The sequence below is a fragment of the Orcinus orca genome, chromosome X (genome assembly GCF_937001465.1).
Source record: "Orcinus orca chromosome X, mOrcOrc1.1, whole genome shotgun sequence".
NCBI lineage: Eukaryota > Metazoa > Chordata > Mammalia > Artiodactyla > Delphinidae > Orcinus > Orcinus orca.
This window is the reverse complement of record NC_064580.1, coordinates 39,747,338-39,819,426: the sequence shown is the minus strand read 5'-3', so window position 1 is coordinate 39,819,426 and position 72,089 is coordinate 39,747,338. Positions and strand designations below refer to the sequence as shown.

The 72,089-nt window shown below is 41.4% G+C and overlaps 1 protein-coding gene across 1 annotated transcript; it reads left to right on the top strand.

Annotated features, from left to right (window-relative positions):
• The first annotated feature begins 40,748 nt into the window (after window positions 1-40,748).
• Window positions 40,749-68,401, top strand: NDP (norrin cystine knot growth factor NDP). Its single transcript, XM_004283407.3, has 3 exons — window positions 40,749-41,345; window positions 55,334-55,714; window positions 67,128-68,401. Exons 2-3 carry the CDS (start codon window positions 55,541-55,543, stop codon window positions 67,353-67,355), a joined length of 402 nt encoding a protein of 133 aa, XP_004283455.1. The 5' UTR covers window positions 40,749-41,345; window positions 55,334-55,540; the 3' UTR covers window positions 67,356-68,401.
• The last annotated feature ends 3,688 nt before the right edge of the window (window positions 68,402-72,089 follow it).

The following is a 72,089-nucleotide window of genomic DNA, read 5'->3' as shown; positions in this document are numbered from 1 at the left end:
GATGATTATTCCCAAGATGTTATTTTTAAGACTGTTGTTAACTTTGGTCTGTCTTTGGTTTCTCAGTTAAGGGAAAAGCAACTTGACTCAAAGCATCTTTGATTCAAGCTGGGCAACATCAGCAGAGTAAATCTCCTGAAAAAACATGAATGAGGACACATCCCCTGCACCCATTTTGTAGACAGTGAGGTATAAAATAAGTTAGTGACTCCTGGGAGAGATCAGATCTTACAATGCCATGTACAACACTGGGAATGCAACTAACACATGAGGCTCTCTGTTTCTATAACAGTCGTAAATAAATATATAGTTATTTGAATATACCATTTCGAGGATAGGCAGGCACCTGCAGCCTTAGTTTTTCTTGCTTTTTATTTTTTTTCTTGGTTTCTACTTTTAGTATTAAAAAAAATAACTTGAAAATCAATCACGTTGAAAGGTAATAGCTCATTTTTTCTCTCAATATGAAGGAAGGAAAGACAACATAGATTGAAGCCATTAATTAAAAGAATAAGACAATGTTTACATTTAAATTGGGAAGGGGTTTGTAATAGAAAAGAAGTCTACGGTCACGGAGTCGGAACATAGTTGAGTCTGATTCATGCTTAGGTCTTCTGTCTTGTGCCCAATGCTTGTCTTAAGAGATGGGTGCCAAAATAAACAACGAGAAGGGTTCAAGTAGAGGCTAACACTCCCTGGGGAATGCTAAGAAATGCCCTGCAGTCTCATTCCCATTAGTAGTGAGGTGGTGCCTAGAGGGTGAAAAAAGACCTGGGCTCACTGCAATTTCCAGGAAGGCTTTGAATCTATGAAAATAATTGCAATCCATTTACTCAGCCCTGGAGTGGACATTCCCAGATAAGTGTGTTTGAGATTAGGTGCAGTTTATTTAAGAAGGTATCTGGCCAAGGTTAAGAGTGAGGCAGGGCCTCTTTAAATCTGTATTGTATCTATAAAATCCAGCCAATGTTCATAATTAGTGTTAGGTTAAACCATATGAAAATGCTGATGGAGATCTCATATGGTTCGACTTAATACTTAAACATTTCTCCTTGCTATTTTCTACTTGCTATTTTCGCAAAAGGATACCTTTATGCTGAAAAGGGAAACGTATTTGGATTGTACTCTATTTCTGCTCCCCCTGTGTTAATTGTGCTGGTGGTAAGGTGAGTAGTTTTTCTCATACAGTCTTATCCTAAGTCTCATATGGTTCTGTGTCACCCTTTCAGGCCATTCCGGTATGTAATGATCAGTTGTAGGATATATTGCGAATAATTGATTGTTAATAATAGCTAAAGTGCTGACATCTGTGGATTTTTAACTTTTTATTTTGAATAAAATAAACCAGAATTAATGTTATGCCTATAATGATGATACTCTCAACCAATTGCACAATAGGCTTTCTTGAGTGAAGGAGAAAAGGCTACCTGCGGAGTGGTGCCCATGGTAGAGAGTCACACGTGTGACCCTCATGTGATAAGAGTTATGGCAGAATAATCTTGGAAACAGTATGATGCTTGCCCCAGTGGTACAGTGTCAGAGATATAAGTATGATGGTGGTTTGCATTAAGAAGAGAGAGATGGGAATGGAGCAAAGAGGCTTGGATTGAAGTCTCCAGAAGCAGACTCTGCCAGGAGGATTTGTGCGCAAGTGGATTTTTCAGGAAACTCCCAGAAGAAGTCAGTAAGAAAGTGGAGGAAATAGAACAGTGGAGAAGCCAAGCGAGGTGGGTTTGTGGGCAAAGTCCCATGGAGAACAGCCGCCCTTGATCCTGTGGGGAGGTCTGACGAGTAGGTTATACCTCAAAGTCAGCTCAACTCAGGGCAGAGAGGCTGTACTTTCATACTCTCATACCTGTTAGTCTTTAGCTAAGGTCTGGTTGGGCAGGGTGTGGGTTGAAGCTGGGAGGGATGGAAACTCCTAGACACTTCCAGCTGTCATATTTGGGCAAAGCCCTTCAGTAGCTGGAGGATCGTCCTTTGAAGAAGAGTCACAAGGCCATTATTGGCAAAAGCACAGCACAGCCAGTAGCTAGGCACATGGGCATAAGAAAAAGGGCTTGAGGGGATCTCTGATTACCCACAGTGTCTGCTACACATCTGAATTCAGAAATACACCATAAAGAAAAAGGAAAAGGGCACAGCTCTAAGGAGTGTTCTACAATGCCCAGGGTGCTACAGAACTTGTGCTGTGTCAATCACATCCTCACAGAAAAAAAATATTTTCAGTCAATCCACTTTGCTCCACTGCCATCACTACCACCTTAATGCAAGCCACTGTCATCTTTCACCCTACCTAGCTGCCAGGCATCTACTCTTGCTCCCCTATGTTCATTCTCTACACAATAGACACGCTGATTTTAAAAAATACAGTGGTGATGCCTGGGGATGAGAGTGAGTTGAGTTTGAGACATTTCAATCAGCCCGTAATCATCACTAAACCTGCCCCCTCTCCACATCCTTTGGTAGACACAGTGGACGTTTTCTCAACTTTATGCAGTGGTATGCAGCTTCATGGTACCTCTCATCTCCCCACGCCCACCAACCCTCCTCACCTCCCTCCAAATAACTCCCCTCGTAAGCATCTTACCACTTTCAAATTCTTTCCATGTAGAAATTCTGGAATCACCAAAGTTAAAATGTAAACCTGGTCGTGTGGCTCCTGTCCAAGTGGTGTTTTTTCCCTTCCACTAATGTGCCAAACTCTCTCTCACCCAACTGTCTCTGCCTTTGCTATTTCCTCTGTCCCGAACTCTCATCCTCTTTCTCCAATTTGGTTTCACCTCAAATGTCCCCTCCTCAGAGAGGTAGTTCTCCATAATCCTTTGACCACTACCTCTGTCCAGCCCCCTTCGAACATGTTACACTGTTTGATTTCCTTCACAGAACTTACTGCTAGCTTGCCCATGGATTCGTTTGTTTATTGTCTGTCCCCCTGGCCAGAGTGTAAGCTCCAGGGGGCCTTGTCTGCACAAGGTCTGTAGACCTCTATAGTCGTGCCTGGCACAGCTGTAATAGGTGCTCATGAAATACTTGCTAAATCTGAAGTCAGGCTACCAAAGAAGCATTTATTTCCAGGCCTGGACAAAGATTTCACAAGCTTTATCATCAAATCTGTGAGAAATCATTTTTACCGCAGCATTTCAGATGCAGGTAGATAAAGAAGGATGAGTCCTTCTTAGAAGTCTTTTGACAAAGGTAACTGGACATAATTGGATTCACCAACTTCCACACACCCTGCTGGTCTGAGCCTACCTAGAGAATGGTGTTTATTTCCAATGGTCACGCTTTGTAATAGGAAAGGTGTCCACAGTCATGTAGCTGAGTAGAGTCAGCCAACAGGCTGCGGCTGCCACATCTTTAGAATCCACTGCCACATTCACACTTTGGCATGACTGAGCGCAGCAGGGGTACTACCGTTGGGCCGTTTCAGCCTAACATGGGGCACCTCTTACAGGAAAACTTTATTCTAACTCTCTCCATCTGCTGAGACTTTCTCAGAGCTGCGCTGCAGTCTGTGGCTCCTTCTACCCAATATTCCTTCCTTCCCGCTCTCCCTTCATAGGTATAAAACCCGCCTCTTGGTCTAAGCCTCTCCCCACCTACACCTGTCCCCTTTCTCTTTTTGCTTTCACACAAATTTCCCTCAATAAATCTCTTGCACATCGAATCTTACCTGAGCAGCTGATTCCTGAAGGACTCAAACTGTCATAGAAAGCCTAAATCTTATGGAAAGAACGTATCGATCCTGTGTATGGAATCATCTGTAGAGCTGAAAATATCCATTCACTTTCTTTTTCTGCATCAATGAAAGTACACTAATATTAAGATCCTTGAAAATCAGGGGTCCTGAAACACATTTTTTCTCCTATCTGGGATCCCAGTATGGTAGAATTGCTCTAAATTAATTCAGTGAGAATCAATGGTTGTTTGGCTAATAGAAAAAATTGGTTCAATCTGGGAATCCTAAAAATGATTTGTACATTTCTGAAGCTTTTTATTTTAACTCAAAACATATAAATTTGCATTAATCCCCCAATCCTTTGATGAAGGACCAAGGCTTTTTCTTGAGTGTCTCTCTCCTTGCACAAACCACATTCTTCTTTAATCTCCACTTGTTTCTTTAAAGTGAAGCAGGAACTAAAAGATACCTGTCATGCAATCAGAGTGCAAAACTTTTTCATATTTTCCTTAAATTTCTAAAGTTATATAAAAAAATCACGTTGCCTTAATTAAGAATCTGAAGAGACTCCAACTTTGCAACTTTCTTTTTATGCTCATATTTAATCAAATGTTCATGTTTTTGACCAAATCACAGAAATATAATATCCTGACATGAATAGGATGGGCAAGAACCATCACTGAATCTTGGTATGAATCAACACCATGGGTGGGACCAAAAGTGTGGGATAGTGCTGGGCTCAAGGCTGAGGCAGCAATGAGCATTGGTTAATTTGGAAAGTTCACTAAGGAGTGGTCGATCAAGAGGACTTTTACTACATGATGCTTGATATAAAATGCTTTAAATTTTTAATGGGGAATTCCCTGGCGGTCCAGTGGTTAGGACTCTGTGCTTTCATTGCCAAGGGTGTGGATTCAATCCCTGGTTGGGGAACTAAGATCCTGCAAGCCACGTGGCGTGACCAAAAAAAAATTATTAATGATATTACTTCTGTAGTTCCTTTGGCTCCCTGAGCTGCCTACATTAGAGGCGGACAGTGATTGATGCTGACTCTATGGTACTAGAACATTCTTTTACACTAGTTAGTCTTGTTCTTTTTTGGCTCATGAATTCTGTTGGAAATCTGATGAGTTATAGATCGTCTTCTAAGAAAGATGTACATTCACACACACACATACAAAATTGTAGATGGGGTTCTGTCCCTGAATCTCATTTGAAAACTCCTTACTCATAAATTCCATATGCTAGAGACTGAATGTTTTTGTACCACCATCACCCCCAATTCATATGTTGAAAACCTAATCCCGCATATGATAGTACTTTGAGATGGGGCCTTTGGGAAGTGATTAGGTCATGAGGGTGGATCCCTCATGAATGAGATTAGTGCTCTTATAAAAGAGACTCCAGACAGCTCCCTTGCCCCTTTCGCCATGTGAGGGCACAGTGAGATGGTGCTATCTGTGAGGAAGCAGGCCCTCAACAGGTACCAAATCTTCTGGTGCCTTGATCTTGGACTCTTCAGCTTCCAGAACTGTGAGAAATAAATGTTTGCTGCTTATAAGCCATCCGGTTTACGGTATTTTCATTATAGTAGCCCAAACAGATTAAGACACCATATTGCATTATTAAAACATACAGAATAGAATAGGCAGTACACTAGCTTGTCACTTTCTAACCGAGGAAATAAAGCATGGACTGTATTTGCCTGATAAGATTGATTCATCATAAATGTCACTGTCTAACTCTTGGAAAAAGACACACCCACATGCACACTCACATTTGCTTAGTTCCCACAGAGAGTGGCAAGAGTCATGCCAATCTGATTCATCTTTCAGGAAGGAAGAGGGAAGTGCAGTGTAAAGCCACAAGCAAGGCCGCAGAGAAGACTTGGTCCTGGAGAGCAGCAGAGGTTGGGGCCATCCAAGGGCAGAGCAGTGGTTGTCAGTTGAGTAAGATTGTGTCACTGAACCCCAGATGGACACAGCCTAACAGGGCCTTGGAGATCATCCAGGCCAACTCATTCCATAACTCAGTCCCATCAGATGCAGACTATTACAGAGTTACAAGCAAGAGACCATTCTCTCAAACCTACTATTAACTCTAGGAGGAGCAAGAATTGCTTTCCTGGCTTTGATTAGCATGCAGGTAGTTGGCGCCAAGTGTCTTCCTCCTTGTCCTGAAGATAAAACTTGAAGGCATCATGGTTAGTGCCTACAAGATAGTGATAAAAGCTGCGTGGGAACTCAGCCCTTCTCCTTCTCTTTCCATGTTCTTGCTACCAAATCCCACTGCTCCAGGCCTTGAAGATGCTTTTGCAGTTTAGCTAATCTTATTAAAATGATTTGAATGTAAAAACATTTCAAGGACATTCTCATTCCATCCACACTCTCCTCACTTGTTCCTCTGTTCAGGAACAGCTTTGAGGCCTCAGGCATGACTTTCCAAATCACAAATGACATTACTGCTTCTATTTCACAGGCCTGACAGATCCATCTGAACGATGTTGAGTTCCATTTCATAAGAGCCGCTACTAACTTTGTACAGGGTGCCAAAACCCCAAAGTCAAGTGGTTAACACTTGCAGTCAAGTACAAGGCAGCTTAAAAGTGGTTAGGATTGCCTCCTCCTTTTGCTATCTTTTTCTAGGGCATTGAAGTGTGACTCATTCATTTATAGACTAACTTAAAATGAACAAGCGATTATGTACAAAGTGAGGTGATAATTGGTAGAAAGCTTCTTTCTCAAGTACCAATCCTTGAGCTGAATAAAGACCTGATTTAGGAGTAGGCATAGAGGAAGCCCAGTGGTAGAAGGAAAGGAGACTTTTATTTGTGCTTTTGGCCACAATGGAAGGAGGCTAAAAATGGGGGTTGTGGTAGGTGGAATAATGCCTCTCCCAAAGATGTCCATGTCCTAATTCCTAGAACCTGTAAATATGTTATGTTAGACGACAAAGGGGAATTAAGGTTGCAAATAGAATAAAGGTTGCTAATCGGCTGATCTTAAAGTGGAAAGATTATCCTGGTTGGCCCAATGTAATCACAAGGGTCCTTAAAAGTGGAAGAAGTGGGAGGGAGACGCAAGAGGGGGGATATGGCGATATACGTATACGTATAGCTGATTCACTTTGTTATACAGCAGAAACTAACACACCACTGTAAAGCAATTATACTCCAATAAAGATGTTAAAAAAAAAAAGTGGAAGAGGGAGGCAGAAGGGGAGAGTCAGGGAGATGTGACCATGGAAGAGGTCTGAGTGATGTGATGTGAGAAGGACCTGACCTGTAGCTGCCGGAGGAAGGGGCCATAAACCTAGGAATGCGGGTGGCCTCTAGAAGTGAGAAAAGACAAGGGAATATATTTTTTCCCTAGAACCTCTAGAATGAATGCAGGGCTGGTCACATCTTGCTTTTAGCCGTGAGACCCATGTCAGACTTCTAGCCTGTAGAACTGTAAGAAGAAATTTGTGTCGTTTTAAGTCACTAAGTTTGTGGTAATTTGTTACAGCCACAGATAGAAAAGTAACATGGAAGTGATGAAAGTAAGGGTGAAGGAGATGTTCCTGTTTTAGGTATGTTTCAGGCAGGCTGCTGCCCCCAAGAGAACTGATAAAGATATACCAAGAGTTGAGGGCCCACAGGCAAAGGTGGCTATGAGGCTAGAAAAATTGGAGGAGAGATGCAGAAGGAGCTTCGGATAGGGGGCAACCTTTGGAGATTCAAGGACCCTAATCAGGAGTGACCTCCAATGACCAGGGGACAGCTAAATAGATATGGAAACCAGCAGATATAATGATTCTTATGTGCTACTAATTCACTTCTTTCTCTCACTTTGGTTAAGAATCAACATGCAAAGTAGAAACAGCCCTGACCTTAATATTCTCTTGCCAAAGAGTTACACAAGAAACAATATACTTTTACAAGCATAAAAACACGAACTGAGGAGTACCAGTTACACAGTGTGGAAGAGATGGTTAGCTGTCCCCCATATTTGTTTTTCTCTTCTTCCATCCTAATACAGTTTTTAAGCTGGCACAGGGTGACCCAGGCTTACTTGCTTAGGGGTACAACCGTGTGACTCAGTTGTAGCCAATGGCATGTGAAATGATGTGACAAGTGGACACTTGTAAAAAGAAGAGTTGTACCTGTCACTTTTCCTCCTGTCCACTGGCTGAAACGAGGATGTGGTGGCGAGTTGTCTTGGACCCTTCAATGAGGGCAACACCTGGAAATGGTGAGGCAACAAGACAGAAGAAACCTGGACTCTGACAGCTTCTCAAAGAGAGCCCCCTATGTACTTAGGTTTTATATGAGAGAGAAATAAAATTGTCTCTTGTTGGATCCACTATTATTGTGGGTCTCAGTTTCCATGCCCTAAACAATACTGAATATTTCCCCAGATAAGTTGGGTTGAGGTTCTTTCAAGTCAAAATCACTGTGATTCTCTCTGGTTTGCCCAGAGGTAACTTAGACTTTCATAGGCTCTGACTTGACAAAAGAGTTTTGCCACTGTTAGTTTTCTATGGCTGTTGTAACAAATTACCACAAGTAGTGGCTTAAAGCAACACACATAAATTACCTTACAGTTATGTAGGTTAGACATCCGACTTGGGTCTTACTGGGTTAAGTCAAGATGTTGGCAGAGATGTATTCCTCTCTGGCGGCTATAGAGGAGACTCTGTGTCCTTGCCTTTCCAGCTTAGAGGCCATCCACTTTCTTTGGCTTGTGGAACCCTTCCTCTACTTTCAAAGCCAGCAATGTCAGGCTAAATCCCTCCAATGCTTCCATCTCTCTTCCGCCTCCCTCTTTGCTTTGAAGGATTCTTGAGATTACATTAAGCCAACTTATCAATCCAGGATCATCTCTCCACCTCAAGGTCAGCTGATTAGCAGCCTTAATTCCATTTGTAGCTTTAATTCCCCTTTGCCATGTGATCCACGATATTTAGTTTCTGATGATTAAGTCATGGACATCTTTGGCAGACCATTATTCTGCCCATCTCGGTCTTTTTTCTTTTTTCTTCTGTGCATTCTCCAACCTCCAAAAGTTCTGTTTTATGTATATATATGTATGTTCATATGTATATACATACATCTATTTGCTTCCTCTGTCCAATGAGAGGGTCTAGAAGCAATGACACTGTAGTAGCAATTGGGTATACCTTGCATGAGAGCTTTGGTTTCTATCTCCAAAAAAGAAATCTGGACTCCTTGAAGAAATAGGTGATTCCAGGGTGGAGCAGAGAAAGTACAAGATGAGTCTGGGTCATCTTATTATGCCAGAAAGTAACAAAGTGCTCAAAGAGCTGTGGAGACAGGTCAAGAGGACATAAGAACTACCTTGAAAGGCCTACCATTAGCTAATCTGAGACAATTTGAGCTTAAAATAAACAATGATAATAAAGGATTATAAACTATTAAATAAAATAAGGATCCATGTGTCCATGTGTCTAGGAAAAACTCTCTGTTTTCCTTCATTCTCACACTGAATATTTCTGACACCAGATGTGTGAGGGTTTTCCCACATTGACCAATTCTCTGACATCAGTTGGGTGCCCTAAAATTCAATTCAGTTCTGACCCTAATCAGAGTTAGTACAGACCCCGCAGGTTAAGGGCTCAGTTCCACAAGACTGCCCCCCACTTCAGATGCCAATTGATAGTCCCAGCTCGTCACCTGTACTGCTGACTAACCAGCTACAAATCAGAGGTTCCCATGACCCCTTCTCGGGTTTGACAACTTGCTAGATTGGCTCAGAGAAATCAGGAAAACTGTTTACTTACTACTGCCAATTTGTTACAAAGGATATTTTAAAGGATGAAAAGAGCAGCCGGATGAAAAGATACATAGAGTGAGGTCCAGAAGGGTCCCAAGCACAGGAGCTTCTGTGCCTGTCGAGTTGAGGTATGCCACTTTCCTAGCACATGAACGTGTTCACCAACCCGGAAGCTCTCCTGACTCCATACTTTTGGAGTTTTTATGGAGGCTTCATCTCATAGGCATGATAGATCATTAACTCAATCATCTCCAGCCCCTCTCACCTTCCCAGAAGATGGAGGGTGGGGTTGGAAGTCCCAAGCTTCTAATCATGGCTTGGTTTTTCTGGTAACCTGGCCCTATCCTGAACCCAAAGCAATCTACAGATTTAATGCAATCCCTATCAAAATGCCCATGACATTTTTCACAAAACTAGAGCAAATAATCCTAAAATTCACATGGAATGACAAAATGCCCCCAAATGCCAAAGCAATCTTGAGAAAAAAGAACAATGTTGGAGGTATAACCCTCCCAGACTTCAGACTATACTACAAAGCTGCAGTAATCAAAACAGCATGGTGCTGGCACAACAACAGACACAGATCAATGGAACAGAATAGAGAGTCCAGATATAAACCCACACACCTATGGTCCATTAATCTATGACAAAGGAGGCAAGAATATACAGTGGAGAAAAGACATTCTCTTTGACAAGTCGTACTGGGAAAACTGGACAGCCACATGTAAAACAATGAGATTAGAATATTTCCTCACACTATATAAAAAAATTAACTCAAAATGGTTTAAAGACCTAAAAGCAAGAATGGAAACCATAAAACTCCTAGAATAGAACATAGGCAGAACATTCTTTGACATAAATCATAGCAATATTTTTTTGTATCAGCCTCCTAAGGCAAAAGAAATAAAAGCAAAAATAAACAAATGGGACCTAATTAAACTTACAAGCTTTTGCATAGCAAAGGAAATCATCAACAAAAGGAAAAGATAACCTATGGAATGGGACAAAATATTTGCAAATGTTGCCACTGACAAATGATCCAAAATATTCAAACAGCTCATATACAACTCAATATTAAAAAACCAAACAACCCAATCAGAAAATGAGCAGAAGACCTGAGTAGATATCTTTCCCAAAGAAGACATACAGATGTTTAACTGGCACATGAAAAAATGCTCAACATTGCTAATTATTAAAGAAACACAAATCAAAACAACAGTGAGCTATTATCTCACACCTGTCAGAATGGCTGTCACTAAAAAGTCTACAAGTAAGAAGTGTTGGTGAGAATGTGGAGAAAAGGGAACCCTTATACCTGTTGGTGGGAGTGTAAATTGGTGCAGCCATGATGGAAAATGACATGGAGGTTCCTCAAAAAACTAAAAATAGAACTACCATATGATCCAGCAATACCACTCCTGGGTATCTATCCAGAAAAACTGAAAACACTAATTCAAAAAGTACATGCAGGCTTCCCTGGTGGCACAGTGGTTGAGAGTCCGCCTGCCGATGCAGGGGACACGGGTTCGTGCCCCGGTCCGGGAAGGTCCCACATGCCGCGGAGCGGCTGGGCCCGTGAGCCATGGCCGCTGAGCCTGTGCGTCTGGAGCCTGTGCTCCGCAACGGGAGAGGCCACAACAGTGAGAGGCCCACGTACCGAAAAAAAAAAAAAAAAAAAATACAATGGAATGGTACTCAGCCATAAAAAGAAGAGTAAAATAATGCCATTTGCAGCAACATGGATGGAACTAGAGAATATTATGCTTAGTAACATAAGACAGATAAAGACAAATAGTGTATGATGTCACTTATATGTGGAATCTAAAAAATAATACAAATAAATGTATATGCAAAACAGAAACAGACTCACGGATAAAGAAAACAAACTTGTGGTTACCAAAGTGGAGAGGGAAAGCAGGGAGAGACAAATTAGGGGTATGGGATTAAGAGATACAAACTACTGTGTATAAAATAGATAAGCAACAGGAATATACTGTATAGCACAGGGAATTACAGCCATTATCTTGTAGTAACTTATAATGCAATATAATCTGCAAAAATACTGAATCACTATGCTGTACACGTGCAACTAATATTGTAAATCAACTATACTTCAATTTTTTAAAAAAGAATGCAGCAGAATAATATTCATAGCAGCATTATTCACAATAGCCAAAGGGAGGAAAGAGATGTCCATCAATGAATGAATAGATAAACAAAATGTGGTATATACATGCAATGGAATATTATTCAGCCTTTCAAAGGAATGAAATTCTGACACATGCCGCCACATAGATGAACCCTGAAGACGTTATGCTGAGTGAAATAAGCCAACTACAAAGGACAAATACTGTATGATTCCACTTATGAGGTACCTAGAATAGTCAAATTCATAGAAACAGAAAGTAGAATGGTGGTTGCCAGGGGCTATGGGAGGGGATAATAGGGACTTAGTGTTTAATGGGTAGCGTTTCAATTTGGAAAAAGTTCTGGAGATGGATGGTCGTGATGACTGCAGAACACTGAATGTACTTAATGCTAATGCACTTAATGCCATGTACTTAACTATATACTTAAAAATGGTTAACGTGGTAAATTTTATGTTACGCATATTTTATCACAATAATTAAAAAACAAGTAAAAGGAATAAAAGAGCCTTTCCCACTGAAGCCCTCAGTGGCTGGTCAAGAGCTTAGCATCCAACAAGACCGGAGACACAAGAGGTGCTCAGGGAATCTGTGTTAGGTGCACGAGTCAGTGGTGTCACAATATGTCTATTCTCATTTGTATTTCAAAGGAACAATCATTTCCTGAATTAGCAAACATTTTGTACTATTTACAATGCTTCCTCTTTCATAATTTTGGACATTTGAGGATGATGTGCAAAGCTTATCGGACAGAACATTCTGATTGTGATTGTGATTGCAGTAGTGGCATAAACCACGCCTCCCTGTACTCTTGCTTTGTGTAGTCCCTTTCACATTGACCCTGGGCTTCAGCATATGACTTGCTTTGGTCAGTAGGACATTGTCAAGCTCTACACAGGCAGAGGCTCGATAAATGGTTGCACACTGAGGCTTCCCTACTTGGAAAGCTCACTCTAAGAGCCAACTGACCACCATGTAAGAAGTCTGAGATCACTATGCTGTCAGGAAGCTGAAGCGAGCCATGTGGAGCAGCCAAGGTACTCACTGTGTTAAATAAAATAATGGTCCCTGAGGAGGTCCAGGTCCTAATCTTTGGAACCCGGGAATATGTTAAACTACGTGTAATATTCCATGTTATGTTCCATGTTAATGTCATACAGCCTATCCACTGTTCTGGTCAGAACAAAATGTATACATGTGTAACAGGCTGTAAAATATGAATAGAGTAATATTACTGATTTTGAATATGAATTAAGTGCTCTTGTATGTGCATTAAAAACTGGTATTGCACAGTATAAAGATAAATGGTGAAATTCATATCAGTAATTTAAATTTTTTTGGGGGGTGGGTACGCGGGCCTCTCACTGTTGTGGCCTCTCCCGTTGCAGAGCACAGGCTCCGCATGCGCAGGCTCAGCGGCCATGGCTCACGGGCCCAGCCGCTCCGTGGCATGTGAGATCTTCCTGGACCGGGGCACGAACCCATGTACCCTGCATCGGCAGGCAGACTCTCAACCACTGTGCCACCAGGGAAGCCCAGTAATTTAAATTTTAATTTTTTGTGACAGATCTTTTGATGGCAAGTAGCAGAAAATTACAGGAACTATCTTAGGTTTAAAAAAATGCATGAGGAGGATTTATTATAACAATACAGAGGCATCTCAGAAACCAAGAAACAAAGGCAGGGTACAGGAGGCCCTTGAACCAGGACCTGAAAGGCCATCAGAAGCACAGCAGTGCTCCTCCATCTCCCCAGGGCCACATGCTCTCTTAAACCTGCTTCATTTTATCTGCTTTGTCTCTGTCTCTCTTTCTCTATCTCTCTCCCTCTCCAGGATGACTTTCTCTGCTTTTTCAGACATTCTGGGTCAAATAGGATAGTCCTAGCCCAACCTTTTCTTTGTTTGCAGTCTTAGCTCCCAGTACAATGACCAGTACCTCTGAGTCTCAATTCTAAATTCCTTGGAGAGAGAAAGTGGTCCAGGTGGGTCAATTATGCAGCCCTGGTCCAATCAGCAATGGCTAGGAGGGCAGGGTCAGAGAATAAACATGGCCAATAGGGCCAGTGTGTGTATGTGGGGGGGGGCAGGGAGGGGGCACCTACATGTGTGGCTGTGTGCACATGCATGAGCATGATGGCATTTTGAGGCAGGCAGATACGCTAGAGATGTTCCTATAACCCAGCTCGTCTAGGCAATAGGAATCTATTTGTTCCTGGTGCTGTAACTTTGAAGAAAGTCAGAAGAGCAGGGCAGGTGGTCCCAGATGCCAAAGCCAGGAATTCTGGGAGTATAGAGACAGATACTTGTCCAGAGAAAGCCTGAGTCAGAGCATGGGCTCCTGGGATGCTGCTTCCTGGAACTCTCATACGCCACCCACTCACTCTCAGCTCGGGGAAGTCCAGACCAGTGGGACATCTGGGGCATGGGCATTCAGGAAGCTGAATGTGCGGTGTGGGTGGTGAAGAAACAGACAGCCTGTCTGTGTTTAATCTGTCTCTAGACAACACGCTCTTCTGTGTTTCTCCACCTTTCCTAATGCGTGTCTCCATTTGAGGAATCAAAACTCCCACGCCTTTTTAATGGTGATTACATCTTCAAAGTGAATTAATTATTGTGATTAAAATCAAATCTGTAATTATTATATGGATCATTCATTTCTAAATAAACATCCCTCCAGGAGATTTTTGAAGCATCTCTTTGGGAGAATGGAACGCTCTGTCCCCTGCCCCACACCAACTGTATCCCACCACTGGTTGAGAATAACTGATTTCAATCATAAAACAGTCAATTCCATTCCACAGACATTCTTATTCGTGGTAATTATTATTAAATCAACACTTTTGGGATCTAAGAAATGGCCTTAGAGTGAAGATTCATGGGGATACATTTACTTGCAATGAAGAGATAGCCTTGAGCCATTTCATTTTATTAAATTGCCCTTGTATTGGACATTTTTATATCTGCTGTTAAAAAGTCAGCTATTTGAGATATGCCCACACACTGTGTCATATTTTCTGATGTATATATAAAATGCAGTTTGTGCAAATGAATAAAATCTCAAATTATATGGCTAGCTGATCTATATGTGGTGGGATAATAAGTATTCCTAGTATGGTACTCCCGCCTACAAACCAAGTGGGTAGTCAAGAGCATCATCGTCTTTATTATTCTAACATCTCATCATTTATTTAGAATTGAGTTTATTAAGGCCACCTATTGTTGCCTTGAGTATTATCAAAAGACTTCAGAAATCATGTTATTTCAGCTTGAAGGCTAAGTGGTCTTCAGCAAATACTGACAAAAAGTTGTCGGGTAAAAATCTCTTTCCTAGAACAATTAAAACAAGAATGCGTTGGGGTGTTCTCTTCTTGCAAAGGTCTAGAGTATTATTTCCCAAAACGGGTTCTGTGTAGTGTTATCAGATATGATGCAGAGAGCAGGGGACGAGGGTCCTTGTGCAAGCAAACACTAAGAGCTTTACCACAGGACAATTCAGAGGGTTTAACACACTAATGAAGAGAAGGATAGCCAAGAAGAGGACACACATGCACTGCTTCAAAACAAATTGGATCACAGAAGTCCTTTTTGAGGACCATGCTGGGAAACTCTAATTCCATGAGATATAAGTTTGAAGGAGCTCATCTATTGTATGGTGGCTTTTTCAATAATTGAGGTGAAATTCACATAACATAAACCATTTTCAACTGAACAATTCAGTGGCATTTAGTACATTCACATTGTTGTGCCACCACCACTTTCATCTAGTTCCAAAACATTTTCAACATTCCCCAAAGAAAACCCTGTACCCATTAAGCAACCTTTCCCTATTCCCGCCTCCCCCAAGCCTCTGGCAAAACCAATCTGTTATTTCTAGAGGTTTAATATGGTGGCTTTATTTTTTAATAGACTTTATTTTTTAAAGAGGTTTTAGGTTCACAGCAAAATTGAGCAGAAGGAACAGAGAGAGTTCCCATACACCCCCTGTCCCCACACACGCACAACTATCAACATCCTCCACCAAGTGGTACCTTTGTCACAATCATATGTCGGCTTTTTAATGGGATTTTTTTAAATTTATTTTTTTGTTTGTTTTTTTAAAAATTTTGTTGAAGTATAGTTGAATTACAATGTGGTGTTAATTTCTGCTGTACAGCAAAGTGACTTAGTTATACATATATTTATTCTTTTTCATATTCTTTTCCCTTATGGTTTATCACAGGATATTGAATATATTTCCCTGTGCTACACAGTAGGACCTTGTTGTTTATCCATCCTATATATAATAGTTTGCATCTGCTAACCCCAAATTCCCAATCCATCCCTCCCCCCTCCCCTCGGCAACCACAAGTCTGTTCTCTATGTCTGTTAGTTTGTTTCTGATTTGTAGGTAGGTTCATATGTGTTGTATTTTAGGTTCCATATCTAAGTGATGTCATATGGTATTTGTCTTTCTCTTCCTGACTTACTTCGCTTAGTATAATAATCTCTAGGTCCATCCATGTTGCTGCAATTAATCAGATATTTTAAGTGGTTCTTTGAAGCCTTGTTTTCACAGCTCAGATATTTTTATCAGCATATATGCATGACAAATTTCTACAGAATTGTTCTATAGTTCCACTTTTAATGCTATTGTCCTCTATTCCCCTAATGATGACTACATGAGTTTTTTTTCCCTACTCATCTGCATCAAAACATTCTAGTTCATGACTGTGAAGATGAACTGAAAAGATATTTCCTTACAGGTGCTCAGATAAACCTTTGTTGTTGGGTCGCTTCATCTCTCCAAGGTTGGCATTATGGCTTCCATAAAAGTAGAAGACTAAGCATATGCTATACCTCCTCACCTCCCTGAAACAAGAAGTCTGCTTTTTGAGTAGAATAATGAATGGGTTGTAAGAAAAGGGAGAACATCTAATTTTAAAATGTAGTCCTCTTTATCTTTGTGTGAAATGCAAAACTTCAGGCTGTTGTTGTTTTCATCTTAAAATAGCCACTAACTGAAAATTTCAGATTATTTAATTGATCATTCAGCCATTCAGAGGTTATTTGGCAGCCATCACCAAGTCTTCTAGATGCTTTCTAGGAAAACAAACAAAATAAAATTTTAAAGAAGATACCTGTCTTAGTTTGAGAGGTGTTGCATAGTAGTTAGTAAAATTCTTTAGGCTTGATTAAGCCCAAGTACCCAAAACATGCAACTTGTATTGATTTACTGTAGTTTTCCAAACCTCTTTTCTAAAACTGCTCTCTCTAGCTTTCACCCTTCTTGGTAAAAAAAAACTGTAGTTAGTTTTGCATAAATTTAGTCAATCGAGGGTTTTCTTGATCATTTCAAAGCTTTCCCTCTCTGTCCTTGTCTTTGGGGTAATAGCTAAGTTCCAACAGGCTCTGTAGGAGGCCAGGTTGGGGGAAAGAACTTCAGCTGAGGAACCAGTGTGGGCCTGCTCTTACTGGTCTCTGCACATCATTGGCATTTGCACTCACTGGCACCTGCCCAGATATTTCCATCTGGCCTCTGGTCAATGATCTCTGCTGGTCACTTGTTTTCATCTTTATCCAAACTGGGAATACTGAAGTTCCACCATTATTCTCTCAGCTACCCCTACCCTTGGGAAGATCTAGCATGGCTTCTTGTGCCATGCTGGAGTGCAGGGGGGCCCCTAAGTCTCCCTTAGGTCCTTCTGCTTGGACCTCTCAACCTTCAAGAGCCACTGTCACTTGTCTATCCTCACTCCACAGAGGAGGGCTTGGGGAGCCTCCTTGCAAGAGTTTACTCCAACTGGAAAGGGAGTGCAGGTTCCCATACTCATCTCTCACTCCCTGCAAAAGCCCCTCCCCTGATCTGAATCTCTTTGCTTTGCCCAGTCCAGGTCATTGTGATCTCTTCTCCAGGCTGGTTCTACCGTCCACTTCTCTTGTTTAGCATAGACTTCGTGCCCTGAGACGCCTTGGCTTTTAAAACAGAAAAAGACCATACTCTTGGAAGTCAAATCATTTGCTCTCAAACTATTGTCTCTGCCACAAGTTTCAAAAGCTGATTTTTAAATTAAAAACCAAAACTGAGTACATTTTGCCCCTTTACTCTGCTCTAACAATTCATTCTTTCCTGAGTTGATGATGCCTGTCACTGGAAGGACAAGGGGAAGGACCCTCAGATCGTATTTCAAATTGCTAACTTGTTTCTCTCTCTGTGTCTCAGTAGAGTGTGTTTCTCTCTCTAAGAAGAGTGTAAAGATTAACTAAAATATAAGGCTACATTACAAAAGATGTCACAGAGCTGTATTTGGTTATTGACCAAAATGGTATAAATACTGTGCAGTCAGTGGCAGGTCAAATCAATATGGGATGGTCTCAGGGGTTTTCAAAGAGGAGAGGAGGATTGATTGGTTTGTGATATGTAAATCAGTGGAAAGGAATATCTAGTGGATTCCATGTTGAACCACAGAAATGGAAATATACAAAGTGTGGTGTTACAGAAGCTGGGGGAGAAGAAGATTTCAGGGAGGAAATGGTCAACTGTATTAAAAGCTATAGGGGAGTAAAAGAAAATACTTATTGAGAAAAAGCAATGGTGTTAGTTGGAAAGTTCCCATGCATTGGTGTTGGAAGGGCATCTGGTAACATTCCCTGATATTTCAAAGTTATTGAATTCTCAACAGAGCTGGATATATGGAGATTGTAGTAATGGACAAAGAAGGGTAAGACATGTTGGAGTCATGTTGGAAAATGGTCCCTGACCCAGAAAACTGCCAGAGCACACTTCCACTGGTCCCTGGGGCTCTGTACACATAATCACATACCCCGGCAGGGAAGGGATCCATTTGACTTTTAATAAGCATGCAAATGAAAAGAAAGGAGTAATAATATTAGTGTCTGAATACAAACTGGCAGGGTAGTATGTGTAAAATCAACCTTACTTTAATCTATGCTTATAACTGGGAGTTCTATCAGCTGTGCTCAATCATTATTTATTTATTAGTATTCTAGATGGGCTCTCAAAGCCATATGTCTACAGCAGAAATGCGCAAAAGGATTAGCAGAGAGTCAAGCTGCAGTATTAAATTTTAAATTGCATTGTATATTCATAATATTCTTGGATCTCCTTTTTTTCTTTTTAAAGAATTCCTTTCTGTTCAACTTACTTGAAAAGAAAAATGACTTTCACTAGATTATTTTAAAATGAGCTTTGGTTTAACTAGAATGAATATCTTGAAGCCATTTTAGTCTTGTCTTTGTACTGTATATAAAGTGAATACAGAAATCTCAAAATCACGAGTTTGAAAAATCTATAGCTTTAAAGGGCCAATCTATTTTAATTTACTTACTGAATGATCAGCTGGATATGTGATGCAACCGTAAATAACATCCATTTTGAAGTAACTACATGGTGGACATTTTCTGCTAGCCAAATAAGCATTTTGGGGACTTAGTGATAAGAATAAAATCTTGCTCTGAGTCAGGACACTATTAGAGCTGAGTTAAGTGCCTGCCTGCCCAAGAGCTGAATAACAGCTCCATGGGGTGATTGGGAGTTAGACTTCATGGCAAAATGAGGCAGTGTGTCCTCAGTGACAGAAAGAGGAGTGTGTAATTGAATGAGTGAACTCGAACGATTGATGGATGACTGTGGAGACATGAAGAGAATGAAATTTATTTAGAGAAGTTCTCAGGTACAAACTTCCATCTACACATGACCATGGGGGTCATAGTCTTTCTGCTTACTTTCCCTGTGCTAAGCACTGACTTGGTGGCTGCACTCCTTCATACATCTCACCAAGGTCAGGCAGTGACCTAGGAGTTTAAGAGGCATCAGGAATTTTCAGGAAGGGGAAAAGAGTTTTAAAAGTACAGAGAATGAGTATCATGAAGCACATCTTTACCAAAATAAACTATGAATTCTGAAAGTTTTTTCTATTCTCATCACCAGGCTTTCTGGATTCATGTATCTGTGATTGAAGAATTTTTTTTATTGAAGTATAGTTGATTCACAATGTTCCAGGTGTACAGCAAAGTAATTCAGATTTTATATATATATATATGTATATATTCTTTTAGATTCTTTTCCACTATAGGTTATTACAAGATATTGAATATAGTTCCCTGTGCTATACAGTAGGTCTTTTTTGGTTATCTATGTTATATATAGTAGTGTGTATCTGTTAATCCCAAATTCCCAATTTATCCCTCCCCCCTTCCCCTTTGGTAACCATAAGTTTGTTTTCTATGTCTGTGAGTCTATTTCTCTTTTGTAACTAAGTTCATTTGTATCATATTTTAGATTCCACATATAAGTGCTATCATATGGCATTTGTCTTTCTCTGTCCGACTTACTTCACTATGATAATCTCTAGCTCCATCCATGTTGCTGCAAATGGCATTATTTCATTCTTTTTTATGGCTGAGTAATATTCCAGTGTGTGTGTGTGTGTACATATATATATATATGTCATATCTTCTTTATCCATTCATCTGTCAATGGACAATGTAGGTTGCTTCCATGTCTTGGCTATTGTAAATAGTGCTGCTATGAATATTGGGGTGCATGTATCTTTTTGAATTAGAGTTTCATCTTTTCTGGATACATGCTCAGGAGTGGGATTTCTGGATCATGTGGTAACTCTACTTTTAGTTTTTTAAGGAACCTTCATACTATTCTCCATAGTGACTGTACCAATTTACATTCCCACCAACAGTATAGGAGGGTTCCCTTGAAAATATTTTTTATAATGGAGGACTCGATTAAGAAATCAGGTCAGTTATAAGTGACAGAGCCCATATTGGGACTGAGGACTCATTACACTTCACCACACCTGTTCGAACACAAGTGACAGAAGAACCTCAGTGGGTTCTGATGTCTGTTGCCAGTGCCTCCTTATAGGACCCATTCACCCTCACTTGATTCTTGAATTCTCAAACCAGCTCAATCCCTCTCTGCCCTGGACCTGCATGTGTGTTGTCCCTCTACCTGGGATGCTTTCCCCTCTTCACAGGCCACTTCCTTCTCATCCTTCAGGTTATAGCTTAAACTGGGCTTCCCCACAGCAGTCTTTCCTGAGGACTCAATCTGGACAGTCCACAATTTGTAACTATTTTTTGTTTGTGCTTATTTGCTCCTTATCGTCTTGATGGCAGGTGGTTTCTTTGCTAGGAGTGCTGCAGCGAAGTACCACAGACTGGATAACATCAGCAACAAAAACTTATTGTCTCACAGTTCTGGAGGCTGGAAGTCCTATATCTAGATATAGGCAAGGCTGGTTTCTTCTCAGGATTATGAGGGAAGGATCTGTTCCAGGACTCTCTCCTTGGCTTGTAGATGACCTTCTTCTCCCTGTGGCTTCACATTGTTTTCCCTCTATGGATGTCTGTGTCCAAATTTCCCCCTTTTCTATGAACACCAGTCATATTGGATCAGGGCCCACACTAATGACCTCATTTTAATTTGATTATTTCTGTAAAGACCCTATCTCCAAATACAGTCACATTCTGAGGTACTGGGGAATTAGGACTCCAACATATGAATTTGGGGGAGGGGATGAGGAAACACAATTCAGCCCATAAGGCAGGAATTGTGTAATTTTCTCATTATTCACTGTATAGCTGCTCAGCACCTAGAACAGTATCTGGCACATAATAGACCTTAGCTAATGTTAGTTGATTGAACGAATGACCTACTCTTCCCAGTTGTTTAAGGGATGAGTTACCTTGCAGGTCTAGCACTGAACTTTCTCTTCTGGGCCCTGTGGTTCTTGTATGCTGGGGAATTATCTTATTGCTTCAGGGTCCTCAGTGGGTATAGTCATTACTTTATACAGACCCTGCATCTTTCCTGGAAACGTCATCTGACTTATTGGAATACACAAACTACAAGATGACAATGTTTTAAGTGGAACAATTGCATGTCACATAGATTCATACCCTTGTTTACAGAGGTGGACATAGGTTGTCTCCAAGCTTCCTAGTTTACATGGTTCATAGGATCCATCAGATAAAAACAGGTCAACTGCTCAGGACAAGAGCAATTATCACTGGTTGTTGGTGTTAAGAATGGACAAGAATTTCTACTGGGTGATACCCTGAAGGTGGCATTGTGTATCATGACAAACTTTAATGTATTTATAATTTCTTTTTTCTTCTGTTTGGGTTTTTTTTTCTTTAATTTTTATTTTATATTGGAGTATGGTTGATTTATAATGTAGTGTTAGTTTCAGGTGTACAGCTAAGTAATTCAGTCATACAAATACATATATCCATTCTTTTTCAGATTCTTTTCCCATATAGATTATTACAGAATACTGAGTAGAGTTTTCTGTGCTATACAATAGGCCCTTGTTGATTAACCATTTTATATATAGTAATGTGTATATGCTAATCTCAAACTCCTAATTTATCCCTCCTCCCCTCCACATTTCCCTTTTGGTAACCTTAAGTTTGATTTCGAAGTCTGTGAGCCTGTTTCTGTTTTGTAAATACGTTCATTTGTATCTTTTTTTTTTAGATTCCACATATAAGTAATATCATATGATATTTGTCTTTCTCTGTCTGACTTACTTCACTTAGTATGATAATCTCTAGGTCCATTTATGTTGCTGCAAATGGTATTTATAATTTCTGATTATATTAGAGTACATTTTCATTGAAGAAAATATGAAACTTGCAGGTAAGCACAAAAAAAGCATTATAAATAACCCAAAGTCCCAGCATCTAGGAAAAAACCATTGTTAACATTCTGGCGTGTGTTTTCCTGTTTTATGTTATGCATGAATAAAATTTTTAACAAACATTTCAAACTGCATATTACTTTTCAATCTGTTTTTAATTAAACTATATTTCATACACATTTTCCCAAGCCATTAAATATTCTTTAAAAATATTTTTAATAGCTTCTTTGTATTTCACTAAATAAAGGCATTTATTTATTGAGCCAATCTTCTATTGTTGGATGATTAATTGGTTTCCAAGATTGGCTACCATAAGAAATGATGCTGTGGACATACTTATAGGTAAGTCATTGCAAAAATTTATAATTATTTCCTTAGGACAAATTCCCAGAAGACCAGTGGTCAACATTTAAAAGTTTTTAAACATAACTGACCACTTTTCTGTATGAACTTCATAAAATTTATACTCTGGCCAGCTGTGTTCAAGGGTACCAGTTGCTTACGCACGTAACAAAACTTTGTGTACTATAATTTTATTTAATTCTTGTCAGCTTGATACACAAAAGGTGATATATACCCCGTTGTTTTAATTTGTACTTTATTATTAAAGAAGCTAAAATTTTCTTAAAAATAAAATGATTGGCTCTGCAATTTTGTGAATTACACTTTCATGGCCTTTGCCAATTTTAATTTTTTTGATTTGTGAAAGCTCTTTATTGTATATATTTATTTTTAAACTTCATGTGTAGTAGTGATGTGTTCCCAGTTTTGTTTATGCTATTCCAATAGAAAAGTACAATATGCTTAAACTTTTAATATGTACTGTTTTTCCTTTATGCATAGGAGTGTAACATTTTTATATAGTCAAATAGACCATTTTTTAAAATGATGTTGCTTTCAGTGTCATGATTAGAAAAGCTTACTGCACTCCAAGGTTAGATAAATGTGTACCTATATTTTCTTCTGGAACGTTCATGTTTTTTTCTTAAAAATTTACATTTTTAGCCCAGCTGAAATCTATTCTGGAATATAATAAAGTTAACTTAATTTTTCCACAAGTATTTAGTCAAATTATATAACAAATATGATTTAAATGACACTACTATCCTATGCTAAATTCTTAAACATTCCTGCATTTGTTCTGGACTTTCTATTTTTCTTACCTTGAATTGTTCATCTAGTCCTGTGCCCGTACCACATTGCTCAAATTGTTGTGGCTTTATAATATATTTCAACATTTGGTTTCAGATTCCTTCTTATTTTTCTTTTAAAAATTTTCTTGGTTATTCTTTCATGTTTATTCTTCTGGATAAACTTTGAAAGCATTTTGTCAAGTTGCAAGAATGTTCAGTTGGTATTGGATTAGATTAGAAATGTATCACATTTATAAAGCAAACTGGGAAGAATTAACACTTTAATAATAATGGATTTTCCTATCCAGAAATACAGTGTCTTTCTCCATTTTAAACTCTTGTTAAAGTATTTTTTGATTTTCTTTACACAGTATAGCACATTTTGAAACTATGGTATATTTTTTGCTTCTTTTGTAGATGAAATATTTATTTTTTAATATGTAAAAGTCATTGATACTTGTATACTTATGTTCTTATCCACCACTTCCTAGTAGTTTTAACATTTTCATGAATGATTTTCTTGAGGTTTCAAGGTAGGTTAAAAAAAATGAAAATAGCATTAGTTTTGTTCCCTTTCTAATATTTATACCTCCTATTCCCCTTCTTGTTTTATTATATTGTTTGGAACTCACAAGAAATAAAAAAGAATAGTGATTATTTTATTTATCTTATTCCTGACCTCAGTTGAACAGCCTGTCAGAATTATATAAAGTGTTGGTTTGCAAAATATGCCATTTATCATTTTAAGAAAGTTTTCTTCTAATCCCAGTTTACTACACATGTTTATATAATTAATGGATATTTAATTTTATTATCTATTAATTAATTGGGGACATCTATTGAAATTCTGGGTTTTCTCTTCTTGATGTGATAAATTATGTTAGTAGATTTTAAAATATTAAATAATCCTTGCATTCCTGGTGTAAACTCTTTTTCATTGTGGTGTACTGTTCTTTTATTTTCATGCTGGATTCAGTTTGCCAATGCTATGTTTAAAGATTTTTGTTTCTACATATTCACTAGATTATTTAATAAGCTTTCTCTGAGTGTTTAATCTTTATCAGGTTTTAATACTGGGTTTTGTTAGCTTCATAAAATGAATTGGAAGCTTTCCATCATTTTCCCTACTTCGGAATTATTTAAATAGCGTTGGAATATTATAAAAATGAAAATAACACGAGAATTCATTTCGACAAGGTTTGTGATTTCTTCCAGTTTCTGGTCTATTCCAATGTCTTACGTCTTGAACCAGTTCACAGGGCTCTTTCTCAGAAAAGTGCTTCTGGAACGTTAATGTGCATACAGATCTCCTAGGGATCTCATTGGTACGTAGATTCTGATTCATTAAAACTGTACCAGGTAGTTCAAGTAGCCCACTCTCTAGAGAGTCACTTTAATTCACAGAAAGATAGAAGAATATCTAAGGAGAAGGATTATGTCTTAGGTCTTGTTCTCTAGCAGCAGACGCTAATTTGAGGACTCATGTACGTGTGATTTATTTTAAAAGTGCTCCCAGGAGAAACTGGCATGGGAGTGAGGGGAACAGGGTAGAGGAGAGGAAGAAGCTGAGCAAGGGTGTGTGTTCAGGAGATGTCCCAGCCTCAGCTTGATCCCGCAGGGAGCTCTGGAGGGGGAATTACAAGTTTGTCTGGACTCCGGGCAAAGGAACTGTGCTTTGTTCTCCTGCACCGGCTAAGGGCTGTGGGGTCCAAGGGTAAGGTGGGAGTGATGTAAACTTCCTGGTAATTCCTACTCTAATGCCTGTGGGCAAAGTGGTTCGGGTGGCCTAAGGTCAGTCCTCACAAAAAGAGTTGCAAAAGTTGTGGGAGGGGTTACACACTGTTAAGAGGTATCCAAGGGGATGTGGGCAGAGCAATGACAGTACTGGCTTGTTACAGGGTGGATTCTGTATCCCTCAAGTAATCCTGCTAGACACTGTTTATTTCAGACAAATATTCAGTTTAAAATAGGGCAACAGAGAGTTTAAGACTGTGCTCTCTGATTAGTTGTGACGCTTAGTCCTCCCATGCTGGAATACTTTGGCAGAGATCAATTGATCAATCGCCTGGGAGTAGGGTTGATATCCTTCTGTGAAAAACAAGGAACCATCTAACAAGAATGTGTGCCTGCATGGAAAGCCATAGTAACTTTGCTTTAAGGTGAGACATGGGAAAACCATGGGCAAGGCCAAGATTCTCCTAGAAAATTATTTTTCATTTACTATGGTGCATAGACACATGGAAAATAAGAACCTGAAGCTCTACTTCATACAATTTAACAAAAATATCTTTAGCCTGGAATTTTTCAAGGCTTTGGACATTAAAAATATCTCAGTAAAGGACCCAAATTATTTCCAACAATACAAGATAACTAAATAAAATAATGGTTATGGAAATTTAATCTATATACTAGTTTGTAATTTGAGGAAAGTCTACCAAAAATCATGTCTTTAATTTTAGAAAAGATTATCTGCTGCATTTCTTCTTTATACGGTTATTAGCTAGAGTTTCAGCAATCTGTTCAAACCATAATATCTGTATATGAGAATATATTTGTTATTCTCATCTCTATAGTAGGAGGGCATACAGCTCGTCCAAAAGTGGTCCATCTGAGCCTTAACAAACAACCATTTGCACTGTGGCAGATTATATTTTCCAAAGATGTCTGCTATTTATGTGTATATATACATTATACATCTATATCTTTATCTGTATCTATATTCATATCTATTATATCTATATCTATATCCCATTCGTTGTGCCCTTCTACAATATGCTATTGACACTTCTCCATCAAGAGGTGACATCTCTGTTCCCTCCCTCAAGCTTTACCTGTGTTCTCACGGGTAAAGCTTTGTAACTGCCTTGTTCAACAGAATATGGCAGAAGTGATGCTGTGTGGCTTCAGAGTCTAGGTCACAATAGGCAATATAGCTCTTCTTCTTGCTGCATTTACGCTTAAACCCAGCCATCATGTTGTGGGGATGTCCAGGCTATGTGAGAGGCCACATGTGGGTGTTCCAGCTGACAGTCCCAACTAGGCCCCCAACCCATGGCCACCGTCGTCAGCCTCAGACATGCAAGTGAATAACCCTTTAGAGGACTCCAGCCCTCAGTCCTTGAGCTGCCCAGCTGAGGCCCTAGACATCATGCATGATGCGGAGACAAGCTTTTTCTGTGATGTTCTGTCGGAATTCCTGACCCACCAAGTCTACAAGAGACGACAAATGATTGTCATTTTAAACCACTAAATTTTGGGTTAATTTTGTTAACTGAGACATGCACCGGTAATCCATCATGTCACATATTAACCTTCCAAATAGACATGGGTCTATTTATGAACACTTTTATATTTCACTGATCTGTTTAGTCATATTTTTAAGGAAAGTTTCTTTTTGTATCAGTGTATACGTATATAATGCTATGGCAAAACAAAACCCCCCAAATCTCTATGGTTTAATATATCAAAGACATTTCACATTCACACGAATTCCACTGTGGGTCAGGCAACTCTCTAGGCCAGTTGTCTTCCATTTGGAGATTCAGTGGCACAGGCTGCTTCCCTGTTGTGATGCCACAATCTCAATATATGGCCTCCAGGTCACTGAAGCATGGGAAGACAGAAGTGAAGAGTGTATATCAGGATGTTAAATGGTTTGACCAAGAAGTGACACCTTTTCTGTCCATTGGCCAGAACTGGTCACACAGTCCCATCCACAGCAAGGGGGCTGAGAAATGTGGGAGATTACATGAATATGGGGTGAGTAATAGATGTTTTGCCACACCCTTTATTATTCATTGTTTATTTTTCCAGAAATTTCTTGGCTATTCTCACGCATATATAGTTCCTGACAAATTTTGAAATCCGATATATTAGGTTGTAATTGTTTTTATAAAAAATGAGCTCTTTCTATTTTGGGGGGAAGGAATAAGCTAAAACAAAGAGGGACAAGAAAGGTTCCTTATTTTTACTGTTGGACATTTGTTGCTCCCTTCCTACCAACCAAGACTCTTTTGGTTCCTGATTAAACATTACTAATCATGGTTTAATGTCTAGTTCATTTAGCATAGGCCATAACCAATTCCTGGTTCTAGATCCAAAAGTTGAGGAAAGGTCAATGCCATTTTCAAATTTCCTTGATGATTTGCTGAGTAACTGAAACACTGGTCTTAGAAACCTAGACTTGAAATAGAAAATACACATATCATGTGAGGGGAATGCCCAATAATTTAATAGTTCTATAGCTTTGGGGGAGAAGAGAGTAAAATACAGCCCTATTAAAGATAGGATAAAATGTTGCATTCAAAAGAAAAACAAACCTTGCTCAAAAAGCTTTGGAATCATTATATAATTTTAATTGAAGTCTCTGAAAGAGTAAGCAAAGTATGGAATTTTGTCAATTTTATATTTAAATGACAGGTAATTCTCCTTAGTTGAGTGAGGGGGAAACCATGCTTTTAAAATTTTATGTTCATCATGTTTTGTATGTGTAGAAATATTCCCCCTTTACCTTGGAAAATGACACTTCAGATCTATCTCAGACCTGCCTTATGCGGTAAATCACAGGTATTATTTTGAGATTACATTGTGCTTGAATGTTCCTTCTTTTTTTTTTTTTTTTTTTTGCTGGAGGCAACCAAGAGTCTGCCTGGAGAAGCAGACATTAGGCCTGCTCCAGGCTTCTAAATATTGACATAACCCAGGCAGGGTTCAGTTTGCCAGTTTGCATTCCTTTTTTCTCTTACATTTGCTCCTAAATTGATCCAGTCCCATGGCTTTGTAACAGAGAACAAACCTGACTCCATATTGGATCTATTCCTTCAGCTCTAACCCTTGTGCTATGTTACCTGTGCTGGCTTTATACCATTGTAAAAGAATGTTGCCTAGAGCCTGAAATGTACAGGATAGCCCATTCTCGGGGCTCTGACCTTTAAAGGTATAACAATTTTTCATTCATACAGAGATAAAAAGTTGCAGAACAGAAAATAACAATTGTCTTGCTGGAAGTTTATAGGAACATTGTAATCAGACCTACATGGACAGCTGCCAGAACAAAGGATTCCTGTACCAAGAAGTTTGCAGCAACCAACCACACCCCCTCCCCTTTTAGTACAAAAGAAGCCTGAATGCTGACTTTGGGACACTAGTCCACCATCTCCGCTTGCTGGCTTTCCAAATAAAGTCACTATTCCTTGCCCCGACAACTCATCTTTTGACTTATTGGCCTGTCGTGCGGTGAGTAATATGAGCTTGGACTCAGTAACAGCTTTAAAAGGCACCTACATCCTGGCGACTCCAAAATGTATATCCTCCATCCAGATCTCTTCCCCGAACTCCAAGTGTTGGCCGCCTCTCTGCTTGGCTGTCTATTAGGCATTTCCAAATCAGAACTCTTGATTTCACTTCCACCCCACTACCCGTTCCTTCAACCTTCCTTATTTCTGTCAGTGTTCCGTTGTTCAGGATAAAAACCTATACATCCTTCTTGATTGCTCTTTTTCTCTTTGAATCATAAAGTCAATCCACCAGCAAGTTCTTTGGGAAATCTAAACTCAGAGTATTTCTAGAATCCAATCACATTTCACCACTCCACTACTACCAACTCAATCCAAGTTTTTATGAAGAGGTAAGTGTTAATTTGCTCATGAATTATCCCCTGTAGAGAAGGAATTGGCCTCCTGAAAATCTCCATAGAAATTGGCTAAGACTAGTGCTTAAGGCAATCAATCCTGGTCAACAACAAGCCTTGGACCACAGCCCTCCCTGCATGTCCTGAAAGAGGCTGGTACTTTTCCAATCATGAGCGATGATGAGGCAAATCCCGCTGTTAGCTGTCTTTATCATACAGCTGCAACAAGTACCTTGGATCCTTCTCTTACTTCAACAACATCAGAAGAGGAGCTGGCAGGATAGGGATGGAAAAAAGTTCTGCTGTATCCAATTGCCACTGTATCCTGCTCCCTGCTCACCCCAAAGGAGGGACTGGCAGGATAGGGATGGAGCACGGTCCTACTGTGTTATATTGCTGTTACATCCTGGCCCCTCATTATATCAGGGAAGAACCTGTTTCTTCCTTAACCATTCAACTTAAAAGCCCCACATCCCAAAAGTCACACCCTTCTCCCACACCTGGCATCTGTGGTGAAGCTACCCCAGAGTGTGAGGGGCAGCAGGGAATTCACATAACTGCCCTGGTCCTGTCTTCTTGAGTTTTTCCTGATGAATGATGTTCCTACAGGTCTGATCTACGTGCCAGCAGATCATTTGTACTTGTTGCACAATAGGTGCTCTATAATGTCCAAATCAGAGCTCCTGATTCTGCACCCCCATCCACTGTATTCCTCCTCTAATCTTCCCTATTTCAATTAAGTTAGAACTTCAATCAATCATCAGTTCATACCAAAAACCTAAGTGTCATCGTCGGTTCCTCTTTCATATCCATACCATAAATCCATTATCAAGTTCTGCAAGAGCTCTATGTTCAGAATATAGTCAGAATTCAACCATGTTTCACTGCATTGTCCTCCTAGTCAGACTGCCTATTTCCACAAAAGAGCCAAGGTCATCTTTTATACACTTGAATCAGGTCATGTCACCATCTAGTTCTAACCTCCCCAGTGGCCTCCCATTCCATTTAGAATACACTCTACATGTCCTATCATGGCTACGGGGCTCTACACGATTTGGCCTTTATCTCATTTTCTTCTACTCTTGCTCTTGTTCACTCTGCTCCAGCCACAGTGGCCTCCTTTCTTCATCATGATCATGCTAAGCTTGCTCCCATCCCAAGGCTGTCCCTCTGCCTGGAATGGTCTTCTCCTAGCCCTTGCATGACTTACTTCACCCATATCACTGAGTTCAAATACCACTTCCTCCTGGGTGCATTTCCTGACCACCCAATCTAAAGTAGCATTCTCCTTCATGCTAGATCCCCTTATCCTGTCTGATTTTTGTCCTTGTACTTATCATCACCTGAAAGTACATTATATATTTCTTTATGAGATTGCCTGTCTCCCTAATAGATTTTCAGCTTCATGAGAGCTGGGACCTTGTCCATCTTGTTTGCTACTCTATCTCCAAGGCCTAAGACAGGGCTTGGCACTGCTCAAAAATTATTTGTTGAATAAATGAATGAGTGGGACTAAAAAAGTTCTGAAAATCATTTCTCAGATATCTGGGAAAATTGGAGGATCTTTCTGAAAATATAATGATTCATCAATTAGGTAAGGAAAGGCAGGGTTTTCTGAACTCAGTAAGTGTTTAATAAATACAGATTGAATAAGTAAATGGATAAAATGAAGCTCCCTTTATTCATTGCATAGAACAACTATGGAATACCTCTAAGCTTGTTATTTTTTCTAGACTCAACCCACCAAATATGTTTTTTAAATTAAGTTTTAATTGAAAAAGTCATACTTTTGGGGAAGACAAACTGTTCAATATGTGAAAAAATTCTTTTGGGAAAGATAAAGAAGTGTCAAATATGATAAGTAGTATGATGTATTTGTGTGTAGGGGGAAGATCAAAAAATCTTTCTTTGAACATCTAGTCAATGACTGTTCATCCTTTCAAAAGCATACATTAATTGCAAGCTGTCAGTACAAACTCTTATAATAATTTTCTCTGTGAAATTGACCTTAAATAGGATTAAAACTGACCTAACATGAATTTGTTGAGCTACTAGTGAATGTAGTTTGTTCATGATCACTGAGACATGTAAAGTTAATGAAAAATCCCTTATTTCTAAATGAAGGTCACATTTTATACAAAAGGAAGGGAATATTTTTCAGTCCTGTGAAATTTAAGAACTTGAGAAAGTTAAGATTTGACAGTAGAGTCTATTATTTTATAGCAAGAACATAAGAAATTGAAGTTCCAGTATGACTGAGACCATTCTGTTTCACTATGGAGAAAGTTATTACTTCCCAGCCTGCCAGTAGTTTTATAGCATCATAATATGGGAGTCAAAGACCTTGGTCCTGTTTATAGCTGGGACTGAGTTCACCATTTCCTTAGGTGTTCTCCAGCAGGGCCTTGCCTAACAACGACACAGAGCAATAATCTTTGAAATCTAAAGCAGTGTCAGTTCAATGTCTCAAATAACCTTCACACCGAGGCTCTTAAATTGTTTTTCTTTACCCATAAAACAGATGAAGTAACTGAGTTTGTAAGAAGCTAACAACTTTCTCCAAATTGCAAAGCTAATAAGATTTTCCAGGCTGGGGCAACTGTGGTGCAATTGAGTTAAGGATGCAAAACATGGAGCAACATGAAAGGAGACGATAATCAATTGGACTTAGTAACCCAGTGAGAGGTGCCAATAAAATATTTAAATGGTGAGTTCTCGGGAATAAGTGGAAATTCTTGTTTTGAAGTTCAGAAAGTAGACTAAGAACAGAAATGGACCTCGAGGTAATATTTGAGCCATGAACTAGATAAATCACTCAGGTGGGTTAGTTAGAAGAGAATTGAGGCCATGAACGAAAGGATGCCATGGTAGGAGTGGATCCTATCACAGGATGAAGACTAAGAGAAGGATGAATTTTAAGGAAGAGTTGCTCATTTGTGTCAGATACTATTGAGAGGTTCTATGCGGTGAAGAATCAGACCTTTGAAATAAAATGGACATTGAGGTCCTTACCTCTAACAAGGAGCCCCCAGCGATTTGGCAGGGTACTGATGATTTTAATAACCCTATTTATCACCTAATTAAAGAAGGGCTAATTTTAGAACCATAATGAAGCAAGACAACACATTTTGTTAGAGGATTTGTTGCCTCCTTAAATATAAGTCCTTTTTTCCTCAAATGTTCTTTGGACTGCTTTGAATCCTTGCATTTTTAATTTTGGGTAGAAAATAATTTTTCATTATCCTTATGGAGTAACTCATGGACAGAAGGATGTATTTTAAAAGAAAAAGGCTAGATAAAGATCTTAGTTTTTCTATGACACTAACTATGTGGCTCTTAAAGTGATTTTTATAAAGTTCAAAAGGTGCTTAAATTTAGAGCTGAGAGTCTTTTTTCTCTCGTCGTCTTTTTATAAACCAAGGATTGTCTCGAGTTATGCCTTTGATGAGATGTACAGTATGTTGTAAGAAAAGATGTCCTCTCAACGCTTTGAAGAGGCTCATAAAATGGTGGAAAAGATGCCAAAAAAGATTATTCACTAAAATTAGCATATATCTAGTGGTTCATTAGCTTGAATTTACATTATAAAATGGTTTATTGAATTGATTGACTGGGTACTTTTATAATGGCTAAAGACTGGTTCTTGACTCTGTGCTTTAGAATTGCCTGGGGAGTTGTTGTTTTTCTTTTCCTGAAGCTGTCTCCTTTAATTGGGTAATATTTTTGCAGAAAGAAGGGAGCATGCCATATTGTTGTTTTTTATAAAAACAGACAATTTTTAGAGCAGTTTTAAGTTCACAGCAAAATTAAGTGGAAAGTACAGAGAGTTCCCATATTTTCCCTGTCCCTACACATGCAGAACATCCCCCAGAATCAATATCCTGCACTAGAGGGTACATCTGTTACAATTGACGAACCAACATGGACACCATTATCATTCAAAGTCTATAGTGTACATTAGGGTTCACTTTTGGAGTTGTACATTCTATGGATTTAGACAAATGTATAATGACATGTATCTATCATTATAATACATACAGAGTATTTTGACAGCCCTAAAAATCCTCTGTGCTCCACCTATTCATCCCTTCCACTCCCCAACCCCTGGCAAATACTTATCTTTTTTCTGTCTCCATAGTTGTGCCTTTTCAAGAATGTCATATATTTTTGGAATCATACAGTATGTAACCTTTTAGTTTGACTTCTTTCACTTAGTAAGATGCATTTTTTAAAAATTCAGCTTTACTGAGATATAATTGACATACAAAATTGTAAAGAAATACACATTTAAGATTCTCCATATCTTTTCAAGGCTTGATAGCTCATTTCTTTTTAGCAGTGAATAATATTCCATTGTTTGGATGTACCGCAGTTTATCTATTCACCTACTGAAGGACGTCTTGGTTGATTCCAAGTTTTGGGCAATTATGAATTAAGCTGCTATAAATATCTGTGTGGACATAAGTTTTCAGCTCCTTTGGATAAATACCAAGGATCGCAATTGCTGGATCATATGGTTAGGGTATGTTTCGTTCTGTAGAACTGCCACACTGCCTTCCAAAGTGGCTGTACTATTCTGCATTCCCACCCATAATAAATCAGAGTTTCTGTTGCTCTCACCAATATTTGGTGTTGTCAGTGTTCTGGATTGTGGCTATTTTAACAGACATGTAATGGTATCTCATTGTTTTAATTTCCATTTCCCTGATGACATATAATGTGGAGCATCTTTTCATATACTTATTTGCCATCTGTGTATCTTCTTTAATGAGGTGTCTGTTCAGGTCTTTTGACCATTTTTTAATCAGGTGGTTTGTTTTCTTATTGTTGAGTTTAAGATTTCTTTGTATATTCTGGGTAATCGTCCTTTATCTGTTGTGCCTTTTGCATATATTTTCTCCCAGTCTGTGGCTTTTTTTTTTTTTTCATTCTCTTAACATTGCCTTTGCAGAGCAGGAGTTTTAATTTTAATGAAGTCCAGCTCATAAATTAATTATTTAATGGATTGTGCCTTTGATGTTGTAAGAGGAGCTTTATTTATGTATTTATTTATATTCCTCATCTTCCTTTTGTTTTTTTCCCCTAGCTTTATTGAGTTATAATTCACATATAACATTGTGTAAGTTTAAGGTGTACAATATGTTGATTTGATATGATATATATTTCAAAATGATTATCACCATAGCATTAACTAACATCTCCATCCTGTCACATAATTACCATTTCTTTTTCATGGTGAGAATGTTTAAGGTCTACTCTCCTTGCCACTTTCAAGTATATAATACAATACTGTTAACTATAATCACCATGCTCTACATTAGATCCCCAGAACTTATTCATTTCATAAGTGGAAGTTTGTACTGTCTGACCAATATCTTTTTATTTCCCCAAACCCTCAGCCTCTGATAACCACCACTCTATTCTCTGTTTCTAAGAGTTTGGCTCTTTTAGATTCCACATATACATGAGATTATACACTATTTGTCTTTCTATGTCAGACTTATTTCACTTAGCATAATGCCCTTAAGTTTCATCAGTGTCATCCCAAATGGCAAGATTTCTTTCTTTCTCACAGCTGAGTAATATTCCATTGTGTGTGTACATGTGTGAGTATATAACTATATATATAACTATATATATATAACTATATATATATATATATATATATATATATATCTCACATCTTCTTTATCCATTCATCTATTGGTGGACTTTTAAGGTGCTTCCATATCTTGGCTATTGTGAATAATGCTACAGTGAACATGAGGGTACACATATCTCTCTCTTTGAAGGTCCTGTTTTTATTTCCTTTGGATAAATACCCAAGAGTGGGATTGCCAGATCATATGGTAGTCCTATTTTTAATTTTTTGAGGAAGAGAGGAGAGTTTTTAAAAATATCAAATGCCCAGTCTCCGGCCCTAAAGAGTCTGTTTTGGTTAACCTGAGTGAGGCCTGGACATCAGCATTTTAACCCTCTCTAGTTAATTCTAAATTTGAGAAGCAGAGGTCTAATGCCATAGTTTCCTTTCTCTACTTTTAGGTAACGACTTTCTTTAATTAAAAACAGACAGATGAAACTTATTATTTGCTTTTCTGGAGATGGCCCAATATCCTAATTTTCTGCTTACTGCTCTGATCTCTTCTTTTCAATCTCACTCAACATAGGTGACCTCCAGAGCTCTATCCTAGCTCCCCATCTCTCTTTAGCTAGATTCTCTTCCTCAGCATCTCCATCAGCTACATAGCTATAAATACCCTCCATAGGTTGACAATGTCCAAATGTCTTTTCTCCAGCTCTGAAATGGCCCCTGAAATCCAAACTTGTATATCACATTATCTTTTCTGCATTCCAACTTGGATGTCTTATAAGAATGTTAAACTGAACCTGTTCCAAACTGAATTCTGTGCTTCCAGCCCCAACCTTCACAAAACCTATGCTTCCCTTAGTCCACCACGGGGCAAGGATCAGACTGAAGTTTCCTCTTTTTGTCTTCTCCCACAAACAATTCAGAAGTAAGTCTTGTATAGTCTACACACACCCCCAAGTACATCCAAAATCTGTCCACTCCACTCCTCCTGAACTACTTCAACCATAGTACAAGCCACCGCCTTCTCTTCCCTGGGAGACTTCAGTGACCTCCCTACTTCCACACTTTGCCACCTCCCACTTCCTCATCTGCCCGTGATCCATCTCTACATGTGAACCAGAGTGAATTTCTAAAAAAATGTAAATCATTGCTTTAAAACCCACCAATGAATTGTCATCCTTTTGCAAACAAAACTGTGTTTGTTTCTAAGGGCTGCCATATCAAAGTACCAAAACCTGGGTGGGTTAAACAACAGAAATGTGTTGTCCCACAGTTCTGGGGGCCATAAGTCTGAAATCAAGGTGTCAGCAGGGCCATGTTTTCTCTGATGGCTTCAGGGGAGAATCCTTCCTTGTCTCTTCTAGCTTCTGGTGTTTGTTGGCAAACTTTGGTCTTCCTTGGCTTATGATGCATTACTCCAGTCACACGGCCATCTTCTCCCTGTGTGTCTTCACATCTTCCCTCTGTGTATGTCTGTTTCTGTGTCTAAAGTTCCCGTTTTTATAAGAACACCGGTCATATCAGATTAGGACCCACCTTAATGACCTCACTAATTTATCTCTATAAAAACCCTATTTTCAAGTGAGGTTGCGTTCTAAGGTACTGGGGGTTAGGACTTCAAAATATTTTATTTGGGCGAGACAATTCAACCAGGAACAAAAACCTAAACTCCCTACAATCAAGCTTTACATAATATATGTGGCCCTTGCTTTCATCTGTGACCACATCTCCTACCACTTGCCCATCTCACTCTGTTCCAGCCACCTTGGCATTTCTGCTTGCCAACTTTGCCCTTAGCATTTACTTGCAAATGTCATGTCCACAGAGAAACCAACTCTGGTCGCGCTATTAACTCACCCCTCTTCCTGCACTACTTCAGTTACTCTCTAGCTCATTACTATTTCATTTTCCTCATAGCATTTGTCACACTCTGAAGTCACCTGGTGTTTATATTGTCTCTCTCACTGTGGCAGATACTACTGGTTATCTACTCCTACTATTCATCCTCTTTCATCACTAAGAATCTGACTATGTCTAGTCTGCCATGCACCCAGCTCCAGGGCGTGGATCATGATTGGGTCAGACTGGTCATGACAATTGTGCTTCCCTTTGCAGAGATTACTGTTGGAGTGGGAATGTGGCCAGGTTCTGGTCAATGGGATGCAAGGGGAAGCCCTTGGGGTTTCTGGAAAGACTTTCCTCCTGATTGAAGAAGCAGACAAAAAACAAGCTCTTCTCTCCTCTCTTGACTCCTGAATTTCAATGTGATTTCTAGAGTTCCACCAGCCATCTTGCGTCCATGAATTGATCTGCTAGAGGGGAACAGAAGCCAACAATGTTGAGCAAGATGGAAGTGGGAGGAGCTTGAGTTTTTGATGATACCATGGCTACTGTACCAACCCTAAAACTATTACTTCCTGATTGAGTGCCATAAGTTTCCCTATGTTTTAAGCCATTGATATTCAAGTTTTTGTTATTTGCCTTGAAAGTGTCCTTACTGACATACTCCTCCACCATTACCAAAGATACTTTGTCTGTCTTATCCAATGCTGGACCCCAATAAGAATGACATCTGGCAGGTACGAAACACTGAAAGAATATTTGTTGAATGAATGTATGCTGCCATGCTACTTATCTTTGCTCCTCTGACTCAGCCTTCTTCCACTTACAAAACCTCTCCTTTGTCTCAGACTGCCTTCCCATTCTATGCTCTCTCTTTTAACCTCATCTGGCCCCAGCTCCTACCCTGGCTCCTCCTCTGCTCCCCACATCCTCCTGGCTCACCACAGTATAGGTTTAGGCCCAGCCAAAAGTCTGACTGTGTGTCACTCCACAAACTCATCTTCATCCTCTGGTTCCCACTCTGTGGCGTCAAAGCCAAGATCCAGGGGTGTTGTCTTGGACGAACCATCCTGACCACGTTATACCCTGCAGTGTCTTCATAAGTGAAAGTCTCTTTCTTCCTTACACTAGGATCTATGTCCTACTTTTAGTTGCATCTCCCACAAATAATAGAGCATTACTGTAAAGGCACAGTTCAGTGAATTTCTGTTGAATAGGGGCAGCGTGGCATAGTGGTTAAGTCCTGGCCTTTTAAAGACAGCAAAGCCAGGGCTCATATCTGCTATTTGCTATTTGCTATTTGCTTGCTTGGTCAACCTCAGGGAAATCACCTGTCCACTCAGAGCTTCAGTTTCTCCACTTACAAAATAAAGAATAATAGTATCTACCTTATAAGATTACTGTGTATCTCTCTAAAAGAGATAATGCATCTAGATATTTGTCACAAAGCCCAGTAGAGAGTAAACACCCATGAAATAGTTGCTATTATTATTAATAGCTATGTTTGAATGAATACTATTATATTCATGAGCATGGTAGAGACTAGTATTCTCATAGATAATTGTAAATCATGCCTAGCAGGCTGTGCTGGTGTGTTGGGATTTTACACACACACACACACACACACACACACACACACACACACATCCCCGCCACACCCCTATCTGTATCCATGTAGATATGATATCAAATGTTATTGGCTTTTGGTGGGTGTCTTGATAAGTACCTATTATATATATGTATCTTGTTTTGTACCCTCCTAGAAATTTTCTACTTTCAAAATGTTGTAGCAGAGACTATAGCAGACTGACAATGAATCTGAAACCATTTGTTTGTTTGGAAAAGTAGCTAGGAAGGAGCGGCTACATTTCCATTTGTATGTTAATGATGTTAATTTTCCTAAATTTGGAAAATGCAGTGTTCAGGTCAGGACTCCTGGTTGCCAACCGCAAAAACTGTCTCTAGCTAATTAAAGCAGAAAGGAATTTATTGGCAGGATTTGTGGGTGTGGTGATGGGGGGTACTTCACAGAATCACCAGGAAAGCTGGAGAACCAGGCTCATAAAATGGTGACAAACACGGATGCAGCCCAAAAGACCAGAATGCTCCAAATGCCATCATGGGTGGACCCTGTGTCCCTGGAACACCCTTTGTCGCATGGCTGGGCTCTCTTGCACTTGACATTGGCTGCTGTAACCTCTGGGCTCTTGATTCCAGTGTGCCCATAGGGAATAACCTCTGACTGTCTGCAGGTCTTGGCCACTCCTCCTGAATGGTACATCTGGTGAGCCAGGCTTGGGCACGCCTGGCTCCCCAGCTGCTCTGAGGAGGGGAGAGGAAACACCTGCTCCCTTCAGATCCTGCCTCCCACCTGCCTTGGGATTCCCCATCCCTTCGGGGGTATTTGGATGCTGGGCAATCCCTGTAAATATCCACTAGAGCTACCGAGAGAGAGAGAGGCAACCTAAAAACAGAACCAGAAATAAAAGGCTCAGGAGGGTCCCTTGAAGAATTTCCCATCCAGCTGATAGACATCTTCTTCTCCAAACTCTTCCCATCCTGAGTGCATATGAAATAGCAGCAGGAGTATTTTCATCCCCTTTGGCATCGATAGAAATGTAAAGAGAGTCCTTCTTTCTCAGGAACGTTAATGATGGCTGGTAAAGTAACCACATGTGGCACAGTGACCTTTCTGAAAAGCATGGTGATGTGATGAAAAGAGTTGCTGGTGCCAGATACCCATTGATAGGCTCAGAAACAGGTCCTCTGGAGCCCAAGAGGCGGAGGCAAGCCTCCCTCTTGAAAGGGGCAGCAGATGGTATTCTTCGCCACCCCTGACAGAATAACGGCTGGAGGGAGCAGTGGGGCTCCATCTGGGAGAGAGCCTGTCTTCTGTGGCCAAGCAATCAATGTGTTTGCAATTTTTACACTTTCTGTGGTGCCTTGCAGAAGGGCAGCTTCTAGGAGGCTGGAAAATTCCAACCAGGAAGAACCACACCTTTTCATGTTACTTCAGAGCAGATAGAGTGGTTCTGAGAACCCAAAGGCAAAAGATAGCAGAGTGGAGTGGTGAACATATGTTGAGAGAAAAACACAAATTATCAGGAGAAATGAAAATGTTGATGGACGTCAAGCTCTGATATTTGAAAATGTTGGTGGCCAAAGGATTTATCCACCCTCTCGATCTGACCCACAAAATTGAGCCAGAAAATGTGTTCATGACTATTTCCATGGCTCTTACTCAGCTACAAGTCATTTCCCCTTTCAGATTATTTCCATTTTTAAGCTCCAATTTCCATTTGCTTTTTGATCTTCTGCTTTTAAGACATTTCGGCCAATATCATCATTGGCCAAGTGCCAGGTTTTCTTTCAAGGCTTTGAACTTGTTATTTATCCTTTATCCTTGTAGGTGGATTCTGTTTTGTGACTGGCTGGTCCCAGGTGGACAGGGTTTCCCTGGTAAAGCAAAAGAAAAGGGGCTTCTTACTAAAGGGTGGAGATCAAACTGAAAAATTGAAGACACCTCCTGTAAACATCAATGACTGAAGTAAAGGTTCTGTGGAAAAGTAATAATGTGATTACCAATTTATGAATGAATAATAAATGACATGATCTAGCTGAACCCGACAGTTTCAGCATCAATAATTAAGTTTTATGACATATTTATCACTTTTTTGCAATCTCAGTTTAATTCTTCATCAGTGTTCATTTAAAAAAATATTCTGGAGCTGGGTTCATCTGACATAAAAAAAAATTATAAATGGTTCAATGGTTCATTGTGTTTTCCACAAAAGTTGCTGATGGTTTTCTGTCTTCATTTTCAGCTTTTAAGGGCAAGAGTTAGGAAATATTTCCCTTTGTATTCCTACAGCTCATAACAGTATTATCCAGCTAGCAGGCATTTAGCCCACACACGTAGTTACCTTTGTCACTTTTCTACTAGTTGTGGTGTCGTGGGTTGGCTTTACCTGTTATTCTCACACTCACATAACTCGAGGAGTCAAGGACTCCCACTTTGTCACTGTGTCTAAATAAGATCTAGTGTTTTATTCTAAATGATGCCGAAGAAGGCGCTGATTTCAGTACTGTCGTGGATTTAATCATGGATCTGCTGCTAAAAATCATTTACTGGATGAACAACTCAGAAAAGAACTCTCACCACCCACCCACACCGTAATAAAACAGGGCAGAGTTTTGCACTTGCTTCCACAGCATCGCCCGAGAAGGAGTTCTGATTCCCATGTTTCTTCTCTCTTACTGAGAATTTCAGCTTCATCCCGGTCAGCTGCTGAATCGTTAAGCAGAATGCCACTCTGTATTTCCGTGTCTTTCGTGCGGACGGAACCTCTTTAGGGCAGCCACATGCTTGCCAAAGAATTCAATCCCGAATTCAATCCCGAATATTATTTAGCCCCTTATTATTTCCATAACACCACAAAAGAAGAAGAAGAAGAAGACGAAGAAGAAGGGGGTGGGGGACTTCCTCGCCCTTGTTACTCCTATGCCGTTCGCATCGTAAGATGCTCCGTGGAAGGGAGCCTAGCGGTGGGCAGCGGCTGCGAGTCCCCGATACCGGGCGCCTCACATTTCCGTGGCATTCCCATTTGCTAGTGCGCTGCCGCGGCCGCACGCCTGATTGATATATGACTGCAATGGCACTTTTCCATTTGACATTCTCTCTCTCTCTCCCTCTCTCTCTGCCTCTCTCTCTCTCTCTCTCTCTCTCCCTGTGTCGCTTAAACAACAGTCCTAACTTTTGTGTGTTGCAAATATAAAAGGCAAGCCATGTGACAGAGGGACAGAAGAACAAAAGCATTTGGAAGTAACAGGACCTCTTTCTAGCTCTCAGAAAAGTCTGGGGAGAAAGGAGCCCTGCGTTTTCCCCCAAGGTAAGCAGGAAAACAGCGCTGACGGCTTGCCTAGGAAATTACTTCTTTCCAAAAGGAGCATTTCATCCTCCTCTCAGACAAAGAGACAACCTTTAAATACCACTTAAATTTGCATTAATTGAATTTGCATTAATCTGTAGTGGGCTAGCATTGTGTTTTGTAAATGAACGGGTCTTTGAAGTCGGTGACAGGACAGGGGAGCCTCACAGAGAGGCTGGAAAATCTCTTTGGGTTTGACTGAAAGAGATTGGATTTTCAAACTCTGCGTAGTTAGATGTAACTTTGTAATGGTTCTTATATTTGACCCCGTGAAAGGAGATTGAGAAGCAGCTACTCGCCGACATGGATTCCTGGAGCCCCAGTATCTTCCCCGCCGCCCTCATCCCTCTTAAAACGGGGGCACTATGAACGCGGGCAAGACTGCAAGTTTAAAAGCGCACTGTTTACTTTTATTACTACTTATGTATGCTGCTGATCTCCTGCCAGGGCTCTGCCGGAGTGCTTAGAATGACTTCAAACAATAGGCAACATTTATTTCTAGCTTTCTGTGTCACGCTTTACAAGAATCCTGTTCCTTTGCACCTTTCTCCCAACTTGCAACATCTTCAATTCCATAGATGCAGTCAGGAGCGCCGGGGAGAGGGGAGGATGGATTTACTATAGGATTTTGATTGGGCAAAAAGTCCGAGGAAATGCATGCTGTTTGCCTTGGCCTTATTGCAAAGGGTTATTTTTAGTAATCAGCTTGTCCCTGCAGCCGACCGATGCTACCCAGTCCAAGCAGTGACTGGGAAAGGATGCTCCCAACCAGCACAGGGACCAGGACCCGTAGGAATGACTCCTACAAACACCTGAGGAATATTCGGAGGGTTCTTGCAAGCTCTTGAATACAAGTTCTCTCTTTAAATGAACAATTGGGCTGTAGGAGGCCTGGGCATAACTCTTTCTTGGGGGACGGGAAGTTTGACTGTGTACAGAATGTTAATGACTCAGAACACCCTGTAACTGAGGCTCATTGTAATCGAGGAGCCGAGATAAACCTGCAAGAAAGAGGTAGACTCCCTTCTCTGCTGAGATTCAGGTGCAGAAAAGGAAGCTATTTGGCAAGATGGGAGTCCCGCGCTCTATGCTCTGTAACTGTCATGAATAGCAGATATGGTTGCTGTGAAACATGTCTCTTTTCATGTATGATATTAGTGTATTTTAATTACAAGGAGCCGGCGTTGGCAAATTGCTCCAACACATAACATTAAATACCAGGTGCATTTGAAAATGTAGAGATGCCTAAAATGCAGAGCTGGCTCTAGGTGTCTATCGAATGCAGTGGGGACTACAAGATGCTTCTCAATCGTTTCGACCAAATGCAAATATCTGCCCCCCGCCTTTTTTTTTTCTTACCAGTCTGGCTTCTGAAAGTAAACTTGTAGGTTCCTAGAGACCAATATTCATCGTGGAACGGGAACTTGGTTTATGGGGGAACTCCTCTGATTTTCTCTAATAACTAACCTAACAAGCATTGTCGAATGAGAGTCTGGCTTTTGAATGAGGTAACTTACAACCTTGGCATAGTCATTATTTATTTGAGAAAGGCTGAAAAGGTAGCATGGATTCGATTGCCATACAATTGGAAACTACTGCTGTTAACAAAGCATTTAGCCGAACCAAAACAGTTTTCTTAAACTATGATTCAGACCATTATATGAGAGGGTCTGAGCACAAAATGCAATGTTTTGCATCATTTACTTTAAAATACATTTAGTTCAGGTAAAAGGAGTGCTGGCTGAAGCCTTCTTGATGACCATGTACGAAGCAGCTGACACCCACAGATGGAAACACGCCTGTGGAGTTTTCAATCTTAATTCATGTTCCAATGACACCGTCAAGGGGAAAATAAATCATTTTTCAATACATTTAACAATTTCCAACTCATTTATTTTCCTCGGCCCTTGAAAAATGTGGCGAGTTTCTTGGAATTATAGCCACCAGTGGTGGCTGGCAATTTTTACTGTATTTTCAGAACTCACAATTCAAGCACTCTTATTCTTATTGGTTAATTATTCATGCCATCATTCTTTCAATAACTTATGCTAGTCCTGATGGATGCAAAGGTGAATGAGACATTGTCCTGCGCCCTAATTCTCAGTCTGTATGCCATCTCCAGTTAGATTTTGGAACAGAAATGGACTTGGCCAGTGGGTAAACTGGTCAATGAGTTCCTTGTTAGAAAGAACTATTTCAGATATCTGCTGGTACCCAGATTTACTGGAAATGATTGTCGCTTATCGGTGGGTTTTCTTTCCATTTATGATAAAGGGGTTCCCCTCAGGCCTTTATCACCGGATCCTGGGGACACGTCACTCACAGCTAGCAGAGCCTGGATCTTTCCTTCCTGGGTAGGAGAAGCCTAGAAAAGGGGCAGTTTATCCTTCCTCTGCTCCCTTGAGCCCCCTTTGGAAAGGACCACGTGCTGTCTGTATCGGGGATGGCTGTGAGTCACCTACTCAGCGACTGACATCAGGGCCACTTGATGAATCATTGAATTAGAAACATGCATGGAGGAAGATGCAGTCACTATCTCCCACCACTTACTCGTCCCACCCCCAGGATCGAAACCAGTGACCTCTGGGCCTGGCCTAAATTCAAGAGGCCCCCGGGAAGGAGTTGCCAGAAGTTGTTCCCCGAACCCAAGTCTCCGTCAGAGCCACTAACAGTGTCGCTTTCAAATAATCCGATCTTGTGTTTTCTGCCTCGGATAGGTTACTGGGGGGAAATACCCTGAAGACAGCATCACCAGAGTCCTTGATTTGGTCCTTATCAGCAGATAATCCCCTGTGGTTGGATTAAAATGCCTCTGACTCCCTGGGGGGCCTGACTCACCCTAGCCAGCCCTCAGCTTCTTGGCCAGCGGCCTTCCAGGCCATCCTCACCTCCTCCCATGACAGTCAGCTAAGGCGACTTTGCCCGGGCCCCCTGCCTGAGCCAGTGGAAGCAGGAGGGATGGGACGGCAGGTGGCAGAACGGAGAAGGGCTAAAGCAGAAGAGGGAAGCTGGGCCTTGGGAGGGTGGGTGAGCTCCGAGGCCCAGATTGCTGTGGCCTGCCCTGGCTGTGATCAGCTGTCATTTCCTCTTCGTGTATGACACTGTGGAACATATTAAAATTTCTCTGGGATGGTATGTTTGGAATTCCTCTGATGCCCCACCTCACCAACTTACCCGGACAATAAAAGCAAGGTTGTAAGCCTTTGAACAGCTGGCAGGCTATATATTTCCCCTCTTTCTTTCGCATAATCTAATTCAGAAAAGAATCCAGCTAGACTGGCAGTGCCATGTCTGGGTACTTGTTTCCTGCAAGTCCTTCCTCCACCACCTCCTCCCGCCCTCCCTGGAATCTTCCTGGGTGGCATGTGGCTTTTCTTTGCTTTTGCTCTCCACCACTCCCACCCCGCCCCCTTTTCCCCTCGCCTGAGCTCCTTCCATTGTGAGCTCGCTCTTTGCTCTGCCTGTTTTCCAGACAGCCTGGGTCCTGTTCCATCTGGGGACAACAGCCCATGAGGTCTCCCCATCTCCATAGTATTCCCAGGATGTCATTCTTGGCAGCAGCTCTGCCGGGCTGATAGGATCGGGGGTCTTTTTGGAGCGCCCCGAGCCTGAACCCACTCGCAGAGAGGAGCAGCCTCATGGCTCGGGCTGCCCTTTAGGCTGCTGGGAGTAGGGCTGGAGTGAACCGGGTTGGCAGGGACAAACATACCATCACAGTGACCCGCACATCTCCGGCAAAGGGCCGGGGGTGGGAGTGCTATGGGAACGCCTGGATGCACTTCGGCCTACATTAAGAGAAATGTGGTTATTCTCTGTTTCAGGGAGAGAGACAAGTGACTTGAAACCAAGCTCCCTGGATCCTTGGGCCCCGCCCTGCCCCCTTTCTCTGTCCTTCCCACATCCTTCCCTTCCCAAGGAAAAAGAAGGACAGACAGGACTTTAAATTTGGCTAGCGCGGGCCTGAATGTCTTTATGAAACCCGTTTTGTGAAAGGGAGAGGGGAGAAATGGATCCTGGGTTGAACCGAACCCAGCATGGGGCTGGGGAGATGCAGAGGATATTTTCTTTTTTTTCTTTCTTTTAACAGCAGAACAACAGATCGGTTTATGAGTTGCAAATGGAAGGAACTGGACTTCTCAATTAGACATTCCCATTTAAGAGCTTCATGTCACCCCCTGTGTGCAGCATCCTTAAAAGATGCTGCACATGTCCTCGGGACCAAAACGTATTATGGAGCACTCTACAGTACAGGTCCCTAGTCCTTTTCTTTTCCTGGGGGTTTTGGTAGTCTTTTCCGAATTAGCTAAAGTTCATTAAAAGACCAAAAAGGAAAAATTGAACACAGCTGAATTAAAATGAGTCTTTTCCTGTTAGCTTGACAAGAAGGGGGAAAAAAAGAAAGGAAAGAAAAGAAAGAGAAGAAAGAACCAACTCCCCTCCTCTGCCACTTCTTGGGTTTTAATATGAATTATTCCATACAAGTCCCTAGGCTAGAGAATCTATTTAAAGACGCCTGGCAGCATGAAGAGAGAGGGTAAAAATACAACCACTCTTTTGTCCATCAAAGGTTTTCTTTGGGAGGACATTAAGAGCCTTCCTATTTTCCTGTCTGCCCCTGCCAGTGGCAACATTCCAGCTGGTAGTACCCACTCCTCACCCTTCAGATCAGCAACCGTAAACTTCTATGTTTGCGTCCAGGAGAAAACAAAGGGTGGCAAGTCCTGCTGAAACCCCTGTGCATGTGCAGCGGGGTGGGCGAGGCAGGCACTGGCTTAGCTGCGCAGGTTGCGTGCTGCAAATTCACACACCCACACATTTGAGTTTTTGAGGAAGATTGCGCCGATGGCATTCTTTCTGATGCCAGATGCTCTCACATCTGCAAAGCTTTCTTCTTGTGTGTCTGGCAATAGCTTGCTTGGTACCATTCACGCTTACTGTCCCCCTCATCAGAGGGTCTCAGAGTCTGATGGGTGAGCCTATAATCACACCCCCAGACCCATTTTCAATAGTCAGAATGTAACACCCTGGATGGGGTTCACAGTCTGGGACAACTACTTTCTTGTTAGAAAGACTACTGACTCAGAAAATGCAAAGAATGGGTAACTTTAGGAGGCAATATATCCCTCATGCTTAGAATCAGGAATTCATCCAATCAGAGTCCATTTCACCCTCATGTCCAAATCTGCACATGAACATGGACTATAGCTTTAAACTCAGTTCTATAAGATTTGCAGTAGATATGTTTTTCTCTGTGTTTTTCTACAAAAGCTAAGAATTTTTTCATACCATTTTCTCTCCTCCAAGGCCGGGCTCAATCCCAACTTTTTCTTTTAAGCTGTGATCCAACCCATTGCCAGATTCTTTAAAAATGAAAGGGCAACAGGTTAATACATTCAAGAAAGTTGATGAGGTGTCAGAAAATTCTCAGGGGCGACCCTTCTGCAGTGCCACCAACCAACAATAGCCCTAAAGATGGAGTCTCCTCCCATCCTTCCATCAATAGGGAATAAAAACAGGCAAAGAGCAGGCCATGGAGAAGCAAAGAGAAGGAGGAAGTATTATTTCTGATGTTTAAAGTCTGCCACTGGAGATTTTCAAATAGCACAATTTCAGAAAGGGGAGCTTCCCTTAATTTCACCTATTCCCTCCCAGGAAGAGGGGTTTGAACTCTGAAGTTGCCTCCTTTACCTGACATTAGAGAAGGAGGTCAACTCCTACAGTGAAGAAAATATCCCCCTTCCTTAACTCTAAGTGAAATGTAGGCACACACATTCTTAATATGGATGTGAAGAGTCCAAGAAACCCAGTTCTTAACGTCCAATTTTTCTTTAAAGCACGAGGCAATATTCAAGGAGTTCATATAGTTCTGTGATTCCCCCCCAAATTATGGAAAATGACTTTTTTTCAGAATTAAAATTTTTCTGTTGAGGTCTGAAATCCAAAGGCAGCAGAATGGAAGTGTCACAGGGGAACTGGCAATCAAAAGACGTAGCCAGAGTGTGTATGGTTTAAGCAAAGCAAAATACAAATAGAAAACCAAAAGCCCGATAAATTCATAGTGATTAGCAATAAGGGAAACATTTTTATGTGATTGGCTTTTTTTTCATTTTTAAAAAAATTTGTATTGGAGTATAAGTTAATTTACAATGTTGTGTTAGTTTCAGGTGTACAGCAAAGTGAATCAGTTATACATATACATATATATATATGTATCCATTCTTTTTCAGATTCTTTTTCCATATAGGTTATTACAGAACATTGAGTAGAGTTCCCCATGCTTTAACGTTGCCCCTTTGACATGAGTCTGTGTCCACAAGTGTTGCTTCCAAATTGCCACAGGATTGAATCCAGTATTCAAGTCCCATCATTGGGCAGAAAAGGCAAATTGAATGGGGAATGGAAATACTGAGTTGCTCTATTGTTTATGCCCAATTTCTAACTAAGGGCTCTACAGCTGTTAGGTGAGATCACTACCCATCATTCCAAAGTGTGGGTAAGGAGATTCACATGCAGCTTTGGAAACACTTTGTTGGACACTTTGAAGAAAAGCCAACATACTCATTTGGCTCCGGGGTAAAAGGGAGCTTGTACCCTGAGCTAACATTGGTTATCTGCCTTCTCCTAAGGCCATACCACGGCCAGCAGTCCAGTGGCAGAGCAAGTGTCAAATTAACTCAGCACCAGGGTCCCCAGAGCACCAGGGCACCTTTTCTTTTCCACAGGGAGAGTGTACATTCATGTGTTTGTGAGACCAAGTGCCCTGGGTTGGGTGTCTCTGAACTTTCCTGCTTTCCTTCCAAAGGGTCTTACACAAAGTAAATGGTAGAGTGTTTGTCATTCCTCATGTGAAACCCCCTTCCTGGGAGGCAGTGGGTGAAATGAAGGGAACCTTCCCTTTCTGGAATTTTGCTATTTGAAATCATTGAAAGGGCAGTGGCAGATTTGAAACATAAAAATAATCCTTCTTCCGTCTCTTCTGTTACCTCTTTTGTGGCTTTCTCTCTCCCTATTATTGATGAAAGGATGGAAGGGTACTCCATGTTTAGGGCTATTGTTGATTTTTGGCACCCCAGAATGCCCACCCCTAAGCCTCTTCTGACAGCTCATCACCGTATCAGTCACAGCTTTTAGTGGAGTGGTAGATTTACAGAAATAATCCAAACCCCCAGAGGAAAAGACTTCAGCCGTATCCTGCTTCTTGACACATGGGTAATCAGGCTCGGTCATTTCCAATTTATGCAAGGTTTGTTCTCTAAAAGTCAGTTATGTCAACTGTTAAGAACTCAGAATGAGTCTTTCCGTAGAAACTGTAGAAGCCCGCAGAAGCCCAGCACAGGAAACAAGACCCGTACCCAATGGGCAACTCTTTTCGACCCAAGTCCCAGCCTAGAGCTTCAGGTACCCTAGCACAGAGGTTCCATAGATGCTTTACTAAGCGGACTGCCTTGCTCTTAACCACATCTGCAGAGAAGAAAACTCTTCTAACCAATCTTCCTCTTCTATCCTGAACCAGAGCATCATAAATGGCCCCACTAGGGCATGAGGATCTGTGGCTCAATCTGTTAGGAATAAAGGTCATTCATAGGAAAGGTGCAAGAGGGTTGAACTCAGCTTATATCCTCATCATCACCTATTGAAAGAAGTTTAATTCTACCATGATTGACTACTATTCGCTTTCTCCTCTCCCCATTTGGTGCAGACTGGAAAGAAACACTACAAATTTTACGACAGCTTTAAGAGAAATAAGAACTGGTTAAGTATGCTCGCTAACTGCTTCCTATTATTAACAACATGTTATTAATTTATAAACCATATTTGGTACATTCAAACACCAAGTCAACTGGTTATGACGGGCTATTTTTATTTCGGGACACCAATACAGCCTCATCAAGGGGCTTAGGCACCACATTAGAACTTGTTTGGACTTTTCTGTGATCGTTAACTTCTTGAGTAAACAAGGAACTCTTTGTGTAGTATTTCTTCGGGGAACATGTAGCCCCAAAGCAGGCGAGTACTCTGAGAAGCTTGGGTAGAGTTAGAGAATGTTGGAAATGGATAGAACCATAGAAACGTCTCAAACAATCCGTACATTTTGTGAATGAGAAAACTGAGTCCAGAGAAGGCAAGTGACTTGCTCAAGATCACACAGCCAATGACGGGAAGGGAGGGCTCAGAGCTTGCGGCTCCTCAGATCAGCCTTCCTTCCACCAGAGCAGACAGCAGTAGAATGCTCTTCTGGTTTCAGAAGGTTGTGGAATAGTTATCCAATGTTTCTGGCAAATGAATGCAAAACACCGGGACATGGAACAAGGCTAGAAATGGGTTGGGGAGGAAGAGATGAAACCTGTAGGGAAGTGGGAGTTTGGATCACAATAAGAGGTTTCTCTGGATTTCCTAAAAAAAATCAGGATTTGAGGTTTCAGTCAGTCTCTAGTTCCAGTCCTCCCACACCAGTCTTGCCCCAGACAGTAAAACTATTCAATCCATGGACACACACACAGATAGGGCCACTTGACAGTTGGCCTGAAATTACTTCTATTCCCAGTCCTTCTTTTTCACACCCTTCTTTACCCCAGGCTTGTGATTTATTGCTTCTTCCCTGGGCTCTATTTCTCCTTCCCTTTTGCTTCTCCCATCTCTTTTCTTCCTCCATCACCATCACCACTGAGTTTGGCCATGTCTGCCTAGTAATGCAGGCTGGGAGAAAACAGACCATCCCAGACTGGAGAACAGTTGTTTAATCCCAAGGACGTCCTCCTTCTCCTAAGATGGCTCTATGGGAGCAGGCATTGCCTCCTATGCTCTGCCACCTCTAATTGTAGAACAGACACCGCGAGATGACAAGGGCAGGAGCTGCTCCCTCCCCACTGACCTTGTGGCTGCCCATCCTTGGAGATACCAGGGGCTGGCAGGCTGGAGGGCTGGCAGTGTGTGTGGTCAGGACGGCTGCCTCTGGGGCAGCCCAGGCTTGGCTTCTTGGCCACTGCTGATGTGCTGCCAGATAGGAATAATATCAAAAACCATTCATTGAGCACATGGGATGCTTTATAAAATCCAACAGGCTGTTTACAGTTTATAAATTAAGTGCCTTCGGAAGAGGCATCTGACTTATTCTCCAAGGCATCTAGTTGACTAGTTCCAGTTGGAATTCTTTGAGTTCCTGGGAAGGGGCTACTTAGCACTTCACACTCTCTGATGAGACTTTGAGTTTCTTGCTTTTCTAATCCCAGTATGAAGTGTTATCTAGTGGCAAGCTTTCTTTTACATTTAAATCTCTGATTTTTTTGTGTGCAATTCCTTTGAGAGAGGCTTTATCTTCTGCCATTTTTACCTTACTCATGCCTGATATGATTGTTTTAAATGATAGTAAATATCAAATAATTCTGTCTGGCACACTGATGTCATTCCAAAGTTACTATATTTCATCTGCTTAACTTGATCTTCTTAGAATGAAGCAAAGGATGTTGCATATGAATTAGATGTTAAATGAGTTCATCAGCGTGTCTAAAAAAATTGCCCAGGAAAACAGCGGGCCAAGACTCTTTGCTTGTGGATGCAGTGAGCTGGAAGAGGGAACTAGAATAGGACTTATTTTTTCCCCTGACCCTTGAGTCTCATCTGTTAGAGCAAAAGGAGACACATAGTAGGTGCTCAGTGAATATGTGTTAAATATATATTTGTAGAAAGAAGCCACGGGAGGTAATACCTGCATGTATTATACTGAAAACAGCCCCCAGGGGAAATACGGACACTGAGCACGGCCCTCCCTTGTCTGGCAAGCAGGGCGAGAATAAGGCCACTCTTGGCACTTGTCACTTGTCTTAGCCAGTTGCTGGAATAACTTGTGTGAAACCAGCACTTTACCCTTTGCCAGGCAGAAGGTCAGCCCAAGAGTGAGCTGATCTGTAGATACAACACCATCTCTCACCCAGGAGGCTGGGTCTGCTGTAAGCTCTGCTATATTATTTCGCTGAGAATGACAGGTGGGGAAATCTGGGCACCAGTTGTTCTTTTCCACTGGTATCGTTTGGAGGGTAGCTCCAAAGTCGGGCACGCCAGCCTACGTGCCTCTCCTCCAGCAGAGGCTCCACATTGGAGCTATTAGAATGTGGGCTCTGTACATCGGCCAAGTCCATGTCTCAGAGACTGTCCCCAGAGCATGGAGCAGCCCAGGTCTACTGAGTTCAACAAGAGAGTCGCTTTCTCACTCAATCCATGCTGGCTGGGCTGAGGTTCTAAGTCTTAATAGGCAGCATTTGATTTTCATGCTACATGGCTTTCACAAAATTAAAGCAAGTTAGAATTAATTTAATTTTGAGAAAAATGACAGAAGCTCCTACAAGACAGACGTAGATACCCCTAGGCTGCCATAAAATGGGGATCTCGAGTGACGAAAACTTCCTTCATTCTTGATTTTCCCCTTTGTGAGTGCTTCCCTGGGCACTCTGCACAGCCTCTCCTGTGCACATCTGGACCAACACAATGTTAAGGCAACTTGACTTAATTAACATCACTCTTTTTCTTGAGCATTCTGTTCATTTCTTCTTCAACACAACAGTGTTGGTTCATTCAATTTGAACACAAGGCAAAAATCTCAGTGTTATGTTGCAAGGATCATACCTTTATGCTTCGAGGGTTCTGTGATTTCTGTGGCATATTTACACTGTTGCTGGCATTCTCATTTCAGAGTTTAATATAACAACTGAACAAAAAGTATCATGCTTTATGAGCATGTTGAAATGAAAAATCTATTTCCTATTAGTGGTGAAGCAATATTTCTTCTGTCATTCTTTTATACTTTATCACTACTTCTGGGTTCAGCTTATCATCTTTAAAGAGAAAATCAGATAATAAAGTTACATTCTGTGGGACATTAACTAGCTCTTTATCAGTATAAATGTCATAACATTTGCTTGCAAAATTATTTTATTCACCTTTCAGGAAAAAAAAATTTTAACTGTGCTTGCAATTCAGAACATTGCTACTAGGTGGCAGTAGTGCACAAGAACAAAATGGTCCACCTGGAAGAATATTTGACTAAGAGACTAGCATGTCTTCCCATATTTATAAGGAATAAAAGTTTAATACTATTAAAATACTCAAACTGGCACAAACTTTAAACATCCATTAACTTAATTACTATTTTTAAGCCAAGCTTTGATTTGAAAAGAGAAAGTATTATTTTTTAATGAAATTCTGGACAGGCAATACATTCACAAGTTCAGACATCTACAAATTAAAAAAAGTTATACAGCGAAAAGTCTTTCTCCCATGCCTGTCCTCCAACTCCCACAGGTAACTAACTGTACAGTTTCTTGAGTATCCTTCCAGAGCTTCTCTGTGTAAATACAAATTAACACAAATATATATTCTTATCCCTCCTTGTTTTAACGCAAATCAGTAGAGCTTCTGCATTCTTCTTTATAGAGTTGCCTAGTATTCGAATGTATGAACGTTGTGTAATATATTTAACCAGTCCCCTACTAATGGAAATTTTGTGCTGTTTCCAATTTTATGCCATGACAACCAATGCTGTAGTGAATAACCATATGCTTGTGTGATCTCACATGTAAGGTAGTTCTCCGAAGTGAAATTGCTGGGTCTAAATTATACAGATTTTCAATTTTAATAGATATTGCCAAATTGGCTTCTACAGAATTTGTACCAATTTTTACTGTACTTTCTCCAAAATAGGCCTGTTTTCCCACAGCCTTGCCAACAGGGTGCATGATCAGAGTTCTGACTGTTGAGCAAAGTGTCTCAAAGTACTTTAATTTTCATTTCTCTTAGATGAGTGAGGGTGCCCACCTTCTACATTTAAGGGCCAATTATACTTCCTTTTCTGTGGAATAAATGCAAATGCCAACACAGACAACCATATATATAGGGTTTTGTTGTCAATGTCATTGCTTGTTTTTACCATCATGCCATGCATGCTTTTCTTTCATTTGCTTTGCTCATTTAACCATACCCCCTGGCCATGGCTCCTAAAAGAAGTTTCTGGCAGTGGAGAGGGAAGGTCAGGACTGGAATGTCTGCTTTTCCCCTTCATCCTCTTGCCATTGACTCCTGGGTGAAATATCTGTGAACTGGAATGGTGAAAGGAGAAATCTAATAAATTCTCTTTCGGAGACTAATTAAGGCTTCAAAGAGACAGTTAACCATTTGGGAAAATACAGTCATATTGAAACTCAGGAAATGGTCGGCAATATTGCAGCCTCTGAACATGGAACCCAAGAAAGCTCTGGCTCTTTGAGCTGAAGTCTTGCTGAGGTTCAATGTAATGTGCAGAGGAAAACCTAGAATATGCAGCTGAAATGAAAACAAAAATGCTCTTCTGCATCCTTTGCTGATTTGGAGCTTTAGGCACAGGTTTGATCAATTTTAATGAAATATTGCCATTAGCATGTACATAAAGGACAGTGGTGCAAAGGTGCATGAAAATATGGTGTCCTCAACTGTAGGATTATCTTCTGCATATGGACATGGCAGTAACTGAATCCATAAGTATCTAAAATGTTGGCATTTTAGAGCAAGAGAGGGTTGCAGACACCATTTTCCCCACTCCCCTATTCTACAAATGAACAGCTTAAATGACCTGTACAAGGTCCCCCAGCTAATTAATGGAAGTGCTAGAGTCCAGGTGGGTCCCCTCATTACTGTTCCCTGCTCTTCCTGCAATTTACAGGGCTTCCCTGAAACACACATGCTGAAGTTTTGCCATTGCCAGGGATGCTTCACTCTGAAACAGCCCCAGGTCACACACCCTTTTCCTCCTGGGGTCCCCTGACCCACACTCGCAAGACAGCTAAACTGAGGTTAAGGGGGTCTGGGGCCACTATATTAGAGTAAAACTAATTGACTTATATGGACTTGAACTTCTTCATCTTATCAGTGCTTTGCTCTGTTTATTCAGACTGTCCATGCGTAGCAAGCTTAAAAAAAGGTTGTACTATGAAGCAAAATAATCAAACTTTTATCTGAAATAACTTTGAAAGTTTTTCTGAAGGTTTAATTATTGTGTTCCTTTTGCTTTAGATGTAACGTCAAGTCCCCCAATTTTCCTAAATGTTTGAAAATATTTCTGATGCTCTCTGTTTGCTGGTGTGATAGTGTTGGCCATGCCTTGGGGGTGGGGTTAGTGAGGTGATTTGAGGAGATTCCGGACCCAAGTCCTTTGTCCAAGAGGTATATGCTTAAAAGAACAAGGCAAATGTCAGATATGGCATGATCCCACTTTAATGATAAGTCTCTGCTCCAGCAACCACTTACTTTTTCAAATCATACGTGTGCTTGGGCTACAAAGGCTCTTCAGAAATGCGTGAGTCTGTTGGCAAATACACACGTGTTGCCTTAACCGCGCTGGAGGCCAGTTAGCATAATGTGTATTTCCGATGCAGCTTATCATTGGTGCTGGGTGGCACGGGGCTTCACACAAAAACAGGATAAGCCCAGAGCATAGAAGTGGAAAACTAGGTGGATGGGTGGGTTGGACTTGGACGTGGAAAATGTACTTCCTTCCTGTGGGACGTGGCGTGTGCTTGTTAGTGCTGACCTGCCTTCTCTCTAGCCCTGTAAGCTGACATTGACATCAAAGCTTACTGAATAGACCCTCTCGTCCCCACCAGCCAGGGATAAGGCTGAAAGCACCCAATCGAGTTACGCTCTGGCCAGAACCACTTGACTATGGGGTCAAACTATCCTCCAGCAATTAAAGTCAACAAGTGCTTCCATTAAACCACTGTGTACACCTCCAAATGATTATAAATATGTACCATAAGCTATGGGGGAGGGGTGTGAAATGGATGATAGCTTATGCTAATGACACTCTAGAAACCAATACTCTCCACTCAAAATGACATGGAAAAATTCTACTCAATACCTCCAGGGTTCCATTAGTTTTTCTGGGTAAACGTTTCTGGGGAAAATAATTTCTGTTTTCATTCCAGCTGTGCATCAGATACAGTGATGATGGATTGCGAGTGCAAACAGTAAGACGAAACTCCGGCATACAAAGGACGATGACAACCAGAAAGCTCCAACCAGATCCTGCCCTTTCCTTGAAAGGAACTGGAGCCTAGGAGGTGAAGGCATTTCCAATTTTTAGTCCTTTGCCTCCCTCTGCTGTTCCTCTTGAGAAGTTTTCCCTTACAACAATGAGAAATCATGTACTAGCTGCATCCTTTTCTATGCTCTCCCTGCTGGCGCTGATGGGAGATACAGACAGCAAAACAGACAGCTCATTCATGATGGACTCCGATCCTCGACGCTGCATGAGGCACCACTATGTCGATTCTATCAGTCACCCGTTGTACAAGTGTAGCTCCAAGGTAAGCTCGAGATCTCTGTGAGAGTAGCCTTACTCCCAGAAACAGGAGAGAAGCCCTATTCCTTTGACAAGGGACAGAGAACTATATGGCTGACCCACAGGGCTTGCCAGAGAATCATCCTTTTAGGGTTTCCCACCGTGCTTTGAACTTTTGTCAGTAAAGCTGCCTAATTGACCATGTACACACCCAGCCAGCTTCTCAAAGTCACTAAGAAAGGCTGGAAGTTTCTCACAATAAAATTGTTGCTAGGCACAAGGTTGGAAGGGTGTGTTTCGTCCCTGGCTGTGAAAATGATGAGCAGTGTGTCCTTTTTCAAGAAAGAAAATGACATCTACAGGTTATCGTAACTCTTTCTATCTCCACCAGCAATAAAGGGGAAGGAAATACAAGAAATATGATTGAGCAGTAAAACGTACTTCTTGGGGGGGGGGCGCTCTTCAAAGTGTTTCCTGGTCCATGCCTTTCTCTACCTGCCATGTTTATGTTAAAATGGTTTCAAAACAGAAATGGCATTTTGATAAGTTATCATTTTTACCTTGATATCCACGTCATTCTTGTCTGGAGTAGGTTGTGTGTCTTTTGGCACAGGCAAAAGTGATGTCTCAGTGTTGAGACGGGGTGTATGAAGGAATACTATACTTCAAAGGCCCCCAAGAGTGGCCCGCCACCTGAACCACCCAGAAGGGAGGCACATAGTAGGGAAAAATAGACTCAGAAGCAGACTTCTCACGACTCTCACTGCCCCCAGTCACACGAATGAAATTTGCCCACATTTGGTAAATAAGAATTTGTTTAGCCCAACCTCAGAGATTTTCACTTCCAGTCCTGAGACTAAAACCACTTATATATTCTCATATGGCAAATATTTTTTTTAATTACCAGTATAATTAAGAAGTTTTGGTAATATCAACCACTAAACTTGAGACCATATAAGTTAATGGCTCTACCCTCCATTTAAAAACATTACGACTTCTGTCTGCCTTTAAACTTTCCATAACTTCTCTGATTATAGCTCAATGATGATGGCTTGTTTTAGTTTTGGGAGATCAGAATTTGGGTTAACTCACTTTAACCCAAACTTCCTGGCTCTTATTTGTACTTGTCGAACCAAAAAAAGAAAAAAAAGAGTAAATAGATAAATTTTTGCAAGCCTGCAATCCCTTCTTAGGAAAAAATATAAAACAAATTGAGAAAAAAAGATAGGACATGTTTTTCCAACTGATTGCTCAGAAACTGTAGGCCTGAGGTAAGGTTGACTAGAGCAATTATTAGTTTCTCCTCCACTCGCCCTATAGAGAGCACTCATATATAGTGTTTCTTATTCCACGGATGATTTCTCCTTCTGCTGAGTTGTCCTCCATAATCATGATTCTTTAAAAAAAGAAAGGAAATAAAATTATTTCAGGCTTCCCTGGTGGCGCAGTGGTTGAGAGTCCGCCTGCCGATGCAGGGGACACGGGTTCGTGCCCCGGTCCGGGAAGATCCCACATGCCGCGGAGTGGCTGGGCCCGCGAGCCATGGCTGCTGAGCCTGCGCATCCGGAGCCTGTGCCCTGCAAAGAGAGAGGCCACAACAGTGAGAGACCCGCGTACCACAAAAAAAAAAAAAAAAAAAAATTATTTCAGGCACTTCCCTGGCGGCCCAGTGGTTAAGACTCCTCACTTCAAAAAAAAGAAAAAAAAGACTCCACACTTCACTTCGAGTGCAGGGGGCACAGGTTTGATCCCTGGTCGGGGAACTAATACCCCACATGCCGTGCGGCCTGGCCAAAAATAAATAAAATGTTTAAAAAAGAAAGGAAATAAAATTATTTCAAAGAAAGTGTTCATGTGATGATAGGAAGGAACAGGAAAATTGGAGCATCTCTGAAAACTAAAGAACAATCTGGAAAGATTTGATGAAAAGATGGAGGAGCGCCTTAGCAATTATCACATTAGTTAAGGAAAGGTCAAAGAAGATATAGCCTTAACTCAAACCCAACAAACTCACAGTGCTTGAGCATGAGTCCTACAAACAGACTTTAGTTTACCTTTGTTCACCTCTGTTTCTTCCAGAATACCATGATAAATAGAGCAAAATTGTGATTGTAGAGAAATGTTTGTAATTTCATGGGAACAATCTGTTTTCAAACATCCCAAACTATCCCAAATATAGCAATAGTTTTATGTAAATGGTGCTTGCAATTATAAACCTTTCTTCCTTGGCCATAAAATATGCCTGGCAGAATCTCAACTACCCAGACCTTTTCTGGATTAGATTTTCTCTATGTATCCGGGAACAAAAACTGTTTTTCATTTTGAGATATTCTATAATTCTTAACTCTCACAGACTCAGGCTGGTTTTCTCTCTAATGGGTTTCACTTAGAAAAATTGTTCATCTTTACAGACTTGGGATATAAAACATGTAGCCTGTGTCTCAAAAACAACCAATGGGGGTTTTTGCAAAGAGGAGACTAGGGTAGATTTTTCCTCTCTGCAAAACTTCTCCCCTCAACGTGAGGTTCAAAGCCCATTATTTACTACTGTTTGCCTGTCAGTTGTTAATGCTTCCTGACTCCCATTTATCCAGTGTCTGGTCTCGGGAAGACAGATAAAGGGGAGAATGTGACCCAGGCTCAGGGAAGGGAGAGCATCTGCTTGAACACCTAATAGGTGTCAGGCACCTCATACTATATGATCTAATCGTTGCTGACAAACCTGTGATGGAAAGCGTTATCATTCCCGTTTTATTGGTAAGGAAAACTGAAACCTGAAAGAAGAATTAAGTAGATTGTTCGATGTCATTTAGCCCAGGAGTGGCAATGTCTGCCTCAGAGCATGCACCTTTCAATTCATATTTCATTCAATTCATTCATCTTTCACTTGGCTCTTCCTATTGGAGGAATGCAAATAGAATGTAGGGGCCATCATTTATTTTTTATTATGATTTTTAAAAAAATTTATTGAAGTATAGTTGATTTACAATGTTGTGTTAATTTCTTCTGTATGGCAAAGTGACTCAGATATAGATATAGATATAGATATAGATATAGATATATTCTTTTCCACCATGGTTTGTCACAGGATATTGAATATAGTTCCCTGTGCTATACAGTAGGACCTTGTTGCTTATCCATTCTATATATAATGGTTTGCCTCTGCTAACCCCAAACTCCCAATCCTTCCCTCCCCCAAGCCCCTCCCCCTTGGCTACCACAAGTCTGTTCTTATATCTGAGTCTGTTCCTGTTTTCGTAGATGTGTTCATTTGTCGTATTTAAGATTCCACATATAAGTGATATCATATGACATTTGTCTTTCTCTTTCTGACTTACGTCACTTAATATGATAATCTCTAGGTCCATTCATGTTGCTGCAAATGGGAGCCGCTATTTAGAAGTCCAGGCTCAACTCCCAGTCTGTTGAAAATGATGATTTACACTCAGCAATCTTTGTAGAAAAATAAAAATAGTAGTGAAAGCTTTTCTGGGAGCCTTCCATGAGACTATCTGAACTTGCATCTGGCCAGACCCGGGGACCTTTCTCCCATCTCCCAGCAATTCAGGAAAGTGCTGAGATGGAGTCAGGCAGAAAAGACTGGCCACAGTGGTCCACGAAGGAGGTCAGTGTGGCCGCAGATTAGGATGCGCCTGGTGGCTTTCATTGGTAACACCTCCTCGGAGTGGGTACAAAAGATTGAAGAGCGGCAGCTTCATTGACAATCTTCACTGAATTTTTTAGTAAAGGTGGTAAAGCAAACAAGCAAAGAGTCAGTGGTTAGTGGAAATGAGATATCTGGGGAATCTTCAAGGGAACTGAGATCCCAGGCTTTGAAGTGAGAGAGACCTGGTTTCAAATTCCAGCTCCACGGTTGGCCAAATGGGTGACTTAGGGGGAAGTGGAGTCATTCTTTAGTGCCTCAGTTTCTTCCCATGTGAAATGGAGCTAATGCTGTCTCCCTAAAAGTGTGGGTGTGGGTATTGGTGATAATATTTGTAACGCATCCGGCCTGGCGTTCGGCATATAATAGACATTAATAGATGATAGTATGATCTTGATGATGAAGTTATAAAGTGGACAGGTGTTTAGACTCACTTTTCTATTTTAGTCACCCACTGAAACCTCAATAACTATTGGGATCTCCTATAGCCTTAAAGGATTAGGAAAATGAACCTCACTGAAGTTCTTGTTAAACTCAGAAACCTGGCAGGGCTGGGGGAGCACGCAGGAGGGCAAAGTAAATGTAAGCCACTGTGCTGCGTGCTAAAAGGGGGGATCAAAGTCAGAGAGAAACAGATCCTGCCGTCTGACCTCCCTTCCCACGTGAGCGGAGGAAGGAGGGATTGGAGGGGGTGCATTCTGGATTCAGGCCAAGGAGGGGTTTTCAGGAACCGAGACTGGGAAAGCGAGCCAGCTGGGCAGGCCTGTGAAGTCTGAGTTGGGTGAGAAGTAGGAGAGGGTGGCCCCGAGCCAGGAGAGCGAAGAGCCAAGGCATACGGTTGTCTGAACCCTGAAGGGCCACAGGAGCAGCTAGCGGCGTGGCCCCAAAGGAGAAGGAGGAAGAGGGGTCGGGGCACAAAGCCTGGGGAAAGTCCCTGAGGAGAGGGGACCTGTCAGGCGCAGGGCTGAGCCTCAGGGTTGAGAGGGGCTTCTTAGGATCCTCAAGCCATCTGCCGCCGAAGCTCACATGGTAGGAGAAACGAGGGGAGTCGGGAGTATTGAGTTTATAACACAGTTGACTAGTGGGCAGATATGACTTGATTTTTTTTTTTCTTTTGCGGTACGCGGGCCTCTCACTGCTGTGGCCTCTCCCGTTGCGGAGCACAGGCTCCGGACGCGCAGGCTCAGCGGCCATGGCTCACGGGCCCAGCCGCTCCGCGGCACGTGGGATCTTCCCGGACCGGGGCACGAACCCGCGCCCCCTGCATCGGCAGGCGGACCCTCAACCACCGCGCCACCAGGGAAGCCCGACTTGATATTTTTTAAAAAAGGAACAAATGTATACCGTGGTGGGCAGTTGAGGCACAAACGTAGAAGAAAACACAGACTACGTTTTTGCCCTCATAATGCTTACAAGTAAATGGAGGAGAGAGGGAAGGGAAGCATTCTGTGTGCAAAGGTCTCTTCAGGTCAGTTTGAGTTGTAACCAGAGTGAAGGGACCGGATTCTAGCTGGAGGTTGACCTGGCTCTCTGGAGATGAGCTGAGCAGTCATTTATTGAGGGTGCTGGGGAAGTGAGGAATGGGAGAAGCAGAGGTGAATCATGTTCCTGAAGAGAAAGGGGGGTGCTTCAAGGGGTGCCGTGGAATAAGGGATGCACAGTATTCACTGTTGAGAAAAAGGCAAAATATGTTTCTCACTCGATTGAGGTACCATAGCCAAAACTCTATTCTAGGATGGGACAGGTGGGTCTTTATTCTGATATTGATGGAGACCATGGCCTGAGCCAGGAATTCACAGGGGCCCCACATGACAGGAAAGGAAAGTGGCTTTGGAGATGGCAAGTCTTTCAACAAGGGGTGATGAAAACCATCTGTGTTTGGATTTTCTCTCACTCAGAAGACAGTTGTGTATTGCAGCAAAAGGCCTAACTGTCTAAGAACTGTGGTAGGTCACCAGAGACAGCAGGAGCCTGAGGTCTCCGGGTGCAGTCCTTGGTCTGGACCCAGGAATCACAGCTGGCTACAACCCTCACAGTGTAGCCTGAACTTGCCCTTGACTGACTTTAGCATCTTATGAAACTCGAAGGCTTGAAAGGCTGACGCTCATGGCCTAATAGTATAGCACCGTGGTTCGGAGAGAGAGCTCAGGAATCTGCTGTCTCGGTTCAGAATCCTGGCCCTCCATCGTACAGCTATGTGACTTCAGGCTGGTAACTTAACCTCTGCCTTTGAATTTCTTAATTTGTAAAGTGGGGAGAGTTTACCTTTTGAAACAGTTGTTAAGTATTAACTTGCCTGTGAAGGGCTTGGCACAGTGCCTGGAGCCTAGTAAACGTTCAATACATGTTACATAGCATCATCATTACTATTCCTTAACTATTACCCAAGGACCTTCCATTACTCTTAGCCTCAGCACATGGAAATCAGATTGAACGTGAAAGAGTCTATCCTTGAGCAAATACCCTGAACCCAGCAGCTCTGTTCATATTAGAAGGAACTAGGTATCACATCCAGCTGGAGCCAAGTGACTCCAAGGTTGGGGGGATACAAAGGGTCTGCTGGAGAAGTTGCCTAGCTTCCTAGCATCAACAGAGTTGTTGGGGGGGAACATAAGATAGCAAAAATTAAACTGGACCAAAAGCAGATGACATGTATCTGTCACCCACCTGAGCCGTGAAAAGTCAATAGAAGTTTGTATGAGCAATAACCACCTATTGAGAACACACTCTTCTAGTGGTGCAGCTCCATGTGGGTTCTTTGTCCAAAAAAATTCATTTCTGGATTTGATAGTGGAGTAGTGTGTATGCTCTTCATTAAGAGCAGTTAAGCGCAGTGCAAAATGCAGAGCAGTTAATAAAATACAGCCAAGTCACCCACGTATGAGGAATGTGCATTGACCATAAACTGGGGGCCAATGTGTTACGGCAGGTGAACAGATGTCTGAAGGTGTCAAAGTTTTATTGAACTGAAGGATGAGTTGGTTAAGGAGTTAGAGAGTATGTGGTATCATCCAATGAACTGCTGGGAATCGCTGGGAGTCCTCAAATCCCTGGGGGATGGAGCAACGGGCGAGGGTCTTGACAGTGGAGGAGATATTATTTAGGACTGCCATGGTCCTTAGAAGATTCAGTTGTGCTTAAGTATGGAGGTGGTGATGATGTGTCCCAAGAAGCCCATAAGAAAAAGGTCAGACTCGTGTGGTTTTGATATGGTTACAACTCCCAGAGGCAGGTCAAAGAAGATTAGAGTAGGGTGTGAGTTGGTACATGCCCCAGGAAAGCATCTTAATATCAAGAAGCAGGATATTATAGTGGCTTAGACCAGGGGTTTGGTTTTAGACAGATCTGGGTTTGATTTCAGCGTTGCGTTTTACCAGATATGTGAGTTTGGGCAATTTACTCAAATTCTCTAAAGCCTCAGTTTCCTCATCTGTAATAACAGTACAGATAATAATAGTACCTTTCACATAGGATTGTTATGAGAATTAACTGAGATTAAATGTTGTAAGCGCTCAAGAAATGTTAGCTGCCATCATTATTATTAGCGAAATGATCACTATCTAGTGATGCGTCTAGAGCGGAGCCTCTCAAACTTTAACGGGTCCAGAGCCTTGCTGCTCAAAGTGTGGATGTTAGCACAGCAGTACCATCAACCAGAATCTTACAAGAAACGCAGAATCTCTGGCCTCACTCAGAACTAGTCAAGCACAATCTGCATTTTAACAAGATCCTCAGCTGACTTACATGCACATTACAGTTTGAGAAGCTCTGGTCTGGAAGAGGTCAGAAGTTGTTCATTAAATCTGTAATACAGGTGAGGCGTGGCCAGGACTAAAATGTGAATAGCTAGAGTGAATCTGGGGACTTCCCTGGTGGCGCAGTGGTTGGGAGTCCACCTGCCGATGCAGGGGACACTGGTTCGACTCCTGCTCCAGGAAGATCCCACATGCCGTGGAGCAACTTAAGCCCTTGTGCCACAACTACTGAGCCTGCGCTCTAGAGCCCACGAGCCACAACTACTGAGCCTGCGTGCCTAGAGCCCATGCTCCGCAACAAGAGAAGCCACCGCAGTGAGAATCCCACGCACCGCAATGAAGAGTAGCCCCCGCTCGCCCCAACTAGAGAAAGCCCGTGTGCAGCAACGAAGGTCCAACGCAACCAAAGATAAATTAATTAATTAATTAATTTAAAAAATGATTCATATATATGTATGGATACATTTTTTTAAAAAAGAGTGAATCTGGGAAGCAGGTATTTGTACCTTCCATTCCTAACGACACTCATTCATGGATCTTTATCTTCCAAACTCCCTGCTTGACTCCTGTAACACACACACACAAAACGGGGCTAGATAGAGATGGAATCTATATACAGTTGAACTTTGAACAACATGGCTTTGAACTGCACGGGTCCACTTACATGCGGATTTTTTTTCAATAGGAAATATTACCACAGTACACGATCTGTGGCTGGTTGAATCCTCGGATGTGGAACCGCAGATAGGGACGGGCAAGTGTAAATTATATGCAGATTTTGGAATACACGGAAGGTTGGTGCCCTTGACTTCCCATGTTATTCAAGGGTCAACTGTACTGGGAATCTCCCAGAGAGGGGATTTGCATGTATGTTGAGAACGTCAAGGGCCAGATAATCATTTCATGGTGTCTTCTTGGAGGAGAGGGCATTTGAATTTGGTAATGGAGGATAGTTGTATTTCATTAAGTACAGCCAGGAGAAAAGGACATTCCTGAGAAAGGAAAGGCAAAGGCAAGAGACAGGGAAATTCAGGGCAGTTCCATGGACTCCTAAGTAATTAAGCTTGATCCAAATAGAGAGTGGGTGATGAGAATGAGAATAGTTGTTAGTGAGATTGGAAAGATATGTGAAATCCAGGTCATGGAGGGCCTTAATGCCTGTTCAGGATTTTGGATTTTATTCTGAAGGCTGGTGGCAGCCACTGAAGGTGTTTATTGTACATGTCTCTGCATTCTCCTTGCCCAGAAAGTCCAGCTCCTGAGGAAGAGGGGCCCGTTGGAGGTGGCCCCAGAGTCTTCAGTGCTGGAGTCCTTGTCCTTCAGGATGAGCTGAAGGCAGAGCTTGAGACCTTGAAGACTTTTAGTGAAATCACTATTAGGTTAGTTCTACAAATGGCCCTAGATTGCTGACTTGGTCATATTATGGACAGTGCGAGTTGCCTGGTCATTCAAGGTCAGCATTTGGTTCACCTGTACGTGTATCATTTGGGTACGATGCACTGCCATGTCTCTGCCCTTCTGAATGAAGTCTGTTGGCACAGGTTAGCTATACCCATCCAGACTGAAACTGAATCTCTAAAGACTCCATTTGGGGAGGTGATTCTTTGAAGAACTGCTTAATCTGCCTAATAGATAATCCACATTAGAGATGAGCAAATTTAACGTCACTCCAAAGTGAGATGTCAAGGAACTATTCCCACACACTAGCAAGGGTGAGAAGGGACTGGGAAGACCTCGAACTCTCTCTCTCATTAGAGAGATGGGGCGGGCACCAAGAACTGGCCTGTGTAATATAGACCTATGGCAAAATCGCTCAAAACCCATTTCAGATCACGTCTGTTTTCCGTATCAATGTGAAGGGCAGGCAGGATAGAATTGAAGCGTTAATAAAATCAAAATGACTTACAGCTGCCATTTTCTCCCTGCCTCTGTGGCCTCTCAGAGAAAATAAATCAGTAGGCCTAGTCGAACTTATTCTTCACCAAGCCCTGCTAGTCGTTTCCTAATATCTCATATTGTCTTGTTGGTTGTTAAGAGATTGTTGGATTCATCCCAGCATCTTTTCAGATAATGATGTTAATGATCTATAATTACCAGAAGTCATCTTCTCTTCCTTTTGGAAAGGTGGGCAGGCCATTTCCTTCTTTTAATTCTCGGGCATTAAATTCTGTCCTATAGGATGATATCAGACTTAATAGCTGGTGAGTTTCAATAATAATTGCTAATTCCTAAAATACCATGAGGTAAATGTCAAACAGTTTCATGCATATTTATGTATCTTTTAATCTTTTATTTGAGTAGTTCTACTTTTTATGTTCTTGTTGTGGGTTCTGGAATTATAGGGCAACTTTTTCGCTATCACTTAATATGAAGCTCACCAAGGAAGACCCTCCCACATAAACATACACCAATAACCTTAGGTTTCCCCCACCTTCTGTGCCTCAATGTATAGGGTTGTATAGCTTAATGAATCAAGCTGCCCACCCTACCCCCCCCATGACTGCCACTCCCAAGAAACCATTTATGTATGGGATGCATAAATGAGCCTCTGCTCCATCCCTTTAATCTATATGCAAAATATAAAGTGTGTGCTTATGTCCACTGTTTGGGGGGTAACTTTGGTAGTTCGCACCAGATCCTTAAAGGATCTGTTTACTAAAGCCACATTAAGAGCCACTATAAAGAACATGCAACCTCTGCTACTTCAACCCAAGCTTTATCATCATCCTAACCTACATTTGGAAATGGAGGTGGTCAGAAGGAATGCATCCTAGTATTTGCCCTAAATGACTGAAAACTCAATTGCACAAATCTCAGGATCCTTCAGCGTATAAGCCCAGAAGTGTGATTCCAGGTCCCAAAACATACCCTTTTTCTATTTCACTCTCTTGTTTCAAGTTGTGGTGCCCAGAATATTTCTTCCTAAATATCACTTAGTTATCCTCTTTTTCTTCTTCAGAAACCATATTCCTTTTCTCTAGTAATTCTCTGCACGTAGCAAATTCCTTTTCTCTGTAGTCATTCTTTATTTACCCCCTGATGGTAATTTGGAAAGACTTTCTACATTTTCAGACTAAGAGAACTGGCATGGGTCCAACGGTAGACTACCACCTGTCAGTAGAAATTTCTTTTGTTCTTTGGTTTTTATTTGCACATCGTGGTGGTGGGCCGTGTCCAGTGGTTCTAAACCCTCAGCGCACTTTGGAATCACCTAAAGAGCTTGGAAAACCACGAAAGCCTGGGCTCAACTCCAAAGGATTTTAATTCACTTGGTCCGAGATGGGACCTGGGTGTTGACATTTTAAAAGCGAATTTGCAGCAATGTAGGTGATGCTATAGTACTTTATATTTTTGCTTATAATGACAGCTACCGATTCTTTTTCACTTAAGTTGGGAAATTGCATTTAATGGCAGCTGAAGGGCCATTTTCAACTGGAAAAATTCATTTATATCCGTGGTAAACTTTATCTTGATAAAAATTTGCACTCGTATTTTACCACCAGATGAAAAAAAAGATGAGCATCATTTAAAAATTAATGTATTTAAAATAAAGTACAGAGAAAAACATGTTTATATTATATCAGGCTTCATTTTGAATGAATCTTTTTTCCCCAATCCTTACTGTAAAGATCTTGTGCTATAACTTTTAAAGCCATACAAATAAGAGTGCTAAACTGTGGACTTAAAAGTAGGTGTATAAATATTCTTAAGCGGTATTACTTGGAAAATAAAAATAAAATATAACAACCACATGAAATAAACCAATATCATATTTTCTTTACCTGTTAAATATTGAGAGACATTTACATTTTTAAAGTAAACTTTAAAATTAGGGAAAAAATAAAATAAAAGCAAATTTGCCAGGTGATTCCAATGTGTGACCAGGGTTGAGAGCCACTGGTCTTCTCCAGCAGGAACTCATCCAGCCAGGAGTGTTAGGGCCTTTTAAAGGATGCTGTGGGACCTGGCTAAAGTTTGGGCTTCCCCAGTGGGGGTAACCACTTCTCTTCTCTCCCCAGATGGTACTCCTGGCCCGGTGCGAGGGGCACTGCAGCCAGGCGTCACGCTCCGAGCCCTTGGTCTCCTTCAGCACTGTCCTCAAGCAGCCCTTCCGTTCCTCCTGTCACTGCTGCCGGCCCCAGACGTCCAAACTGAAGGCACTGAGGCTGCGCTGCTCTGGGGGCATGAGACTCACGGCCACCTACCGGTACATCCTCTCCTGTCACTGCGAGGAGTGCAGCTCCTGAGGCCTGCTGTTGAGTGGCTTCTGGATGGGACAGTCCCTCCCCCTCGCTGAAACAGTTCAACCAGCCAGGGAAGGACTGGCAAGGGAAGAGTTAAGGCAAAAAAAAAAAAATATGTAGCAATTCCCACGGGATTCTGCGTATTCTAGTAATAAAGACTCTACATGCTTGTTGACAGAGATACTCTGGGAACTTGTTTTCCATTCCCATCTCCTTTCCCTGGTACAATTTCTTTTGGTTCCTTTTCAGATTCAGGCAATTTCCCCCTTGGCGCTGAATGCTGTTTGGGTTTCCAACAATTCAGCATTAGTGGGAAAAGTAGGCCCCCATGCAAGAGTGGGTCAGGCTGTCACTGTTTGGCACAGATTAGGGAAGCATTTGCTTTGGAAAGCAGGAAAGCCCAATTCTTTCTGGGACATCCTCTGGCTTTTTTTTTCTTCTTCTTTTTTTTTTCTTTTATCTTGTCATTTGGTCTAAGGTTGCCATTGTTGCTAAAGGTTACCAATTTCAAATTCCAGGCACCGAGCATGTGGATATGTTTAGCCAGGTTCATTCACAGCCAAGCTAACTGACATTAAAATCACTAACAAACAGATTCTCCTATGTGATGCTGGAACTCCTGATAGCCATCATTATTATTCAGAAATGACTTTGGGGAAGTAAAAGTGGCTTAAAGAATTGTCATCTTGAGGCTCTCTCAGATAAATTATGTTAACATGTTGTAAGGGAGCAGACTTTTAAAGACCTGCACAAATACGGATCCTGCACTGACTTTGAAAAAGGCATATATGTACTAGTGGCATGGAGAATGCTTTATATTCATGCATGCAAATTAGACAACCAAGTACGAATCTATTTGTGGGTGTGCTATAGCTTTAGCCATGTCGTGGGCATCATTCTCTAATATCCACCTGTCCATGGGAAGCTTGCTGCCGAAAATGGTGGCCTGGCTCATCTTCTGAACATTTGGTTCAAATATATTTTGGTCCTTGAGGCTCAAAATTTGAGTTATTCCCATGTTTTGAAATAAAAAGAGAGTATCTTCAAAATTTTGACGGTGTAAGGATTGTTTTTTCCTACTCAACATCCTACTACAGCGCATCCCCTATGGTGTGTGTGGGGGATCCAGAAATAGAGGGAGATCGGGTTTCAGAATGCACGGTGGAGGCATTTTTTTGAAATCAATGTACTAGGGTCGGGGCGGGGGGGCTTATGAAATGTGGCCTTTAGTCTCAGAATTTAGCTTGCTGAATGAGCACAAAATCTGATGCATTCTGGCTCCCTTAGCCACTATTCTCAGAAGAAAATAAGTATCCATAAATGAAGTCTGAAGAACCAGAAGGAAAACAAATAGCTCACAAACAATGGTTTCTGTGTCATTGACCGTCCAGTGATCCAGGGCCAATGGTACGCATGAGCATTTACAAGAATACTCATGGTGCTAGCATAGTGCTATATCCACTGCAGGCATCTCAACACTAACCCAGACTGGCAACTCAGTTTCCAAGGCAACCTTGACACCATGCTGTCTTGGTTCACCAGAGGTGATGGTGCACCCCACTGTTAGTACAGCCAACCTGTGGGAAATTAATTCACACACCATCATCTCTGGGATTAAATTTATATCTGTGGCTTTGGAACACAATGAAACTAATACTATTAAACCTTGACCTTGATCTTAACCTTCATAGTGACAGAGCCAGCCAGTCCACTAAATTGGAAGTTCTCCCCATTCTGAAGGCAAATGTGAAATGGTAATTTGGACCATTACATGAAGAGAAATTTTGCTATAAAAAAAGAATTAAATTTAATACCTAAAATTAAATGGTTATAGTTCTTAACCAATAATGAAAGTATTAACTGCTGGTCACATTTATAGCTATTCTTTCATGTCACTAATCGAAAAGCGAAAATAATACTTCTAGCCTTAAAATATCTCTTCCTGGCTTTGAAAACTCAATTTGCTTTGAGAGTCATATGTCCCAAACTCCAGTCTTTATTTCCTTACTACCAATTTGGGATTGGAGGGGGCAGTTATATGAGTCATTATGTTCCAAATTCTCTTGAAGCCATAGAAAGTGTTCCCTTCAAATTCTTTTATGTGGTCTGTTGTCAAAGTTTCCCCCATGGCAAAAAGTAGAATATGCTTGGAACATTAGAGAATCATAGAATGGTGGCATTGGGAGGGCCATTAAAAAGCTTCCATTCTCCTCTCTCGCTAAATAGATGAGCAAATGTAGACCTGCAGAAATCCAGGAACTTGCCCAGAGTCACACACGTCATCTTGGCTTTGGAACTGGAACCCAGACTTCCTGCTCTCTGCAGCCATGGGTTCTTCCCTTCCCCTTGCCAGTGAAAGGAGCCCCGCTTTTCTCAGGATCTTGTATGCTGATTATGGTGAATGGGTTGGAAAAGAGTACAGTGAGAGAGCGTAAAATTTAATGGGGGCAGGGCTTCCCTGATGACGCAGTGGTTGAGAATCCGCCTGCCAATGCAGGGGACACAGGTTTGATCCCCTGGTCCAGGAAGATCCCACGTGCCGCAGAGCAGCTAAGCCCATGCACCACAACTACTGAACCTGCGCTCTAGAGCCCGTGAGCCACAACTACTGAGCCCACAAGCTACAACTACTGAAGCCCATGCGCCTAGAGCCCGTGCTCCGCAACAAGAGAAGCCACCGCAATGAGAAGCCCACGCACTGCAACGAAGAGTAGCCCCTGCTCACCACAACTAGAGAAAGCCCGCGCCCAGCAACGAAGACCCAAAGCAGCCAAAAATAAGTAAATAAATTTATTTTAGAAAAAAATTTAATGGGGGCATATCAAGGCTGAGAAGGAGGAAAAAGAGTTATAGTTTTCCTAAAGACCTAAAAATAGCCCTGGGAACTGAGAGAATTTAGACATTATTGGATATTAAGTTACTATGGAATTTGCATTATATCTTTCAAAAATTAAACATATTTAGCCTTATGTTAATGTCTACCCCTAAGGATTGAGAGAGAACCAAATGAAAACATTGATCATTTAAAAACACTACTCGTGGAATGCCTAAGGAATGTCTTCCCCATTTGCTCTGCATGAATAAAGGGAAATTAAAATACCTTATAACCTCAGTAGCTTACATCTTAAAACTCTGTGTGATAATCCGCAATGGTGCAGGGCAAGCCTCTTGTAAACTGATCTTGCCCTCATAATTCATAAGCATTTAATAATAATGAGTTAATAGTATAGTGGAAAATGGAGAAGTTTATGGGCTGAACTGATTTTCTTGGGATCTCAGTTTCTCAGACCAATCACTTCGGTTTTATTCATGTAACCTCCTGAACTTTCCCCAGAAGTTTAGAATGAAGGACAAATCAACCACGCCTGGTTCTGAGGAAATAGCAGTTGGCTTTCTGCTAAACTCAAGTGTTTGCTAATCCACTCAACACATTATTTTGTATTAGGTAGAACAGGATGCCTACACATTATGACTGGGGAACTGTTTGAGGAAGTTGATTTCTTCTTTGTGACGTTGGAGAAATTAAGGTACAGATTTGCTTTTGGTCGCTTCTTCAGGCCCCGTTGAAACATACACACTCGAGCAAGAGAGTTACCCAAGATGGCATGCCAAATGCTTGGGGGAAAGGGGTTTGGGAAGGCTTAGATGGGAAAGGGAAGCCATATCCTGCTTCTGCTGCCTTCTTCATGACCCCAGGGCAGAGCCACATCCTGGTAGACAGACAAGCCCATTCCCTTCCAGAGCTAGAATAATGGAGAAGCTTGGATCTGGGAAGAGAGGTTCTGCCCATAGCTGTATCATTACACCCCAGGAGGACTATTTGCACAGTGAAACAGGGATTACTAAGCCTGTTTCAGTGTGCTAACAGGTACCCAGCAACTACCTGCTGACGGACAATAGTTCATGAGAAAATGACGTCATATGCCAACAAATCAATGTTTGCCCACAAGTCTTCGCTATATTAATGAAATATTTTAGTATATTCTACCATAAATCTATGAAAACATGGGTAATTTCTTTAACTCAATTATGAATGTAATTCCAAATTTCTCATTGATTAAAGACACGCCGTGCCCTCAAATATTAATGCCGTCTTCTCACGTGGTAGACAGAACATTTAAAATCTGGCGACCATGGTGAACATGGACATGCATGCACCAGGGAAGGATTTGTTGCCTCAGCTGTCAATCCTTTCCAGGTCTGCCTCAGCTGCAGAGTCACCTTGCCCAAGGGCATACTCTTCCAGGGGTGGCTCTCACATTCAGTGACTGATATGTAGGTAGGGTAATAAGAGGCTGGCTATCTTAGTCTGATGAAAGACAACTCTAGCGGGCAATTCTCTCTCCAGAGCCATCCAACTGGGTTGGCTGAGGCGTGTCAGCTCTACCTCTCTTCCTGCCCGCACTTGCTTCCCTCCTTGTGTTCCACAGGTGCTGATCCCTAATAAATACCCTGCATCGCAAGTTCCATCTCAGCCTCTGATTCTTGGGAACCAAACCTGCAACAGTAACTTTTACATATTTTATTGACCTGTAAAAGGAAGCGATTACATCTACGCCATCTTGTCTTCTTAAGTGGCCAATAATATTTAGGGTTCAAATCAATGTTTCTGCTTCCTCTAAATGCATAGCTTAAACATATGTACCAGCACCTACTATGTGTCAACTAGAATGCTAAATGCTGGAGATACTGCGGTGAAAAAGCCATAACTTTGATTTTCATATGTGCACAACCTAG

Excerpts from the sequence above, each read along its gene's own strand:
- NDP (XM_004283407.3), top strand. The coding sequence starts at position 55,541 with ATGAGAAATCATGTACTAGCTGCATCCTTTTCTATGCTCTCCCTGCTG. Across the intron at positions 55,715-67,127 it reads TGTACAAGTGTAGCTCCAAG|ATGGTACTCCTGGCCCGGTG; the intron begins GTAAGCTCGAGA and ends TTCTCTCCCCAG.